The sequence below is a fragment of the Cornus florida genome, unplaced genomic scaffold (genome assembly GCF_030987335.1).
Source record: "Cornus florida cultivar Cherokee Brave unplaced genomic scaffold, ASM3098733v1 CherokeeBrave_3.0.0_Hap2_Chr11, whole genome shotgun sequence".
In the NCBI taxonomy this organism is placed as follows: domain Eukaryota; kingdom Viridiplantae; phylum Streptophyta; class Magnoliopsida; order Cornales; family Cornaceae; genus Cornus; species Cornus florida.
In genome coordinates, this window is record NW_026775581.1 from 107,713,521 (window position 1) to 107,783,982 (window position 70,462).

At 34.0% G+C, this 70,462-nt stretch overlaps 6 protein-coding genes across 7 annotated transcripts in view; 1 reads left to right on the plus strand and 5 right to left on the minus strand.

The window, feature by feature from the left end:
• The first annotated feature begins 5,182 nt into the window (after window positions 1-5,182).
• LOC132284096 (auxin-responsive protein SAUR32-like) lies at window positions 5,183-5,976 on the plus strand. The gene has a single exon (XM_059786164.1). It carries the CDS (start codon window positions 5,186-5,188, stop codon window positions 5,741-5,743), a length of 558 nt encoding a protein of 185 aa, XP_059642147.1. The 5' UTR covers window positions 5,183-5,185; the 3' UTR covers window positions 5,744-5,976.
• A 6,849-nt stretch (window positions 5,977-12,825) lies between these two features.
• On the minus strand, window positions 12,826-14,523 carry LOC132281407 (auxin-responsive protein SAUR71-like). The gene has a single exon (XM_059783115.1). The coding sequence runs from the start codon at window positions 13,547-13,549 to the stop codon at window positions 13,100-13,102; it is 450 nt and encodes a 149-aa protein (XP_059639098.1). The 5' UTR covers window positions 13,550-14,523; the 3' UTR covers window positions 12,826-13,099.
• A 121-nt stretch (window positions 14,524-14,644) lies between these two features.
• LOC132281406 (uncharacterized) lies at window positions 14,645-33,945 on the minus strand. Of its 2 annotated transcripts, none has more exons than XM_059783113.1 (15): window positions 33,569-33,945; window positions 31,839-31,891; window positions 29,936-29,973; window positions 28,866-28,959; window positions 25,407-25,512; window positions 25,230-25,300; window positions 24,012-24,081; window positions 23,839-23,901; window positions 22,854-22,925; window positions 22,649-22,747; window positions 21,880-21,954; window positions 20,447-20,566; window positions 19,040-19,156; window positions 15,699-15,755; window positions 14,645-15,163 (listed from the first exon to the last, which is right to left on the minus strand). In XM_059783113.1, the coding sequence occupies exons 1-15, from the start codon at window positions 33,737-33,739 to the stop codon at window positions 15,104-15,106; spliced, it is 1,266 nt and encodes a 421-aa protein (XP_059639096.1). In that variant the 5' UTR covers window positions 33,740-33,945; the 3' UTR covers window positions 14,645-15,103. The 2 variants fall into 2 exon arrangements, with proteins under 2 accessions (XP_059639096.1, XP_059639097.1); XM_059783114.1 differs by having other exon boundaries at window positions 28,866-28,956; window positions 33,569-33,944.
• A 1,730-nt stretch (window positions 33,946-35,675) lies between these two features.
• On the minus strand, window positions 35,676-36,695 carry LOC132285592 (uncharacterized). Its single transcript, XM_059787781.1, has one exon. The coding sequence runs from the start codon at window positions 36,598-36,600 to the stop codon at window positions 36,121-36,123; it is 480 nt and encodes a 159-aa protein (XP_059643764.1). The 5' UTR covers window positions 36,601-36,695; the 3' UTR covers window positions 35,676-36,120.
• Window positions 36,696-41,204: 4,509 nt separating this feature from the next.
• On the minus strand, window positions 41,205-44,795 carry LOC132281810 (uncharacterized). The gene is made up of 4 exons (XM_059783479.1): window positions 44,670-44,795; window positions 44,388-44,479; window positions 42,095-42,935; window positions 41,205-41,765 (listed from the first exon to the last, which is right to left on the minus strand). The coding sequence occupies exons 1-3, from the start codon at window positions 44,793-44,795 to the stop codon at window positions 42,290-42,292; spliced, it is 864 nt and encodes a 287-aa protein (XP_059639462.1). The 3' UTR covers window positions 41,205-41,765; window positions 42,095-42,289.
• Window positions 44,796-69,561: 24,766 nt separating this feature from the next.
• LOC132281811 (protein ALP1-like) overlaps window positions 69,562-70,462 on the minus strand; it is a 1,511-nt gene continuing 610 nt past the window's right edge. Inside the window, exons 3-4 of the mRNA XM_059783480.1 lie at window positions 70,369-70,462; window positions 69,562-69,675 (exon numbers count right to left, since the gene is read on the minus strand). The exon at window positions 70,369-70,462 is cut by the window's right edge and continues 145 nt beyond it. Of these exons, the coding sequence (XP_059639463.1) occupies window positions 69,562-69,675; window positions 70,369-70,462 (208 nt within the window). The remainder of the gene's footprint in view (window positions 69,676-70,368) is intronic.

The window sequence follows — 70,462 nt, forward strand, 5'->3', positions numbered from 1 at the left end:
CTAAAAAACAAATTATAGAGGAGCTTCACCATGCCTTGTTAAGAACTTTAAAACTTGGGTATCAAAATTATTCAGAATCATATCATATCTCACTCAATTGTATTCTTTTTTTATTTTTCCTCCATCATTTGCAATCATAAGCTTGGCCTACCCACTGACTCTACCACAGGAATGGGTAGCACAGGTACATTCACTGAATATGAATACCATAATATAAAGAGATACAACAAATCTCAAAAACATTAAATACAGAAATATGTCAAAAATAATAATATCGTAATATATTGTTAAATATAAAAAATAAATTTAATTCGCGTTAACGTGAATGAAATCACAAATTTAAAAGTTAAAAACTTAGAACTAAAAGGGATGTGTTTGTTATCTCAAACTTTATTTGATTTTTCTAGTTTACCCAAAATATATATTAGAATTGCATTGAAATCTCATTCTTTTAGGAAAAATAATTACTTAGTACAAATTGACTTGTGTTTTGAAAATTTTCAAATGTGTCCTTTTTGTGTTCCAAACATGTCCAGTCAAGAGAAAAAGATATTCAAATTTGAAAATAGTTATAACTAGGTCGGCATGTGTTTAATAATATTTCACTCAAAATCAACCCAACTAGAGAGAACTAAGAGTAAAAAACTTAAAATCGTCTTAACTAGAGAGGCATAAGAGCTCACTTCACTGCAGTATAGTATTATCCGATTTAGGTCCGAGTCAGTTTTGCTTTTGAATTTTAGCACAAAATGCCTTATATCATTTAGAGATAACACTAGCACATATATACCACTTTCTCTTTTCACACCCAGACAATATGAGACCATGCATCCGTAGTGTGCTAGTGTCTCGCACCCAATCCACAACGTCGCCATAACTACAGGAGGCTAAAGTCATTTTCTTTTCATTTTGTTTTTTTATAATTACAATTTTAATTATAAAGCTTAGAAAATTTATAATTATGATAGTTAAATATTTGTTTATAATTAAGTTTTTTTAAATAAAAAATAATAATTTTAATCAGGGGTGATTTTCAAATTTGTTTTCCAAAATAAGGTATGCTTAGTGAGATGATGATATATGAATAGGGGAGAAGAAGTGAGTTTAGGAATTGATATTCTTTTGCGGGTTTGGAATAGGAATGACCCGCCAACTGACATCTCAAAATGGTCCAAGTGCAATGCATTTATCTACCTACTACTACTACAAATAATAACAGCCACACCCTCGGGTAAGTGGTATATTTTCCAACTATTTAAAAAAAAAAAATACAAAATGTTGGTAAATAATATATATATATAAATTACATTATTTCATGTATTATTTTCCATAATCATGAAACAATGATTGGGGAGTGCATGTATGATTGCAAAGGGCCATAGGGATCTGGTTTTCTTTTGAGAGTTATAAAGGAAGTGAGTAAATGGAGCCCTCCAGAACTTCAATTATTTTGGTTCTATTGAGAAACTCAAACCAGTGTATGATGGTGTAGCCAAACTGACCCAATTCACTTCACTCTGCTTCTTTCTAGGGATCCTCAACCCCCTCTGTGTGTGTGTGCGCGCGCGTTCTCCTTTAATTGGGAGCTACGAGGAACCTGACACCGCCCAATTTCCTGCTACACTTTTAGTTCATGCATGCATGCATACCAACCACTACTCAATACTGATCGTTTCTGTTCTTCTCCAATCTCTCTCCTGTCTTTTTTTTATGCAAAAAAATTTCCAGCCCTAGAGAAAATGTTAAGCATGTCGTGTTAATTTCATAAAAGTAATTTAATTACCCTATTGTCCCTTAAGCAGAACTTAAGCACATTCAGTTACCAACAATATTGCTTCCAGCAAAATTTAAACTCTCAAACTCATTTTTTAGAGAGCGAAGTTCGTATCATTTACGCTAATGCTTACTGCTCCATTGAGAACCAAAAAACAAAAAAAAAAGGAGGAGGTTGCCAATTGTTACTAGAGTAATGTTAAAACAAAATTAATTTGTAACTAACAATACAGTAATACCAAAATCAAATAAAGTAAGATGGACACTAAGTGCATATAGTTCCAAATTTTTATTTATTTATTTATTTCCAAAGACTTCCACTTTAATCACCCATCCCTTTTGAGTTTTGATTTCTCACTAGTTGGGCATGTTACAAATTAAAAAAATATATAAATTGAAAATTATAAGTTTTTTCTTCTCTTCATACAAATCCGAAGCCTCGAGATTGAAAGTGAGTGTACAATCACATTACATCATGTGCAATTGTGTCAGATGGAGAGAGATTTTATATTAGGTATGATGGTAGTGGTCATGTGAACAAATAATTAGAAAAAACCTGTAATGGTCTTGGAATAGTAACTAAAAACTTCTATACGGAACCTCATAATTAGTATGTACTATCAAATACTAATAACTACTTAATTAATAACCCAAATTAAACCCAACCTCAATCTGAAGAACTTTAATTTTTAATCATAGTGTACGAATGTCCCATCCTCTTTGACCATTGACCAAATTAATTAATTATGAGCTTCAATGCATCATATTTACTTGTTTAATCCCAATTGGTAGATTAAGGACCACTTTTTATTTCCTTAACTGCCACTTCTGTATTGGGAGAATTAATTTTATGTAAAATTGAAAAGTAGGTATTCTATATTTTTCTGCAGGCTGCAAAAAATACATCCTTAAAATTAATGATAATTGTGGAGGGAAAATTTTGACAACTACATACAAAATAACGATAAATTATGTAGATACAAATATGTGTGTCAATTTCGACAGCATACGTGAACAGTCAAACTAATCATATACATGACAAATATGTGTGTCAACTTGGACAGTATAGTGGACAACCAAACTAACCAAGAAGGCCAATCAGCAGGTCACATCTACTAAATATTGAAAATAAAATTCATGGAATCAACAAATATTCAAATTAGGAATTGAATTGGCCAGTTAGCTTGGACAATATACGTGAACAATCAAACTAACTAAGAAGGCTTATCAGTACGTCATATCTACTAAATATTAGAAATAAAATTCATGGAATTAGTAAATATTCAAATTAATTAGATATTGAATTGGCCCAGCTTGGATGGTACGTGGACAGCCAAACTAACCAAGAAGGCTTATTAGCAGGTCACATCTACTAAATAAAATTCATGAAATCAGTAAATATTCAAATTAGGGATTGAATTGGCCAGTATACGTTGACAGTCAAACTAATCAAAAAGGCTTATCAGCAGGTCACATTTACTAAATATTATAAATAAAATTCACAAAATCAACAAATATTCAAATTAGGGATTGAATTGGCCCAATTAGCTCCCTAAAAGGAGGGGATTAGCCTCAATCCCTAATATTCAGGGATTGCATAGGCGGCATTCAAGTTTAATTTTCTTGTATAAGAACCGAGAAAAAGAAGAAAAAAAGATATACGCAAATACTGTACCAAAGACGAGAACAAGACAAAAAGACGGTTGTTACTCACACTTCTTGTAATTCATAGAGGCCTAACCTAACAATAACAAGGAGTTCAGTATTCAACTTTCGAGTGTTTTGGTGTGAATTAGCCTTGTTTACTTTTTTCACAAATTCTGCACCTACAATAATATATGTAAACATTATGTAAGTACCATATAATGTTATTTGATTAATGCAACAAATTGATCTCCACCATTTTAGCTTTGTATGAACTAAATTCCTAATTAGAGTAATCCATTCACTTTTCGAGCAATTTGCTTAGAAACATAATCAACACACCTTTATACAAATATTGTCATTAGTGATTAACATGTTACCTACTCATTCATCTTTATATAAGAGATAATATAATAGCACTTGTATTAAATTAAGTTGGTTTTTTTGTTGCTTGTTTTGTTTTTGTTTATGTTATGTAAAATGGAAGAAATTTTTTTTTATTTTTTATTGAACATCAGCATAGTCAAGACTCTCTATACTAATCATTCCATACTTGGTCAAATTAATAAATAAAAAAATTACTAATAATAGTAATAAAAATAATAGTGAAATGGAAAGGTGTTGTGAGTGCTTTCTTCAGTGCAACTTGTGGGTAAATAAATAAATGGGCATTTCACATGGAATTTCATGTGTACCATTCTCTCCATGATCTTCTAAGCAACCCCATATCCAATAAACAAACATAGGAAGTATAGAAAAAAGAGCTTAAAAAAGTGGGAAATCAATTAATGACATTGTTAAATAGACATGAATTAAGATGCAGATACCAAGGCAAAGCTGGAACTTTATTGATATATATTTGAAGCTAGAGGAACCAGCCATCCATCCATCATGAGATGCCCTTTCTGAGCTTTTGGCTGTTGGATGGCAGTTGCATCAGAAACCACCAATTGCAATAAATTATTAAGTCTCAGAGAGCAAATTTAACATACAAACACACATACAGTTAGTAAAAAAGACAGTCACATAACTGCACAACCTAATCTACCATTTTCTTTTGAAATCTCAACCAAGAGAGAGAGAGAGAGGGAGAGAGGGGAGAGTTGGGATCCAGTGTGGTGTGCGGTACGTGTACCACATTCGACGAATTTTAATTTGTACGCGTGAAGTGTTCATACGTGCAATAGTTGGGATTTGTGGAATGCAGTGTCCTCTACGTGTTGTATTATATCTGACGGATTCTAATTCTAATTTGCACACGTGTGAAGTGTTCACACATGCAAGAGCTGGGATCTATCGAATGCAGTATTTAGTACGTTTGTATCACATCTGATTGATACAAGAGCTAGTTTGCACACGTGTGAGGTGTTCGTGCAAGAGCTAGAATCTGTTAAATGCAGTATAGCAAGTACAATACACTGCAGAGGATCCCAACTCTAGAGAGAAAGGAGTAAAAGAAATACGGAAATCAATGGGAGTCAAACTTCAAAAATCTGGACACTAACTAATCATTAGAGGATGATTAAACAAATAGAAACCCTTGATGGGTTATGATTTTAGATGCAGTTGCACCAGTACTAACTTATGTAAATTACTCATTGATACCACATAAAATATTTATATATATGAACATATAATAGAAGTTGAGAGAACCCCAAGCACCCCTCAACTTCTTTAAATATGTGCCCCATCATTCATTTGAGACTCACCCAAATAACCCTTTCAAGAGAGACCCTTCAAAATTTCTCTATCCACTGCAATTGACCACATGGATTCAAAAAAGTCTAACAAGATCAGTGAGATAGTTAGGCTTCAACAGATCCTCAAGAAGTGGAAGAAGCTTGCCAATGCACCAAAGAACACCAACAAGAGCACCACCACCACCACCACCACCACCACTTCCACCACCAACAGTAATACTAATGGCAGCAAAAGCATTAAGTTTCTCAAGAAAACACTCTCATTCTCAGATCACAGCTCCATGTCAGCCATGTCAAACGACGCCGTCCCAAAAGGGTTCCTCGCGGTATGCGTTGGAAAAGAGCTGAAGAGGTTCATAATCCCAACAGACTATTTGGGTCACCAAGCATTTGGGATTCTATTGAGAGAAGCTGAAGAAGAGTTTGGGTTTCAACAAGAAGGAGTTCTCAAGATTCCATGTGAAGTCCCATTTTTCGAGAAGATCTTGAAGATGGTTGAAGAGAAAAAAGATGTCTTCTTCTTGCATGATCAGTTTGGATTCAATGGAGAGAAGGACCTGATTGGATGTTACTCACCTGATAATTGTGAGCTAACACCATCTCACCATCCTCAAATGTGTAGATGAATATTCTTTCTTGATTAATCATATATTTCGCTTCTTTTTATTTTTTTTCAATGATTTTCTTTTTTCTTTTTCTTTTTCTTCTTTTTGTTTTTTTGTGAAGAAAATGTATGGAGGTGATGAGAGAGAAGAGTACTGAGATTAGCTATGTAGCTACAGGAATTATAGTTGAATAAGTTTGATTTCAGTTTTATTGAAATCAGTAATTAAAAATCCAAGTGTGTCCTTTGCTCTTAATTTTCTTCCAACGTCACATGACATGACTTACAGTTAATTTTCTCACAAATATATATATGTGTGTGTGGTTCTTCTTAATTGTCTGTGTGACTGTGTGTTTATTACAAGAGTAATAGTAGCATTCTTTAGATTTTTTATTTAAGCAAGCATTACAATGAAGTGCTTCAATAATTTTTACTGTTAATTTTTTTTAATAGAAATGCATCAAGGACGATCTAGATGTACGAACCATTTGGCTGACAAATAGCCCTTTTTAGCGTTTGATGCACATTCTGCGTTACTTAATTATAAATAATATATGCTCACATGCAAACATATATATATATATATATATATAATAGAGTTGATGATTTTGTTCTTAAATAATTTTCTCCAACCATGTGGCATGTGCTTAGCTAGCTAGAGGGTAAATACTACATATATCTAATATCTATTATTGATAATAGGGGGAATTGCAAAAAATCATGCCACCATATTATTATATATATTCCATGCAAGAACATTTTGAAATTAAGAAAAAATCAAAGGCCTCATTTCAAAATTAGAGGCTTTTTATGTAGTTAAAAAAAAAAAAAAAAATGTGTGTGAGTGGTGGGTACTTTAGTAATAATAATGTATTGTTTTGATTCTAAGAATAATTTTGTCCTAAAATTTTTCTCAAACAATTACTTTAACAGAGGTTAGTTAAAATGACCCCCTCATGATAGTTAATGGGAGTTAATTGATAAACATATTCATAAGAGGTGTTTTTTACAAACAGGTGAAAGTCGAGGGGAGTTTTTTGCAATTCGCCCTTGATAATATTATCATATTTTAGGGGTAGCTACCAACACAAGTTATTGAGCTAGCTAGCTATGGAATGAATTGATCGATACATATCATAATTTATGTTATAGTTCATAGTTCTAATAGACTCAAGAAAGTGACAGTGGTACTACTGCACTTAAAAGAAAAATAAAAGTTGGTATAACATAACCTATATATATATATATATATGTACCTGACTACCTCTATATACCTAATCCATTATTGAAATCCTTCAAACAATGATCACCAAAAATATATTGTCGTTGCAATTCAGTTATGGAGAAAATCAACCCTCATCATACTTTCTCTTCTAAGATATTCATGAAATCAAGAGTTGGTATATATTGCTGAAAAAGATTATAAATTAAGTATGAAACTATGTACCTACATATTTATATGGATAATAATATTGCTAACGTTATATATATATATATATATATATATATACTGCATGTTTAATTTTTTTCCTCTCCTCTTGCATTGAGAGAGAAAAAAGACATCACTGGATTACTGTCGTTGCGTGATTTAATTAATGAATCATTTTTAAACTTGTAATTTATAACTTAAAAAATAAATTCATAAATAAATAAAATTGTTATTTATTGTATTTGAAGCTATATAATCATCCACTGCCGAGAAATAAAATTTGATGAAAGACCTTTCCTTTTGCTTCTATACATGGCTTCCAAACCATTTTTAACCTTTACCCATAAAGTAACATGGCTGGAGGTGGAAAAACCATAATAGTGAATACCTTTAAAATAAATAAAATGTAAAAAATAAAATAAAGGAAAAATAAAATGTGACACAATTAAAAGGTGGAGCCTTTTATGCATTCCGGTGGCACGGAAATGCATTTGTAGTCTCTCTTGTCATTTCTTTTAAATAAAAAACAATAAAGTTAAGGTTTGAAGAAGTAAATCATAAATTCAGATGTTTTGAGTTTGATTCTTACAAAATGTAAAAAAAAACATTTGAATTTAAATGATACCAATAATTTGTGTGTGAGATTGCGTATATTTAAGGTTTACTATATATGTAGTCGTGAACTCAAAAAGTTGGTGGTTAAAAGTGTGATCGAATTGTTATACATTCTGATAATTGGAATGATGAAATTAATTAATTGTATTGATTTAAGAGTTTAAGATTGTTTATATGTATCGTAAGATCTGACCAGCAAGAGATGTATATCTTTGTTGAGTTGCAAGTCGATCATGATAGTCATCAATCATCATGAGGTGGCATATGCATAACCTAATTGAACTTTGAGTTTATGTGTCCACTTCTATATTGGAATTCAACCATCCATCATGAATCTTAACATTTATTTTAAATCTCTTCCTCCATATATTTACAAAATCTTACAAAAAGACACACAAAAAAAAATAATAATAAAAATAAAAAAATTAAATTTGATAAATCGTTAGATCTCTCCACCATGATTCTTCCAGGACAACGACCACTATGACCACTATGACAACGATAACAACAAAAATAAAATTAATAATAATAATAATACAAATCCATCCCCTAGTCCTTTTCAATCCAGCCTAATGTGCAGTGCTAGTTAGATGGTAGAAGCTACGGATTCCTTTTGTTGGTTTCTCCTTGAAAACGCTATTCATACTCATGGTGTGTCAATGTTGGCTTGAATCTTTAACCTCTCATATGAAAGGAGCAGGAGATATATACTTTATGAAGCACAAACAAGAATATAAATACAACACGGGTACGATTATAATATAATATAAAAATATAAATCTCAAATAAACATACATGAATAGATACAATACGATAATAAAAAATAAAAAATATTTATATTTTTATATATAAAAAAAATTAACTTTGGATCATTTTTTTAATACAAATATTTTAGAATCTAAATGCAATTATTAATATAACATAGGAATTCGTTTCACAAAAATATAAAACAAGTATCTAGTCATATATTTGGAGTTTTTCTTAACAATTAGAATATAATATTATTATTGGAAAAGTTACCGTTAAGTTCAAAACTTGTTTAAAGCGTGTTTTTGAAATATCTGAAAAATATGAGATATGTGATCAAAGCATCGGAGAAGTATCGGATAGGTGGTCAAAATATGTGAGAAGTATCTAATACATGTTAAAAATGGGTAAATTGCACTGACACCCTCCCAAATTTGGGTTAAAGACAACCATCTACAACTTTGGCACTTTTTGAACAATGACATCCCAAGTTTGGTAAACTGAACAAAGATACCACAATTATGATAAAAGTACATACTTAATTGCCATTTGACTTATGAGACTCATGTAAATCATTAAATGATCTTTATAACCTCTTATTAATTAACCAAAATGATCAACTCCACTTGACAGCCCCATCATTATTTGACCAATCTATACAACGGTCTCCTAATATTTAATAATGGACAATACTTGGGTCCTCCCTTAGGAGGATGAAGTTCATTCTTCAGCCATATATGACCCAATACAATTTAGACACGTATCCAAGTTTTTAAATTTTCTAATAATGGTCGGTATCCAATTTCTTATGAGTTAAACCGAAATCTTTTTTTTTTTTTTTTTTTTTTTTTTTTTTTTTCAATTTAAAATTTATTAGAATCCCTCTTTTAGGCTTCGTTTGGATCGAGGAATTTAGAAAGATTTGGAGAGAAAAGAAGGGAAGGATAGTGATTAGGGTGTTTGGCTAAGAAGAATAAGAGAGAAAAGAAAGGATTAGGAGGGATTTGGAGAGATAGTTATCCTTTTAAATTCCTCATTTGAAATCCCTCCAAAATTGACAAGAATTGGAGGGATTTGGAGAGAAATGGAGCAAATTACAGAAGGGGCAAGAGAGTTGAGAGACAACCAGCTGAAGCTTTGCGAACAGCGACCGAACTGGAACAGCGGGTGATGGAAACTGATAGATATGGGTTTTGAATTTTTTTAACAATCTGAAATGATATGCAGATATGAGTTTTGATTTTTACAGTTGCAGAGAGAAAGGGAGGCTGAGAACGAGATGGAGGCTATTGGGGAGGCTGAAATATATATATATAGTTTGCAGTTGCACAGAGAGAGAGATAGTTGCAAAACAAGAATTACAGACCTTGATTAGTTGATTTTAGAAAAAAAAATTAAAATAAAACCCATACATACAATTTAGCAGTTGCAGAGAGAGGGGGGCAAGCTTGAAAAATATGGGTTTTGATTTTTGGAACAATCTAAAATGATATGCCGATATGGGTTTTGATCTTTTGATTCCAGTAGATTTTGTAGTTTGTAGTTGGAGAGAGAGAAGATCTGTGAGAATGAGAATAGAGAGAAGAAGGCGATTAGGGAGGCTGAAATGATTTTGCCCTACTAACCTTACCAAAAAGGGTAAGATGGTAATTTCATTATTATCCTTTCCCTTCTTTTCTCTCTTTTGTGTTATCCAAACAACAATATTGTCAATTCCTTTCTTTTAATTCTCTCCTATCTATCCAAACATGAATATAAATTAAATTATAGCTACACTTTCTTTTCTTTTCTTTTCTCTCATAATCCTTTCTTTTCTTTTCTTTCTTGTGTATCCAAACGAAGCCTTAGGGTCTCTCTTCTCTCTCTCCATGCAAATTTCCATATCCAACCTCCATCTGCATACAAAGTTACAAACCAACCAAGACTCATAAGTGACATAAAACTGTACCAATCATAATTTGCGATATTCACAAAATTCTAATCGTTCTTTTCATATTTTCCACCCATGAGAGAAAGAGTAAGGGGCGGCTTGATGTAACTAGGGCCTTAGGCAAAAAAATAAAAAGTGGTCTTTTCATATCATAATATATAATATATTCAGTATTAAATAATAATAATTAAAAATCATCCTTCTTGCTTTTTGAGATACAAAATTACTAATTAAATTCTTATATTCAAGTGTAGTTAAAATATATTTTTCAATAGACAATATAACCAATTCATTTAAGCTTTCTTGAGACACAGTTGATCATAGATATGATTTTATCAACTTTTTGCTAGGTTTTGATTATTCATTGTAAAAAATTTATAATTAGCTCCCTTTTAAGTCACAAACAAATATATGAAAAATATAGATATATGCAAATTTAAAATAACAAAAGTTAATAAAACTAAAATTTAATTAAAGAAAAAGAACAATATAACCTGATTTAGAAAGCCCCAATTCAATGCTACTGTAAATTCTTCAATACAAGAAAAATGCATTCAAATTGAGACTAGTGAATATTGATTCGAGAAGAAAGAAAATTGTAAAGTTGTAATGAGAGAGAACTGAGGAGGGAGATGACTCGTAACTTTTGAGTTTGTTGAGAGAGAAGAGAATGAACGGGAGGAATAAGAAAAAAAATAAAAAATAAAAACTAGAAAAAGAGAATATGGAAAGTTTATTCACTTTCCCATCCAATGGTTAACATCTTTAATATTTACTGTGGTGCAACTTACCAAAATATATATATATATATATATATATATATATATATATATATATAGAGAGAGAGAGAGAGAGAGTGTGTGCTCGTGTAAAAAAATGTTTGTAGAGGAGAGAGAAAAAATGAGTTATTTTAAGAGATAAACTTGGTTAAAGTTTAATTAAAAAGCTCTTTAGAATTAGTGTTTAACAATGTTAAGAAACAATTACAATATAACTTAATTATATAAGAGAACTATAATATTTTGAGGGGTTGAGGCTTTAGGCGGTCGCGTAAGGCTCGAGCCACCCCTGGGAGAGAGGGAAAAAAGATTAATTACCAAAGATGGAAAACATAGATCTAACATTGACAAAACATAGACTTACTAGAAAAACTCTATTCATACAAGTTAACATCAAATTTTCATATAATATTTTAATATCATATTCGTTCCAGTAATATAATAATTTATATGAATATGAGATTTTCTCACATATATGAATAGGTGTATTTTATTAGGTACATGAATTTAGTAATTTTTCAATTTCATATGGAGGTTGGGTATGGTAACAATAGTGATTGTTTTGGAAAGACAAAAAAAAATTGTATATATATATATATAGGGTTTAATTGAATAAGTATGGGTAATGGCTATTTTTAAAAAAATTAAAATTTTAAACATATGTTCAAATTGTATTAAACCACATGAGCTGGGAGGATGAACTGGACCCAAGTACTATCCATAATAAAAAGATTAAAACTAATGAAAGCTCGGCGTCACTTTCTTGTTCTTTTATTATTTTATTATTTTTTAGTTTTAATTTTTTAATACTAGTTTTTATGAGACAATACGTATAATGTTGATCTATTAACATTTAATTTTATGATATTTACAAAAAATAAATATACAAAGAAAAAAAAGAGAGAAACTTTTGTCACGAACTGGCTCATTATATCACCAGTTGGTAACAAACTTGATTAATCTTTTGAAATGCCAGCAGTCTTATGGGACTATTGGTAACCACCCATCGCCCTGCTCTTCCCCAATTATCTTTCTATATATATATATATATATGTTTATGAATATATGTATATAATATACAAATTGATTATATATATTAAAATTTTTAATTTTAGTTTTGTCACTTGGTGGTGGCGGTGGCGGGTGGAGAGAGATACGGAGGTAATGGAGGAGATTAAAAGGCATATTGAATTGAGGGTATTTTGGTTATTTACTTGAGTTGATATTTTGGTCCAAAATATAATATTTTATTAAGGGACAACTTCAACCTTTCGTATTGTTTTAAAGATGATTGGGTGTAATTGTTCAATTTGAAAATTTTGGAGGTTTTCTTGTCCACCAAAAATTTTGGGGAGTGTTTTGTCAAAGTTGTAAATGGTTGTTTTTAATCCAAATATGAGGTGTTATTGCAATTTATTCATTAAAAAATATATTTTTAAATCAGTAATACATTTGAGAAATATTAGACACGTATTCGTAAATATCCAAGAAATGTCGGTATTCTATTCGATACTGATGCAATATGAGTATGTTGACCTTGTAAAAGTATTATCCATAGTATTATATAACATTTAATATTAAATCCAAAATTACAAAATAAGAAAGGATAAATCACTTCCCATGCATCCACAAAATTTCTTATTTCCTTCATACAATCTCGACTGAATCCAAAGTTCAAAAAAAAAATTTACTTGCCTCCTCTACTGCAAGCCTCTTATGTTTAGTTTGTGATCAGATCATCAAACCAACTAGCATTTACAATTAAAAAAGAAAAGAAAAAAGAAAAATAATAATAATACTACTACTTTGAGAATGATTTTCTCATTCAACAAGATAATGTATACCTTGAGAATGAATATGATGATCCATAAAGCTCAATCAATCTTCCAATCCCTTCTTTCTGGACTTGGACATCAATTGGTACCTTCTTGACTTGGATATCATTTGGTCCCTTATCAAACACCTTTGCAATATTTCCTCAAAGTCTTCTTCTTCACAAGGAATCCTCAGCCCACCTTCTTGCTCATATCCAAATTCCTCAGCTACTTTCTCCATCAATTCCTGGAAATCCGGCATGGACAGGTAGGTTGCCGGGATCACGAATCTCCTCAGCTCCGGCCCTACGTAAACCGCCAGTGACCCTTTCGGAACTTGCCTCCATTTCTCTTGATGACCATCGGACAGTTCTCCAACCATCAACAGCTTCTCATTGGGGTCCCGAGAACCGGCCTTTCCGGTCAATGCTTTAGGTATGTAGTGCAAGGTTTCCCTGCATGGCCGGAAAATGCCCTTGTGCCACTCTACCCTCATCCTGCTGCTTAAACTCATGCTGATCAATGAGAGCTCTTTTATGTAAATTGTTTTATAAAATATACAGAAATAAATTTTATAAATATATAGTTATCATGTATTTAGGCGCCATTGATAAAATGGGAATTAATATACAATATATACAAGTGGTCATTTGAAAATTTATTCTTTCGTCGAAATTTTTGAAAATTTGAACTAAATATGTTGAATAAGAATGGGAAATAATAACTCATATAAATAACAGAGAAGAAAGGGTTGTTCTGTATTTTCTTGTTAGCTGCAGAGAAAAGGCCTTTTGGATAATAATAAAAAAAAAAAAGACTCTTTTTCTCTGCCACAGAGGGAGAGAGAATAAAAAGAAGAATAAAATCTGAAAAATATAGGGTTTGTGATGATGTATTTGAAGGCCCAGAGAATTTGAATGAGAATCGTTTCCTACGTTGGAGACAGCAATGAACAATCCGTTGACACCCCCCATTCTATGTTGGGCGTTTCACCACCGGCTAGCTGTCTCACAACTTTCCTCTAATTTTGGCGGGTGGTGTTCTATATTTGGCGGCACTACTAACGGTCACAAGATGCTATATATCTCTATATATACATATATCTATTTATCTATCCATCTACATATCATGGCACGCGTATCACTTTTTGGGAGATTCTATGTATCTTCACACTCGTTACTTGCTAAACTATAACTCCCTTGATATCTTCACTATATTTACGTCTGGGTTTATATCATCTCAATATATATATATATATATTTGAAATTACACGAAAACTCTTTTACAAGATGAATTGCATTTTTGATAAAGAAGACGTTTAGACAAATAACTATACTTAGAGAGACATATTCGAATTCATGCAATATAAATGTCTCAGTGAGACAAATATTCCAGTTCATGCATATAATATAAGTATGTTATAGATACCATATGCAATATAGATAATGTTGAGACACATGTGAGTTTGACGGTCTTTCTGTTGGCGCCAAATCCGATCGGCAGTTATTTGATAGCATCGTCCCCTTTAAATTTATCCATGTTTTGTCCCCATGTACCATTGTGGAGATCAGTAAGCTCACCAAGTAAGACTCATTTGAGCTGTAAGTAGTTGACCTTTTTATCCTTTTTTTTTTTTCCTTCACAAATAACTAAGATTCAATTGTCCCTGTAGCGACTCGTTACTCTAAAACAGATCACTAAGTTCTGTCCCAAATTACTCATCTTATTAGTATTATTTCACTTTGGAAGAAATCAAAGCACACAAGGAAAACCAACAATTGGTTGACAAAATATATTCTCATGTACTTTCATCTCTTTATTAGGAAATAATAATATTATAATTTTATTTACTTGAATATCTTTTACAAATATAAAGATTAAATTATAATTCATTTTCAATTCCAAATCTAACCAAAAAAAAATCAACCAAAATTACAATTATATATTCTAATTCCAACTCTGTAAACAGGGGAGCCATGAACAATAATCTACTCTATAAAGTGAAGGGCAATTTCTTAACAAAAGATCAGGGTTTCAGTGTCAAACTTGTCAGCAGTACAAACAGTTGTTATTGTCTTGAATAACGGTCCACAAGTGCCTTGGCTTTTTCAGGTGCAAAGAACCGTGCCTGCGCACAACCATTATGTCATATAACTACGTCATAGTTTCATGCATATTTATTTGAACAGAAATATCTCAAATATTTTACGGAAACCCAACAGCTGCAAAGTTTTGAAAATGAGCAGATCAATCAAAGTAATAGCATCTTAGGAATGACAGCAGGTTGATCTCAACCGAACCAAACTTGCATTTTGGAATCCATACCAAAGCAACGACTTGCAACCCATCCTAGTAGGGGTTAAAGGTTTAGGTGACCCAGCCAACCATATCAATGTGCAAATAAAAAAAGTAATGTTTATAATTCATAGTGGAGATATTCTATGTGAAGTAAAGAAGCAAAATTATGCTTTATGTTCATGCCACCTTATATCAGCATTACTGATCGGAAAAAACCTTGTCTCCTATGCCCCCACCACTGACAAGTAATTGTGTGGATGTCTGCCTGTACTTGAGCGTGTGCATACCCATGTGTACGACTCTGTATGGGTGTGTGTGTGTCCGACTTTCTACATGCGTGCAAACGTGAAAATATTCGTACTTACTTGAATAAACATCCTCTCTGCGTCTCCAACTTTACCATTTTCTTTCAAAATAATTCCCTGCACAAGCGTTAAAAATTGGCCTGCAACTTAATTCAATTTTTTCCCAGAGGTAATGGTAAGCAGGACAATGAAAGGAAGTCATTTTACAAATGAATGGAGAAAAGTGGAAAAACACATTTGAGAGGTACAAGTATCAAAAAAATAACAGACAATTATATAAATATCTTCTCTGCATACCAGCTTAACCAGCCACCTTCAGTGTTAGGTACTGTTAAATTGCTTTTGCATGGTATACAATAACAAAATTTTATTTCTTTTGGTACTTCTATTTTCAGATTTTTTTTTTTTTGGTACTTCTAAATGGTAGCTGATCTTCAACAAAATATTCAGAATAAAAAATAGCCAAAAGAATTATTGATGCACAAGCACTGAAGTTTAGCAACCTTGTAGTTGAAGAAAAAATCTTCGATGCTTACTGCCGTTACCATGCTGAAAAGCTCATGTCTTGTTAAGAGTCGTAGGAAGGTAATAACAATCTCTCTCTCCACAACAATCACATTTTATATTAGACTTCATTATACATATAAAGTAGTCCAAGTCAGAAATTGATACAAAAGCATCTGTTGTGAGGTGAAGATATGTCCAGTTCCGGGTGTTCCTTGCAAGCTGGATACTGAAAAGGCGTACGACCATGTGAGCTGGTGTTTCCTTCTCTAGCTGTTGGAGAGGATGGGTTTTGGTGGGCGGTGGAGGAGATGGATTCTTTTTTGCATTTCTAGCGCTTGGTTCTCTGTCCTTGTGAATGGAGCTCCGACGGGTTTTTTCTCTAGCTCGAGGGGCTTGAGACGAGGGGATCCGCTTTCCCCTTTCTTGTTCCTTTTTGTGATGGAGGCTCTTAGCAGATTGCTGAAGAGGGCTGTGGAGCTGGGTTTTTTGAGAGGTTTTCGAGTGGGCAGGGATGTTGCTAGTCAATTGGAGGTTTCCCATTTGATGTTTGTGGATGACACTATTGTGTTTTGTGATGCGGACGCGTCCCAGTTGAGGTATTTGAGATGCGTTTTGATTTGGTTTCAAGTTGTTTCTGGCCTTAAGGTTAACGTTGGCAAGAGTCTTCTTGTGCCTGTTGGGGATGTTCCTGAGATTGAGTTGTTTGCTCAGATCCTTGGATGTTGTACTGGCTCTTTTCTCATTTCTTACTTAGGATTGCCTTTGGGAGCCCCTTCGAGATGTGTGGGGAGCTGGGATCTGGTTGTGGATAGATTCGAGAGGAGGTTGGCGGGTTGGAAAAAGCAGTACCTGTCCAAGGGGGGTCGGGTTACCCTGATTAAGAGCACCCTTTCTAGCCTTCCTACTTACTTCATCTCTCTGTTTCAGATTCCTTCTTCAGTGGCTGAGAGAATTGAAAGATTGCAATGCAACTTTCTTTGGGGGGGGAAGAGTTCAAGTTTCACTTGGTTCGGTGGGATCAAGTGTGCCGTCCAATTCGGTTTGGAGGCTTAGAGTTAAGGAGGTTGTTGCCTTTTAATAAGGCTCTCCTTGGTAAATGGCTCTGGCGGTTTGGGATTGAGAGGCATTGGCTATGGAGGAGAGTTATTGCGAGCAAATTTAGAGAAAGTAGCGGTGGGTGGTGCTCTCTTGCGATGCGTGGCCCAAGGGGGGTGGGAGTTTGGAATTTCATTCAGAGGGGTTGGGATGATTTCTGCAAGCATGTTCGTTTCCGAATTAAAGATGGAAGGAGGATCAGTTTTTGGAAGGATCTCTGGTGTGGGGAACTCCCTCTTGCTCTCGCTTTCCTATGGCTCTATAGGATTGCTTCTCACAGACAGGCCATGGTTGTTGACTGTTATCATCTTAATAACGGGAGACTAACTTGGGATGTTCAGTTCAGGAGGCATTTTCAGGATTGGGAGATCAAGGATGTTTCTCGCTTTCTGGAGCTTCTGTATAGCCAGGTGATCTCTTTTGGGGAGTCGGATCGTTGGTTCTGGGTTCCTAACTCGCAAGGCAGTTTTGAGGTTAGGTCCTTTTTCAGATGCCTTTCGTTTAGTCACGGAGACCCCTTCCCCTGGAAGTCTATTTGGCGTTCCAAGACTCCCCGCAAGGTCGCCTTTTTTGCTTGGACCTCTGTCCTGGGTAAGATTTTAACCCAGGATAATTTGAGGAAGAGGAATTAGGTGGTGGTCAATCATTGTTATATGTGCTTGTGCAATGAGGAGTCAGTTGATCACCTCCTTTTACATTGCATCATGGCCAGAGATTGTTGGGATTTGATGCTTGGTTTATTTGGGGTCCATTGGGCTATGCCTTGTTCCTCTTGAGGGTTGATTGAGGCTTGGAGAGACGTCTCTGTGGGGGCTTCCATTCGTGATGCTTGGAGGACTACGCTGCTTTGTATTTGGTGGTGTATTTGGCTCGAGAGAAATATGAGATATTTTGATGGAAAAAAGAAGCCTGTTTCTATGCTTAAGTTTTCTGTTATTTCTACTCTTTTTTGTTGGGTTTCAGGGAGAGATTATAGATCTACGGAGGAGATTATTGTTTTTTTGGCCTCTCTGAAGGTCTAAGGCGCCCTTTGGCCCTTTTGTTTCTTTAGGTTCCGCTCCCCTTTTGAGCGTTTTTAATAAATTCTTACTTATCAAAAAAAATATATATATTCATTTTGTCGATCGAAAGTAATGTTTGTTGATTTATACCGCGCTTTTCTTCATTACAACTGTTCATCTTCCATTATATTCCTTTTTCACAACTTTGTTTGACAATGCTAAATGCATGCAAACACAATGGGACACAAATACTGAAGGATTATCATGGAAAATTATTTGCCAACTTCCTTTTCTTCAGTAATTCATTCTTTGTCAACTTCCCTTGAAATTATTGCTGAAATTCAGTTTTCATGATTGCAGTAAAGGTCAAAAGGGTCATTAGCCATGCAATCCTGGTCAATCGGGGGTGTTGTGATGGGTAGACTGGATACTGTGCAAAACACTGGTAATATTTGTACAACGTGACTGCTTTTAGGACCATGCTTGACAGCCTGAGCTTTTACCACTACACTGAAAATAGCCCCCCTCATTGTGGTAAAAGTGGATCATCTAAATAGTCTAATAAAAATATTCAAGCTTAGAGATTGAAATAAGGATTATTTTGCATTGTCTGCAGATGAAAACTTCTTCATCAATAAAAAACACGACATAGCTTAGACTTCAAGTAAGTTCTTAGTCAAGGTAAGGCTCTTCGTTTTCTAATAGTCAGGTATCCATCCAACAAGATCCAGAAACTTCTAGAAAGTTGAAGAAAAAAACTAATGTAAACCATTCAGGATTCTGGGGCAAAAAAGGCACCTTGGCTAAGTAACCCCGAAAGTCATTGGGATGGCTAGAAATGAGTCGATCATAAACAGAAACAGCATCACTGACATGGCCCCAATCTGAGTAGGCTTTTCCAAGAAGCAATTCAACCTGAAATAATTATTTTAACTGTAAATCATATGGCCCAAGAAAGAAGGAAAAATAAAATCTAAAAACACACACACACACACACAATTACACATCATAGTGACCTACCAAAAATCGAAATTGAATACGCCATGTCAAATTTTAGAGCTGCTCAAACTAATTTCTTAAAATAAATAGAATTAGCATTAATTGCAACTTAAAATCATGATTGAAGTTCCTGAAAGTATAGTTTTATTGACATTGAACATGAGAAATGTAATTTTAATAAATACAACGGAAATAGGGAAGCTTTTAGGTTTCTTTCAAGGCATCTCTAGGGTTTTATAGTTGATAATGGCTCAAGAGTCAACATTGTCCCCAGATGTGCAAAATTGAATCTTTTCAAACCAGATGGTACTTTCTTTGGCTTCCCTGAAAAGCCTATCTTCACTATGGTTCTTGTAGTTTCTTTTCTTGCAGGAATATAAATGAAAAAAAACAAAAAACATAAAGAAAAAGACAAAAGAAGAAACGCCATACTAAGTACCCCCAAGGTTGATCCCTCCCTTTATGACCAGAACCCAGAAGCGGGGATATCAAAGGCTTGGGAATAATATAATTTTCACTCATGGATGATAGGGGACTTCCAGGATGCAATTTTCTCTTTCCATCATTTGTCCTTCTTTAGCATTTACTTGAGAAAAATGATATTTGAAACATATTTGTAGTAAATATGTAGAAACATAGAATAGTAACCCCATTAACATTGACAAATAAAAAAACAAGAAAAAGAAAAAGACTGAAGCACATAAGAATCTGTGATTAAACATTCTTTATCATTTCTACACCAAAATTACATAATGTTGTCCTAAGTTTACTGAAAACAAGGACATGGGGAGAAGAATGAACTTAAGCCACCTTGACATATATTATCAACTAAAATAAAAACCAGTATGGGAGTGCATATACAGGTCGATTATACATGTCATATTATCAAAATATAAAGGCCACGTATGAGGTGAATGAAGAATGTATGTTTGCTTAATTTCCATAATATTAAACCAAAATAAGGGGGGAAAGGTCATTCCAGTTCAATAGATATTATTAATCTCAACAAAGTATCCCTTGTATTGTGCAGCAAAGATGATAAGTTTTGAAGGTTTGGGGAAATCATTCAATTAACTTCTTGATGGAAGTGCAGCACAATCTTACAAGCTATATATAAATAATTGGCAAACAAAATTAACTCCTGACAACAGTGCAATTCCAGTGATGCTTAGATTTGCAACCCATTGCTGGGAGATCACAACTCACTTGAATGGGGTCCACCTTCTGAAGTGCCGCTTCCACTGTACTGCTGTCAGCCTTGCTATTAAGATCATCTGATTTTTCTATATTCAGACGTTCACGAGAGGCCAGAAGGAACTGAACCGCCTGCTTATTGCATAAGCATTAAAAGGAAAAAAATGTAATTTGCTCCTTGTCTGCTAATGTTTCAGGCTACATATATTTACAACATGAGTATCAAATGCAAAATTTGACATGATATTGGCAAAAACAATACGTGTCAATCATCAATTAGACGGAAAGGGTAGCTAAACAATTTACCACTGTTAACAACCATCTACTCCAAAAGCTTAAAATGTTAGAAAGGGTGTAACTTTAATATTTTAATTCTCTAACTCTCCCCCTCACACGTGATCTTCTTTTGGTCCAAGACGTGTTTCAATTTTAATTATCAGGGTGACAATGAGGTTTGAACTCATGACCTTACCTGCTCTGATACCATGTTAAACAATGAGGTTTGAACTCTTGACCTAATCTGCTCTAATACCATGTTAACAACCATCTACTCCAAAAGCTTAAGCTATTAGAGAGGGTGTAACTCAAATATTTTAATCCTCTAACAATTACCCATAAAAATAATTTAAAATTTAATCTTCTTGGAGTATTAGTGCAAATGTATGGAAAATGAATATTGATTCAATTATTTACAGTTACAGAACTAAACATCACGATTGCAAAAATAACCTTGACCATATGTGTCTACTTCCACCACTCTTGACAAAGAAATAGATTGAATAGAAATCATTAAATTAAACCATAAAATCAAAGAAACATCCCCTTATTGTAGCAATTTGAATTGTAACTGGAATCCAAAATTTAATCAAGGCCTAGGTCTAGAACACCACCAGCTGTTACCTTGAAAGGTATTTCCAGCCACCCAGAAAGGGAGCTGCAGGGTTCAAGTCCTGATCAGGATACTGGTGTCAACGAAAAAAGAAAAACAAGCTCAAAGAACAAATTCACATTCTCTACAGTTCAAACCCAAATAGAAACCCATAAATCACAGCCAGAGATGAGAGAAAAGCGAGATTCTTAGGGTGCACCTTTTGACTTTAAAGTTACACTCGTCTCTTCATCATTTAGTTAATTCAATGGTGAAAAAGGAGCAATCTCTCAGCAAATATTGCCACTTTATATATGTGTGTGTGTGTGTCTATATATATATATATATTAAAAGCCACTAGGTCACTACCCAGTGTTTGTCCAGCATCTGTATGTTCATGCAACTCCAATTTTCAACTATAACCATCTTACTTGGAAATTCAAACATACATACAGATATAAGTTATAACAGTTCAATTTAAAGGTACATAGCTTCAACAGGTAGTAAGATGTATTATACAATATTTACAATAACAGAGCAGTATAGAGTAACTATATCCCATTGGATAATGACCCACCTCATCTGGTTTCTTAGCAGCAAGCAATGCATTTGTAAGACCACGCAGAACTTCAAAATCAATATTTTTAGACACCTGCCAGGTAATAAAAAGAAGAGTCACAGAGAGCCAAGTGTACTTATTGTAAGGGTTAAAGAAACTAGACTACCAAATAAATAATCAAAATGCACATAATATGCGAAAATATTACTGTAATGCCAAATTTTTACTCTGAAAATTTCTTTAAAATGAGTATTGCAGATCTCTATAATGGTTATTACTCTCAATAAAGTTAGGACAAAGCTTTGTTGAATAGAGCTGAGTTTCACATATTCTTTGAGCATACTACAATTAAAATAAAACAAAATCATAACAAAAAAAAAAAAAATTGGTTAGGTAACCATAACAAAATTTACATGAAACTGTTATTATAGTTTACAAGGATCTGAAGATGCATTAAAACCATGCAACAGTTATCCAAGTCACATGGAATTTATCTAAAACAAGAGCTATTTTAGAGTTGTATTTGGACAAATTTTTACAGTAAGAAATTATGCGTATGTGGTTGAAGTATGGAGTGAAAATTCATACTTATGTTCCTCAGCACAATATATATATATATATATATATATATATTTCCGGAAGGTAACCTCAGCACATTCATAAGCAAGAAAAGATGGACCTGATTCTAAGTGCCCAACCTGGTGTCTACATGTGTAATGTTTTGGCAACCTTTTAACACAGAAATCAGGAAAAAGCTCAAAGTATCCCACATATAGGGCAGACCAACCATTGCAGAATTCCTATATGCAGCAGCACTCCCTTCATAATCTTTAAGTTGATACTTAACTTCTCCAAGCAAACGCAAAGCATCAAGGTCGGGTCTCTTCTATAGAAGACAATAAAATTTTCACAATTAGAGTAATCAGCACAAAAAATTCCAAATGGCTTGACCTTCTTAACTAAATTTAATGCCAAATCAAACAAGAACAAACCTTGGTCAAATCCTCAAGAAGAGAGGCAGCCTTAGAATACTCTCCTAATTCAGTTAAGGTTACTGCCGCTCCCTGCAAAACCACTTGAATAAATTTGAAATGGTTGACACGAGCATACACACCCAAATTTATAAGAAACAGTTGGCATATCATATCTAAAGGGACAAAACATATAATTTAACATAAGAAATGGGTCATTGTTAAAATCCAATGCAGGTAGCATTCCACTAATAGTAGAAACAATGATCACTTTATACTACTATCGATTTTTCTCAACACATTGAAAACAAATTGGGAACAACAAGTTTAAATTTAATTTTGTTTTACTTCGACAATTTTTTTTTGGGTAAGGTTTATTCTCAAGATTAGGTTTGCAGAGTTAGTAAAGAAAGCTATACTAGCATGTGCTTTAATTTAATGCTTAACGGAAGGGCAAAACATAATCTATGGAACTCACTCCAAATGGTTGGAAAAAGAGTTTATTGATTTGAATAATTTCAATCGCAAAGCCAGACTCTTGTAGCAGAACCCACAAAATTGGGGTCTTAGTGACCTGTACCATCCTTCTATATAGATAGTCACCAATACTCTAGTAAGTGGTCTTAAAGCTGATTGATTAGTGTAACATTTGAACCATAAAATTATAGAGTGTATTGAGAATATGCAGAGCATTCCAAAGAAAATATACCCACTCCGCCCTAGAGAGAGAGAGTCTTTTCATTGGAGCAAGTCAGAAACATAAGCTGCGTGCAAAGCAGTTATAAAATAAAAAGGGTTCAAAGTGAACCCCCTTTCCTCCATAAAATCAGAAGGGTTCAAAGTAAACCCTCTCTCCCCGTTACATCAGACAAGTGGAAGAATTTGCTGGGGTCAGCACAAGGATAAATTAAGTACATGAATTGTAAAAATTACGTCAAAAGATTATAGCCTAAGAAGCAGAAAGCAGTAACAATAGAAGAGTCATTCCGTAACAATTATGACTCACTTCAAGAGCAGTTGGATCTTCGGGGGAGATTTTAAGCATTGCTTCATACTGTTGCAGTCTGGTCTGCCAAATTCAAACAATACGATGGAAGAAAAATTATATTTTGTGGAATTATAGTAAACTTCCAAAACTTAAATTTGAAAAACATTTTTTGCCTATTTTAACAACTTTACCTGAAGTTTTGCTTTCTCTTCTCCTGAAGGTTTATTATTGACCACCGGGGCATCCTCAGTGGGACTAACACTGCAAAACAGAACTTCATATCATGACCAAATTATGTTTTAGAAAATGCAAATAATGAACTGTTTGAACCGGTAAAAGATCAAAAACAAAAGGGATAGACGACAAGGATCCAACATTTTCAGGCCCATAGCATTACGAGTTTTCTTTAAAGCAAAAATTTTGTATTATTAATGGAGTTCCAGACATTCAGTTTATTGTGGAATTCATGAAAATATAGATTTAAGCAAGTTAGCAAAGAGATATCTGAAATTAAGAAAAGCAAGAGACTAATACACAGTTTTCAGAACTACTAAAGTGAACTTGCAGAGTCATGCTAATTCAACTCAACCTCACAGTGCCTCAATGAAAGCAGCATTCTAAATTAATCAGATGGATGTCAAACTTTACCATGCCTCTTGAAATACGCTCCTTGTAACTCATATATCATTACTTACAATGATGGGATATTCTTGTGGAATACGGAAATATCAGCTATTAGATACTAACTACTTTTTAAAGGCCTTAAACAGAGTTAGAATAACATATGTACTTATAAAATCTCATCAAGCCATGATCATTGACAAAATTTACTGCTAGAGACTAGAACCCATGTGAATATACTGCTATGAAATATACTGAGCAATAAATTATAGGAAAAGTTTATGAAGAAATGACGTTTTTAAAATAGTGAGGCAAGGAACATATCAGCAGAAAAAAATCTCATTAATTAATCAATCACTTATTGCAAGAGTGGATAGGATATATAATAGATTACCTTCCCGTGCTGCAAACTATCTGGAAATCTGATAGGTACACTGGGTATTTAAAGGGATGCAATCTATATACTCACAAGTTTGACAGACTAGTCATTGAAAGGAAGGTTGAATTAAAGTGTACTCCTTCAACTAGAGCTCCAATTAATTAAGAGAAGGTTAATTTAAGGAAAAAGTTCCCTTCCATATTCCATTGGGAAGACAAGAAAGATGTCGACTTGAGAACCTATTTAGGTAGGAGTAAGCCATCACAACACCTTTCATGCACCAAGGAGCGTGGCAAAACAAAACTAGTGCTTTTGGTCTAAGGAAAGACATTTAAACCCTTATTTGCTTTGAAGATAATTTTTGTATGGAGATCTATCTGGTGAAAACTTTCACTTTATTGTATCATACCTTCCAGAGGGAAGAAAGTCTCCAAGAGCAAAAACCAACCCGAAAACCACGACAGCAACTCCTACTCCAATCTAGTCCAGGTCAAAGTCCCAATTAGTGATCCCTGCACATATGAAGAATGCTCCATACTTGCAGCCAAGACATAGATTTGCATCAAATTCACCACAGAACCATTACCTTAGTACCAAGTCCGATTGTGCTACCCTTGGACTCCATCGGCGCATCATAGTCAATTGCTCCATATTCTTTAACTTCGTCTGCTTTCTTCTGCTCAAGCGCCGACCTGAATGATGTTTAGAAGTGCTAATTATCATTAAACTGATTTCGAGCTTAGTGCGTAATTGCAAAAAATTCATCCAATAATACAGCATTATGAGCTATTGGGTTAAAAAAAATACAAATAATGATTGACAAGATGGAGTAACAAATTTCTGAATGTAACTAATTAAAATTAATATGGAGATCAGTACAATTTGACTTTTTTTCCAAGTAACGTGTCCAAAACCTGAATGATAGCAGTAAATTAGAAGTCATAGCACTTCTAAGAGTTTCAGAATCGCATCAATGCAAGTGTTCTTGACTTACTATTCCTATCTAAACCAAAACATATCTACCAAATTCTGCTGTTCAAAAGGATTTATGGTGAGAAATAGGAAAGGAACAGTCGGTGATCCAACATAATTTCAATAACTTTGAGCATCCCAGACATTCATATCCGCAATAATCAAATCAGATTCCTTAGTTTTAACATTTTTCCATTTACTCTTTTCTGTTTAAATAATTTTTGCAATTTGATACTGCTACTGCACATCATCAAAAAAATCACTCACAATATTAGGGATGACAACAAATAAGAGAGAAATATAGGGGCATCTGAGTTATTTGATTCTTTCATGTATATATATACTAAGATAAAAAGCACATGCAATTGCACGTAATTACAACTTTTGGTCTAGCACTTAAAAAAAAATGGATATGTATACTGAAAAATACGAATTTCTTCTAGATTATGTGAGGTGATAAACTTTATGCATGACACTTACAACAGCAGCAACAACAGGAAGTATAATAATTTAAGTCTTACTTATCATCCCTCTCTATCACTTTGGGTCATTAGCATCCTCACATCTTTCCAATAATTTTGTGCATTACTAAAAACAGGGTGGAGAATGAACCTATGTCACATAACATTGGCAGAATTAGTATACTATATCATCATAATTGAAAAATATCTTTAATTTAAAATTTAATGATATCTCATATTATTTTAATTCCATGTAACGAATTTATCAGGAGTCAATCTCAGTGTTTTTGGCTTATTCTGCCAAAAAAAATGAATCAGTTAGTAGTAAAATCAACATACAGTTATTTTATATATATATAAAAAATCTAAATTGAAACTTTTAAGCAAATAATTAACAATTAGAATATGATTTACGAAAAAAATGAAAAGAAATACAACCATTCGAGTTTCCTAACTATGACTTTTTTCTAATTGAAGTGGACATAGTGTCAGTTAAAACTTGTATATAAAAAAATAAAGCATCACACGTTTATAAAAAATTTCTCTCATCACAGTTAAAAAGACTTTGTCGGAATTAGGATAGAGTGGAATGACTTTGAGCCTCCAAAAGAAACCATTTGTTGGTCTAGAATCGGAAATAAAAGTACAAAATTAATTAAATATTAGTTTTAGTATTATAACGTGAATTTAGGATATAAGTATAGTAAAATGTAAAGTCTATAATTTTCAAAAAGTAAAAAGAAAAAGAAAAGTCTATCACATATACACACCATAAATTCGTCTTAACGGGGTTGTAGATTTATGAGAAGCTTTTAAAAATGAAAATAAATAGTAAAAAAAAAAAAATTAAATATATAATTAGTAATAATTGGTAAAATTAATGTTTATAAAGTTTCCTACTAACTGGATTTACATCACCAAGATAAAAGGATCAATAAGGTGTTTGGTATTTTGATAATTTGAGTTGCCTCCTCTTCCAATGCCTTCCACCAAAAGGTGCTTAGGTACTATATACATAAGATCATCCAATAGTCTTATTTTCAGATCAAAGAGAGATAAAAATTAAATTCTAACATTTGGTAGCCTCCTTGTACAACCAACAGAGATCCTATTTGAAATACTGAAGAGGTCAAAACAAGCCAAATCAAACACAAATAAAGGAAATTGAAAAAAAAAAAAGTGCAATTTAGAAAATCAATATGAACAATTACATTCTTACATTTGGTCGGCACTTGTCAGAGGTTACCAGTTGTACAACAAACATTGTGAAATTATGAACTCTTCGTCCTGCTTTTTGTGTAGGAAAATGAACGGAGCTACTTGACGGAATTGAAACTCTATTTCACTTGACAGAATACTCCTCTGAAATTGATCTCCATTGACAATGAATTGTGTTCGATCTTGTCTGGTCATTCGTTACCGAAGCATTGAAAAAGAAATATTTAATATAGATGGGAAGGGGCAAAAGGAACATAGAAGTCTAAGACGCTCTTTGTGATGCCGTGCGTGGGTAAGCCCTAGGTACTGAAATATTTTCTGTTGGGAGAGTAAGTAGAAGGAGAGAAGCAACGTTTGTTGGAAGAGTAAAGTAGAAGGAGAGAAGCAACGTTAAAAACCAAGGAGCTTTAGGAACGTCTGTTGAATGACCCCGGTATTTATAGATGCATGAAATGAAAAGGTGTCTTAGTAAAAAAAAGGTGTCTTAGTTAAAAGATGTGAATTTATAAGGTGGAATTATATAATTTTAATCGGTTTCAACTTGCAAACATCTCTCTGACACAACTCTTCATAAATTTTTTTTTTTTTTTTTTATAAAAATAATGTTTAATTGAATGGGTGTTTCATAATGGACGCAATTCTTGAAAAAAGAGAAGAAAAGTTTCATTTAGATGCCACTACTAAAAAGGAGAAGAAAAGTCACGTAATGAACTAATGATAGTATATAATAATAATGTCTCAAAAGATTCAACAACTAAAAAAATTGATTAAGTCAGGAGAGACCTTAAAAAATTCTTACAATTTAATTGAATATCAACAAAACAAAAATTAGACACTTAAAAAAATCTAGTAGGTCATTAACAAAAATAGTAGTAACTACTGGACTCTTTTTTTTTTTCTTTCCAAAGAGGTGTTAGACGTGAAATAGGTACCTTTTCAAGAATTTAAAGAGGTGTTAGTAGTTAAATAGGTACATTTTCAAGAATTTAAAGAGGCGTAAGTATTTAAGTAGACAACTGGTTTAATTTAAACGAAAAGTCACTTGTTTTGTATTATAAATAACTTTTTAAAATGTACATAAATATTATAAATAGAATTCACTTTTATAAGGGATATATAGATATATATATATTTTTTCCTAGTTATTCTTTCATGTATATTTATACATACATGCATGCATTTGTTGGCATTGTGTGTGCGCACACATGTGAGAGAGAGAGCATTAATATACACACTCTTCTAGTGAAATGCAACAATCTTTTAGAAAAAATAAGACAACTCGGATGTTATAATGCTCCTCTGAACAGTACCAAATATTAGAAAATCCAATTTATGGACAAAAATTAAATGCCTCTGATAAACATGTGGTCTATGGGAAAATATGAGCATCATACCTTTTAACTGCTTCCAGCCGTTTCTCAAACTCAACATCGAAGGCAATATTCCTTGATTTTTCTTCAGTACGAGGATTCAGCCCGGGTGCCTCTTCAAGGAAAAAGCCAATTTAGCAAAAATGCAAGAGAATATAGTAGAGGAACATAAAAAGCAAGTCCAGTCAATATAGATGAAGAACAATGAGAAATGGGTAAAATAGCACAGGGTGCCGTAAATGGCCATGGGACTATAGGTTGTGGGGCCTATCAGGATAGATGCAACAAAGGATAAATGTTAAATATTCCAAATATCAAATTGAAGCATAGAAGTGTCAGCAAAGAGGCAGTACGAGAAGTAGTATGTGATCTCCATCAATAGTTGGAGCAAAAAATAGCCCAATTCTTTGACCAAGTATGTTATCAACCGGCATCAAGCTAATGCCCAGTGATCAATAATTGGAGCAAATATATGCCAACCTTGTATTAATTTGAAGGTGAAACTGTGAGGCACCTAAAACTATTACCTAAACAAACAGCTCAAAATCCCAGACTTCAAAAAAACTCGATAACCACAAAGTCTGGGATGTACAGAAACTTTCCACCCCCAACCCAACACAACATAGAAGACAACCAATTTCAAAAATAGAGGATACAGCAATTGAAAAGACATTTTTATGCTGTTTCCATGACATTCTGATCTTGGGTTCACTATGATAACACAAGCTTTGATCGATAGTTGAAATGGAATCATGAAATTCTGATCTTGGGTTCACTATGATAACACAAGCTTTGATCGATAGTTGAAATGGAATCATGAAATTCTTACTTTCTTACTTTGTTACACTTTCCACCATAGAAAGCTCCTTCCGCCCACAATTGTATCACAATCAAGAATATCAATACACAAACTAAACCATTTGGCTGAAAATGTTTAAGACAAAAAGTACGCCATGTTTGGCCAATGTTTGGGAGCCTTTTTCAACAGAATGAGGGATGTAATCTATTATAGATATATAGAGAATTTATAAGTATACTCAAGCGGAGAAAGGAAAACCTATGTTCCATGAAAACGATAAAGTCGATCCACTTACTACGAGGTATACTGCCAGATTGTTCAGTTGTTGATTTCCTGCAACAAGTGAGAGCTGTGATCAAATAAACTATAAAGACTATGGAAGCCTAGTGCAGTGCAATGCAGATATTTTTCACACTGAAAATATCAAATTAAGAAAAAATAAGAAAAAGAAGACAAATGAACTTAATTAAAAACAACACACAATATAAAAAAGCCTAATTAGCCATCACAAACAAAAGCTTAGGGTTGCAACAGGTAATTCTTTTTCCTTTTCCTTTTTTCTTTCGTTCTCCGTGGAAAAGAGAGAATAACATATATTTATTAGATTGAACCTTTTGTAAAGACTCTCAAGAGGCCACAAATTCCTATAAATCCTTGAAGTCACTTTTTTTTGTTTTTTTATCATTTCCATTTTCTACTTTCTAGTTCCACATTAACTATAATGTAGTGAAAGACCAAAGTAACATGGGTTGAAATAGCGAAGAAATCTATACAATAGCATGCGATGATTGAGTTTATAGCATTAGATAGAGGAGAATGGCGAAACAAGATTCATGCAACTAGCCTAATTAGTTGAGAAAACAGCTTTGTTGAGTTAAATTACACATTAATACACATCAAATCCCTTCTTCTATTTTATGAAAAAAAATAAATAAATAAATAAACAAAATTTTTTAATAACACCTAATGATTGATTGTGTATTGCCATTCTTATCTCACAAAAACAAATTCGCAAAATTTTGTATCAAAAAGGAAAGGAATCCCTCCTACCTTCTATTAAGATTGAATTTTTTTTTTTTTTTCCATATATCCTAGTAATGAACAACTTTATGTGAATTTCAAATGCATTCCTATCACATGAGAACCTGATTCCAAATTGGTGCACATCAGAGACACTGCTTGTTGCATACATAAAAGTGCAGGCTGCCAAGAATAAATAAAATAAAATAAAATAAAAAATAAAAAAAGGCAAGTTCAAAGATGCGGGCAGTCACTTCATGCAATTAATATAACGTATTTTCCATCAACACTTTTCATAACTCATTGAGAACTCTGAAACTTCTTAAACCATATAAAAATCAACGCTAAATGGTGCACATCGGAGACACTGCTTGGTGCATTCATAAAAGTTCAGGCTGCCAAGTGTAAGAAAAACAAGTTTAAAGATGAGGGCAGTCACTTCATGCAATTAATATAAGGTAGTTTCCAACAACACTTATTGAAACTTCTCATAACTATTTGAGAACTCTGAAACTTCTTGAACCATAAAAAAATCAACACTAAATTTATTTCTAACATATTGAAGTCAGTAATTCCATAGCAAATTAACACAACAATCAACTTATGGACGATCGCTAACTTTTTTGATCATATATACTTTTTAATTTCTTGGAGCTTTGGAGAACTTTCAAAACAATTATATATATATATATATATATATATATATATATATATATATATATATTAAAACAGTGTCCGTCTTCTTAATTTGATAAATATTATCAAAGTGTCATAATTTATACTCCTTTTTTAGTGCCATCCATTATTTTTACATCATGGTAGTATAGCTTGTTTTTAATTGAAAAAAAAAATGTTGCTTTAAGCATGTCAAACCATCAATAAAATCTTTTGGCAAGGAAATATGTACAAACTAAAATATTAAACTAAAGCAAGATTAGAACTCTTGGCAAGAAGGTAAAGTTCACAGGCTAATTGAAATCTGAATTAAAGGAACAAATAGTGAGGACATAGAAAGAAAGAATGAGCAAAAATTTGTATGTCACAATTTAACTTAGAGTAATCTAGAAGAGAACCAAAAAGCAAACGTAAATATAACACGTTAGTAAGGTTCTCATGCCAACAATCTAACATACTAGAAGCTAATCTTAAAGAAATTCATTAAGTTCTGTGTTGGATACCTTTGTTGTAACACCACGTCCTTCTCCCCACTTGACTTTGTGTCTCTGGTTGCCTGAGTATTCAAATGTCAAGCTATGAATGCCCCGAATATTTTATATAGAGACATGCCATAATCAATTTAAATACTATTTAAATTGTAATAGGAATACAAAGCTTTGTACATTTAGTACTTGCATTATTCAATGAATTTCAAACTTTGAAGAATCATTTGACATAAAGACATATCAGAGAAGTCCAAAAATACATTTCATTGTCCAAGTTGTGGCAGAAAAAATTAGGAGGACAGAAAGAAAGCTGCGCATAGAGAGAAAGAAAGAGAGAGAGGAGGTCACACTTAAACAAAATGCTAACATTGTTAAACAGGGATGCTTTGTCCATTTCATCTCAACAATATCAGAATGAAAGCCAGTCACTACCATATTTTAGTGGGTCAGAAGACCCCAGTTAGTTTATAAACGACAGTCGGGAATCCCTTAATCCGCACTTCTCACAAACAATAGTACAGACTTTATAATAAAAGGCAAAATATCTTTCTTTCAAAAGCCACATTTTATAACCGACATTTCAAGGTTCCAAAATGCCTTAGCATCCAAAATAGTCAACATACTATAAATCCTAAAGAATAGAATAGCTTTAAGCAAAACAATACATAGGGTAAAATTGGTCTTTTCATTGATAATCACTAAGCTTTTATTGCAATGTTCTCCTAGCTCACAAATTATTGCAAGGTGAAACAGAAACTCCATCGACTCAAGCCCGAATGGAGTCTCAAAGTCAAGGCAAAAGTCAGAAAGCAGTTTGAGGCCGGATTTCTAATGGTCTCCAGTTATCCAAACTCGTTAGCCAACATCGTTCCAGTTCCCTAGAAAGACAGGAAAGTCCAAAGGATGATTTTTCACTCCCACACATTGACATCTTAGTAGACAACACTGCCAAGCAGTGTGTTCTCCTTTATGGATGGATTTTCTGGTTACAATCAAATCAAGCTAGCGGAAGAGGATCGTGAAAAGACGGCCTGAATCATCCCATGGGGGACATTTTGCTACAAGGTTTTGCCATTCGGATTAAAGAACCTAAGGGCTACTTATCAAAGGGAAATGACCACTCTCTTTTGTCATATGACGCACAGAGAAATAGAGGTCTATGTAGACTATGTGATCGCTAAAATCAGTCTACGAAGAAGATCCCCTCATCAATCTCATAAAGCTATTCAACCGACTCCGGAAATCTTAGAAGAAGCTCAACCCAGCAAAGTCTATCTTTGGCATAACCTCAGGCAAGCTTTTGGGTTTCATTGTCAGTGGACTAGATATAAATAAGGGAGAATGATGAAGAAGATAGAGGTTTGCTCCAAAAAAAAAAAAAAGGTACGTCTTCTTTGACAGTGATGAGAGGAGAAAAATAAAAGACTACAAATGTGCAACACGAAAAATGGCCTATATATTCATCATCGTAAACTGTTAAAACAATAAATGATAATAATGACCTATATATTTATCACAGTAAATGGTTATTGCACTCAGTTAATTAAAAAGATATATGCATAATTGAGCACACAAAGTAACTGAATAGCAGTTCAAATGCTATAATAATTGAAACCCAAAATTGGGCAGAGAAAAAGCACATAATAAGAAGTAGAATGTGGGGTGATTCATTAGGTTACAAGTATACTAAGATCAACACTCAAATATAGGAATGTTTAGGTAAGGAAAGGAAAAAAAGAGCAAACCTTCTTGTTGTTCTTATCTCGCCCAAAGCCACGTCCAGGCTGTGAATCAGAGCAGTGTATTCGAAACATATGGAGCCGACGAGGAGGAGGAGGAAGATTGCGATTGACCCCGATACGAGCAGTGTATACTAAACACACCGTTGTAGTAGTTGATGTTGCTGTAATTGACATTGTTGATGAATTCGGTCTTCCTCTCTCTAGACTGAAGAGAGAGATAAGGTTTTCTCCTCCGTTGTTCGTGTGCGTGGTGTTGAGATGGCGGCATCCACCTCCTTACCCGCCAGAACTCAACAGTGTGTGACTGTTACCTTATCATGTTTTATCAGTTTGTTATTTTTACTCCTTGGAAATGTGTTTGGATCCTCATGCAATCATGCTCAAACCGGAATAGAAACCATTTCCTTTCCCCCATTTCCTTCCCTTTCCTTTTCTTTATTTTTGTTTTCCTTTTTCTAGAGACAAAATTATTTTTGGCAAAAGTTTGAAAAACTCCCCTAAATTATAAAAATATTGTAAAATACTCCCCTAAAGTAATTTTTGGAACAAGTTTTAAAAAACAAGCAAATGGCCCCCTGAAGCCCACTCTCCGGTCGTTAAACAAGCACGTAACATGCAAACTTGAATTAATGACGAAAATACCCTTGGATAAAACTGTTGTGCCCCCCCCCCCCTTACTATAAAACACATTTGCGGGTAATTTTTTATAGGGTTTATAGTAATTTTCCAACTTAAAATCGCATGTGCGACATTTCTTAATATTTTAAGGTGTTATTTGCAAAAACAGATGTGGAGGAGAGTAAGCTACTAAATCCCTGAAAGTTGAGAGCAAATTTTTTTTTTTCAACTTATCCAACAGGTACTTCCCGGCAAATCTAGTTAACTTCCATTGTGTTCACCTTAAAAAGGGTATGTTTGGATGGGATGATTTGAAAGGATAGGAAGAGAAAAGAAAAGATAGGGTCAATTGTCTTTGGGAAAGTTAAATGGAGAAAAAGAGAGAATAGGGAGGAAGCCTCATTTGCTATCTCTCCAAAATTGAGAAGATAGGGAGATAAAAACATAATGGTTTAGTAGTATTTTCATAATAATAAAAGTAAAAAAATAATAGGTCTTCTCGACGTTAATTGTCTACTCTTCCTCCGAATACAACGTGGTTGGATTTCATTGGAACTCTTAAATTTTTTTTCGTAAATATCTCTTTCTCTTCGACTCATTTCCAATCACGTTATATTCGGATGAATAGTCGGCAATTGAAGTCGGAAGATTTATCACTTCTCATAAAAGTAACCTCCATAAATAAATATATTTATATAAAAGGATAAGATAATAATTTAATTATTATTTGTACACGTCTAAAATAATTTTTTGATCTAATACATATATTTCAAATAAATTATATTTTGTTATTACTTCTTTTCTTTTTCTTTTTTATTTTTAAATTAAAATGCTTAATTCTTTTATCTAAAAAAAATTAAACCAATCTCTTTTCTTTAAAAATAAAAAATATGGTACAAGTATAACTTTATGCATCTTAAATTATATATCAACTATTATGCATTTCCTAACATAAAAGAAAATATTACCTCTCTTCTTATCTCAAATGCATTCTCATGATTAAAATCATAATTTTTTCTTCATGCTTATGATTTTGATGCTTTGATCCACCTCCAAAAAGTTACAAAGAATTAACTTTTACATATCAATTTTTTTTCTATGCCCAATAAAAAAGGGAAAAAAAAAAAAAAAAAACAAAGAATTAAGCATATTTTTAAAAAGTTACAAAGAATTAACTTTCACATACCATATTTTTTATTTTTAAAGAAAAAAAATTGATTTAATTTTTTTTAGATGAAAGAATTAAGCATCTTAATTTAAAAATAAAAAAGAAAAAGAAAAGAAGCAATAACAATGTCTACATTTTTAAGAAGGTAGGGTATTTATAAAGTAAATAACATTGTTCGTGAGGGTAGATTAGTTCAATTTATTAAATTGTAAAGTTAAAAAAGTCTCCTAAACGGTCAAAGGGTAACAATAAATTTCCTTTTTCTTTTATTTTATTGTCTTTCCTATCTATCCAAACATAAATAGAAATTATTACTCTACTCTCTTTTTCTTTCTTTTTTTTTTTTTTTTTTTTCTTTTCTTTTCTTTTCATTTCTCTCCTGTGCATCCAAACAAATCTGTTATGAAAAATGGAAGACTGAATTAATAGCAGTGGGATTGTTGCGTCAAACCAAATTACACCCTTCCTTAGAAGCTGAATAGTGAAAGTGTGAGGCTTTGTTAAATCAAGAAGATGGGAAAAAACATATGTGGTGTGTGAGAGAGAGAGAGAGAGCACAAAAAGTAGGTAAAATTATGATAAAAAGTTTAAGTAAGAAAGGAGCAACAGGTATTCAACTAAAAAAACAGGAATAAAGTAGTACAGTAGAACTACATACGCTAAAAAAATTGAATTTGCAACAAAAACCAAGAAAGAAGAAGAAGAAAAAAAGAAAAGAAAAGAAAGAAAAAGATAAGACACAGATTCTTTCATTCATGTACTACTACTACTAATTATTTGTAGTAGTAGAATTAGTAATGTTGCGGACGGAGTTCCAGATGTGTGACACAGCACCAACAACATGAGGAAACACAGCCCCAATCCCGCGCAAAACGGCGCCGGAAGCAACCCCAATCGCCAAAGCCTCACCGTAACCAGGCTTGGCGTCCATTTTCATGTCAAGCCTCACCAGCCGCGAGTTTATAACATCCAGCTTCTTCGATGTTTCGGCCATGGAGGTGGACTTCTCTTTAGCTTCACGAGGAGGCGTGGACATAGTCACAACTCGGAACAGTGCCTTCTGGAGATCGTCGATGACCTTCACCGAAGCTTCTTCGTTCTTCATGCCTTGAGACTCGTAGTGTGCTATCAGCTCTTTTGGGGTTGGTAGCTTCCTCTTCTTTTGCACTCCTCCTCCTCCTCCCCCTCCGTTGTCACTGTCCTTTCCATTTGATGCTGATGATTTTAGGGTTGGTCGTTCCATCACCATAATTTTGAAGAATCCAGTGATTTTTGACCTCTCTAATTTTGATGGTTTTGCTTCCGGATGATAAAAGGGGCTTTTTGAGGAAAGCAAAGCCCTAGATTGGGTTTTTTCAAGATGGAGAGGATAGATAAGACGGGCCAACCCACCCACGGATTCTACCCGGGCCCAACAATTTTAGAAACCCATCATTAATCTCTGTTCTCCAACCAAACTGTCAAAACAATTTTTACTCTTATTACTAATAGTTGTCCATTTTGGTATTAAAAGTTTTTAACAAAATATGTAATTAATGCATTATGTTTTATTAAAATTACTAATAATTTTAGGTGAAAGGTTTTTGAAAACTAGTAAATATAGGAATAGCAAATAAAAAATAAAAAAAGGGACTACTACTACCCTGGCATAGGGGAAGGATTAAAATCGTCTCCAACGCAACAGGGAATATGTCCCAGCAGGTGAGAGATGTGCGTCCAGGATTTTGCCACGTCAGTTAGTAATAAAAGACAAGAAAAGAGTAAATCATTTTTTACTAAATACGTATTACAGGTGTATATAGACAAAGTGTTCGTGTCTTCCACTATTTGTATTTCTTCTCATCTTCCACTACAGGGATATTGATTTCGATTTTGAAGCGACCGAAGATGAATGAACTGAAGAAGAAAATTCCGATTTTGAAGCGACTGAAGGTGGATGAATTGAAGAAGCCTTCGATCCTGAGGAATTTGTATATTCACATTAATGAATTTACAACAAAGTCATTTTTTATAATGTATATTCACATTAATGAATTTACAACCCAACTATGAGAAAACCTGGTGCAGATTTTCCTTCTTTAAAAGCAGAAAAAACTGTTATACATATGAAAGAGCTACAATTTCATACTACGAATTAAACATAAGATTTCTAACAATAAGTGTTGGGATTTTATTTTTAAACTCTGGAAAGAATTTTTGGGTTCCAACTTCCAATACCTCTTTCAACCTCGGGGGAAAATTTTGCTTTTTTTTTTTTTTTTTTTTTTAAAACAGAACCTTCCAACCGCGAGCCCTTTGAACTTATGGCTGCAAGGTAAACCACGAATATGTGCAATCACATTGGTTCTACTTTTCAAATGAAAGTAACCATTTGTTAAGTCATTCTAACAAAATTTGCTAAGTTCTTGAATTCTGTACAATAAATAAGAGTAACAAATCAACAAAGTTGAAACAATCATCTACCCATTTCCTTTGGAAATGCTTTGATACTCTCCAGTTAACAAATTCAGTCCAACACATTCCCTCCATTCTAATTCTAAGGGGAGTGAGTGCGTTGTGCAAATGAGGAGGAGTTGTATTGCATATAAATAACTCTCAAAGAAAGACGGGAGCCATTACAAGAGTTATCGTTGCCAGCATTTTGATGAGGACGTGAAGGGAAGGTCCTGCTGTGTCTTTGAATGGGTCTCCCACACTGCAAATCAATATCATATATAATTCAAAGCAAGCAAGAAACTTCAGACTAATTACGAGTAATAAGGGAAATGGAAAAGGAATAAATGAAACAGAACACAAGACAATTCCCCTAAATAATGATGCCCGTTGAAGCACATAGAGGTTCAGACCTCCAACATTGTGCGACTGCTGACAAGAATTTGAAAGAGTGATCAATTAGTTTAAAAAGTTTGCTTAAAATCTTTGTTTTCAGGATACCCATCTTTACCTCTTAAACTAGAACAAGTTAAAGAAAATTGATGTGTTAAATGCAACATACACGGAGCATAAAAGAGGGGTGGTTTCCCAATTGAGAGTATAAATGTAGAGACTGACAAATTTAGGAGAAAAGATTAAAATTGTATTGAGTATAAATGTAGAGACTGACAAATTTAGGAGAAAAGATTAAAATTGTATTGTAATTGAGAAAGCCAATACACGGCTTATATACACAAATTACAGCCTGTACAAAGCTAATCACAGGAAGATAAAATAGGAAACTAACCTTCCTAAAAAATGAATTAGAATGAATTTCTATATTAGTGGGATTCTCTAACTTATTATCCCATGATTCTAGGAAAGTCAATGATACACATAAAATACTTTCCTTACGAATCCACCTATGGAGGGAATAAATCTTCTACTTTCCAACACTCCCCCTCAAGCTGGGGAATATGCATCTTTCATTCCCAGCTTGGAAATAGATTCTTGAAACGCTGCACTTCCTAGTCCTTTTGTAAGCACATCAGCAAGTTGACCATTGGTTGAGACGTATGGAGTACAAATTAAGCCACTATCCAACTTCTCCTTTATGAAATGTCTATCTACTTCCACGTGCTTTGTTCTTTCATGTTGAACAGGATTGTGAGCAATGCTAATGGCAGACTTGTTGTCGCAAAATAACCTCATTGGTCCTTCCCACTTGATTCTTAAATCTTCCAGAATTATCTTGAGCCATAATAACTTGCATACTCCTTGAGCCATTGCTCTAAACTCTGCCTCCGTACTCGATCTAGCTACCACATTCTGCTTCTTACTTCTCCATGTTACAAGGTTGCCTCCAAGGAAAGTACAATAACCCGTGGTGGAACGTCTATCAATGAGTGAGCCTGCATAATCTGCATCAGTGTATGCCTTTAAGACTAATCCAGTGTTCCTTTTAAATAAAATTCCCTTGCCATGACTAGTTTTTAGATAATGTAGTACTCTGTAGACTGCCTGTAGGTGAACTTCTCTTGGGTTGTGCATAAATTGGCTAACCGCGCTCACGGTATATGCAATGTCTGGCCTTGTGTGAGCAAGGTATATAAGCTTCCCTACTAATCTCTGGTACCTTTCCTTGTTAACGGCTAGATCTTCACTTGCTTCCCCGAGTTTGTGATTTGGATCGATCGATGTGGAGCTTGGTTTACATGCTAGCTTCCCTGTCTCCCTTAGAAGATCAGTTACATATTTCTGTTGTGAAATGAAAATGCCTTCTCTGGAATGGGCTACTTCAATTCCTAGGAAGTACTTCAATCTTCCTAGTTCTTTTATCTCAAATTCTCTTATTAGGCATTTTCTCAAGGCTTCCTTCTCCTTCTCATCATTTCCTGTCACAATTATGTCATCGACATATACCAAAAGAGCCGTGACTCCCCCTGCATCTGAGTGTTTAATAAAGAGAGTATGATCCCCTTGACTCTGTTTATATCCAGTGGCAAGCATTACTTTGGCAAATCTTCCAAACCAGGCCCTTGGTGATTGCTTCAGGCCATACAACGCTTTCTTCAGTTTTCAAACCCTGTTGCTACTCAGATTTCCCTTGAAGCTTGAAGGGATATCCATGTATATTTCCTCCTCTAAATTACCGTGAAGAAAAGCATTTTTTACATCAAATTGTTCTAAGTACCAATTGAAGTTGGCTGTTAGTGATAACAAGACTCTTACCGTACTTATTTTAGCCATTGGAGCAAATGTCTCTTGATAGTCAACACCATAGGTTTGCGTGTATCCCTTTGCCACGAGCCTGGCTTTGTATCTCTCCAAAGATCTATCTGACCTGTACTTCACTGTAAACACCCACTTGCATCCTACAGTCTTCTTTCCTGGTGGTAGGTTGACAATTTCCCACGTTTGATTCTTCTCTAGTGCCTGCATCTCTTCTCTCATAGCATCTTTCCATTTCTCATCAGATAATGCCTCAGATAATGTATCAGGAATATGAATAGTGTTTAGGCTGACTAGGAAGCTCCTATGTGCTTGTGAGAATTTTTTAAATGACACAAACTTCGCTAAAGGGTACAATGGGTGTTTAGTGCATTCTCTTGTGCCTTTCCTAATGGCAATGGGAATATCATGATCATGTGGCGTTTCTGGAGCTGTATTTACCTCATTCTCAGGATTAGGCGTTGAATCTTGGACTTGCACAGGATTAGGACCCCGGTCTCTTTGTCTTGAATACACCTGCGAAAACCTCATAGAGTCACGAAGTTCATTATTCTCTGTCATTAGACTTTGAATAGGAGTAGTATTTGACACAGAAACGGGCTGTGATGATGGTTCAAGAGGTACCTGTGATGATGGTTCAAGAGGTATAGGTTGAATTGGCACAAAAACTGGGTTGGAGTCCAATGGAACAGGTGGAAAGTCTCTGTCCTTATCTTCAATGAATGCCAAAGACTCTCCCTGAAGATAAGGCTGAGTGAAATATGGTATTTTTTCTTCAAAAGTGACATCAATAGAGACTAAGAACTTCCTAGTAGGTGGATGGTAACACTTGTAACCCTTTTGAGTAGACGAATAACCCACAAAAATACACTTGGTGGCTCTTGGATCTAGCTTCCCTCTATTATGGCTATGGACATGAACAAAAGTAGTGCATCCAAAGATTCTTGGAATGAGGTTGTTTGTTGTTCTTAGATCTGGATAAAAACGGGCAAGTGTCTCCATTGGTGTTTGAAACCCCAGCACCCTCGAAGGTAATATGTTGATTATGTATGCAGCTGTAAGCACAGCTTTCCCCCAGAAAGTTTTTGGGACATTTTGATGGAAAAGAAAGGCTCGGGTTGTAGCTAATAAATGACCATTCTTCCTCTTTGCCACTCCGTTTTGTTGTGGAGTGTTAACACAAGAGGATTCATAGATAATTCCCTCTTTTTGGAAGTATGGAGATAAGGTTTGATTGAAATAATCCCTTGCGTTATCCGATCTAAATCTCTTTATTTTAACCCCAAAGTGGTTTTGAATCATGTTATGGAAATTTGGAATCACACTACTTACATCCGATTTAGATTTAAGAAGAAAGATCCAGGAGACTCTAGTGCAATCATTGATAAAGGAAACAAACCATCGTGAGCCAGACACATTTTTAACTGTGGAAGGCCTCCATACATCACTGTGAATTAAATAAAATGGAATTGAACTTCTTTTATCACTAACCGGAAAGGGTACACGCTTGTGTTTTCCAAATTCGCACACATCGCAATGAAAATCTTCAACTTTCAGCCCTTTAAACAAGAAAGGAAACATAGTTTTCAAAATTCCAAAAGATGGATGTCCTAGTCTAAAATGATGAAGCCAAATAGTGTCTTTATTGGATGATGAAAGAAATGACAGAGATAATTTATTCCTGACAATATAAGATTTTCCTGTTTCTTCAAGATAGTAAAGCCCATTCTTCTCCTTAGCAAGTCCAATCTTCCTCCCCGAATCCTGGTCCTGAAATGTACAATAAGAAGGATAAAACAAAACATTACAGTTCATGTCATGAGTGAGTTTTTGCATGGATATGAGGTTGGTGGATAATTTAGGGACATGAAGGACATTTTTTAGTGTGAGAGATGGACTAATATGGATATCCCCTAGACCTGGTACGGTAGTGAGAGAACCATCTGCAACAGCTATTTTTCGATTGCTTGGACAGGGGTTATAAGTGCTAAAATTTAGTGAAGAGTGAGTCATGTGATCTGTAGCTCCTGAGTCAATAACCCATAGATTCCTAATAGGTTCATCTGAGACATTTAATCCGTGAGAAACAGAAAACTTACTTGAGAGTGCGAGAGAACATGCACCACTTGGTTTCTCCAATGATCCCAGAAGCCCCCTTATCTTCTCGATCTCCTCATCATTGAACCCGCTCTGTTCTTGAGACTTTTCGTGGCTCGGCTGATTTGTGATGAAGTTGGCTTGGCTTCTCTGCTGTCCTCCTCGGTATTCCCACTCTCTGCTTGGTGGTTTACCATTCAACTTCCAACATTCTCTCTAGTGTGTCTTGGTTTCTTGCAATAGGTACACCAAAGAGTATCCTTGCTGCCCTTTCCTTGAAACTGTGACAAATCTGCCTTACCACTTTCTTGAATTGATGGCCGTTCTGTCTTCGTCACCATAGCTGATCCTTCTAGGGCTTGGGGTTCAAGCATAACGCCCCTGCAATTCTTCTCTGCCTGGATCAGAGAGATGGTCTCATTTAAAGATGGTACCTCCTCCTTGCCAAGAATCTGAACCCTGACTTGATCAAACTCAGCATTGAGTCCTGCGAGAAAATCGTAGACTCGATCTTTTTCGATAAAGCCTTTCAAGATTGCAGCATCTTCTGGACATTTAGACTTAATGCACCGGTAATGATCAAGTTCCTGCCACAGATTCTGCAGTGAATTCGCATACTCCGTGACTGACTTTCCACCTTCTTTCATCGCACCAGTCTTGATTTTAATCTCGTACACTTGCGCTGCATCACGAGCCTTCGAATAAGTCTGTCGAACAGCATCCCAAACCTCTTTGGCAGTGGACAAGAACATGCAGGTGTCGCTGATTTCTGGATTCATTGAATTCCACAACCATGACATGATCATGGAATCTGCTTCATCCCACGCATCGAACTTTGGATCTCTAATCAGTAGAATGTAGAAAAACGAAAAATGTTTGACTAGCCTACTGACTCATGACTTCAGTTTCATTGCATATCAATGCATGAGTTTAGTATTGGCATAATTACCGTAAAACCAGATGGAGACTTAAGCAAATTTTTCACATTATTTTCTTTAAAAAAACATTAATTAAAACACCTTTGCTACAGGTCTTTTCTAGTTGTAACATGTCACCACAAAATGAGAGAGGGAAAGAGGAAAAATAATATTAAATTTAATTAAAAATTTCAATAGGCTACAATCAAGCTTTTGAACAAAGCATTTGGAACTAAAATTAGGCAGAAGGTTGATATCTTACAACAAAACTTCTCTATCATTTCTCAATTTTTCTTTTTCAAAAAATTATTAGTAGTATATAACACTCATTCCCCCGAGGTTTCTGACAATTTCAGAGACCTATGCTGTGGTTTCTCAAGTCACACTGCATCCCCTTACACTTTGCTTGTCGGCAGCAAATCACCCCATCTGTTACCATGTCATTACAGACATGGATAGAGACTACTGACATCATGTTCTAAATTATATTTTTGCCCATTCTAAATGGCAGTGTATCTTGTTGTCATTACAATAAACTCATATATCATCATCCTTACCTTAATCCCATATGAATGGGGTCAGCCACATCTCTTCAATCTCTTCTATTGCAAGCAAACTCAAATACCCTAAACCCAATTCCGTACTGACATCAAGTTTTTAATTATATTATTACCCATTCTAAATAGCAGTGGATCTTCTTGTCATTACTGGAAACACATATGCCCTTAACCTAATTCTTTTTCTTCAACTTTCAAAATTTCCACAAAGACTCCCTACCAGATAAAAATAATAATGATAATAAAAAGAAAGAAATAATTTCTTCACATAATCAAGCCAACAATTTCCTTAGATAAGTCCTGCTCAATACTAATTTGTGTGATATTGTGGCCCGAATTTGGTGTTGGGTCGCAACGCGACCCGCTTATAACCCAATAACCCATTGGATGAGCTTTGTGTGGGCCCAAGGAAAAATTTTGACCTGTTTTTTGTTCATGGGACGTGGACCCTAATTAGTCTCTTGTAGCCCAATATATAAGGGCGCTTAGGGTTTGGAATGCGGGAAGAGAAAGACTCTGAAATTCATACAGAAACAGAGTGAGGGGCTCAAAACTTATAATTTCCAATTTTACACATAGTGAAAACTTTTGGCGGATACCAACCGTGGACGTAGGCTGTTGCCGAACCATGTATAAAGCTTTTTTTTTTTTTTTTCCCTAGTTGGTACTCACACACACGTCTCTTTTGAGACTTGAACCCCTAACCTCACTTTGGGAAGTAAGAGGCTGATACCGCTAGGCCACTGGCTCGTTGGTAATCTTTGTGTTCTTTGTGTGGCGTGTTTACTTTTCTATCGTGATTCTTGGTTCGACTTGGGTACGTTGCGTTTGTCATAACAATTTGATATGTCTCCTTCAATGTCAATGCCTTTGAATAATTGGACTGAAACTCGCACCAATTTTGAGTTTCCCACTGATTAAAAAAAACCATAATTCCACTGTCTGGAAATACCTGATTCAGTCTTCTTTTAAGTCTGAAGAACTTCAATGCACAAAATTTTTAAGCTTTTCTCCTTGCCAAACTAGAACAAAATCAACTCCATTCAACTTCAAAATATTTACAACAAATATGGAAAAATCTAATCAAAATTGAAACCCTTCACTTTTTGGGCATCTTCACCAATAAGAAGAGACCCAAATGGTTCACAGTTCTCACCTACCCATCTATCAAAGGGGATGGTCATATTAACAGCAGCAATCATAGAATAGGTGTACAAACAAAGGACCATGTTATGACAATGAGGTGTTTATTATGGTGGTATAAAGGTGATGTGGCAGTGGTGAGGACTGAGATGACAATGATGATTGTGTTGGTTGCCCAAAGCAGGAATGTTTGAAGGTAAGGATGGATTGATTACAAAGTTGTGGTGAGAAGGTAGACACAAATAGATGTGTGGCTGCTAGAAGCTAGAACCAAAGAAATTCAGTGATTGTGGTCTTATAAGGTTGTCAGGGAAGATAAAGCAGTGCATGATTTTATTTATGAGACAATATGGAAGGGAATGGAATTAGGCTGTGATGATGATGCAGTACCGGCAATGTTGTGGTTGATGGAGCTTAAATTCATCGGTGATGAGGGTCACATGAGTAGCAGCAATGACTGAAATAGGGTGATTAGTTCTGACCATCCCTTTCTCTCATCCCAGACTATGAAATGCTCTTACATCTGAAGTGATGGGAAATATTATTTGATTATACAGAACATTACTGAAATAATATGAAGGCCAAAAAAAAACAAACAAAACTTCCATAGATTCCTACCAAAAAGGAAGACTAAAAAGAGAATATAAAAAAACGAATTCTTAATTAGCCAAAAAATAAAAACTAAATCTGAAAGCCCTACTCCCAAGTCCAACTACTCGATTGAAGTTACATGTATCTTTTCAACATCCAATTCTATTTGGAGCTATGTACTGCCTTGTAAAAGAGAAATAGTTCTTCTCTTCCTAATAGGCTATGACAGATACACTTCACAGGTAGCCAGGATGCAGATTGAACTGTGTAACGTGAGATCTGAACCAAAACCGACCAACTTGGTTGCTTTTGGTCCCATTCTCAGTTCAAATGACTTAGCTTCTCAACCACCAGAATACAGACAGGGCAAGAACAATGAATATGAAACGGGGGTGAACTGTCTCATTCACATCATCAAAATACAAATGTCATTTATGAATTTGTTATACAATAAGATCGAGTCAAGTAACACCTCATCGACGAAAAAGGATAACCATTTCAATTATAAAACCCTCAAAAGCAACATTTATCCAAATTTTCTGGATCAAGTCAACACACCCACATGACTTATCAGATCATTTCAATGGGAAGAAGAGAACTCAAAATAGGAGGAATTGGAAAAAAGAAAAAAGAAAAAAAAAAAAAAGGTACCTGAGCCATCTCAAGAGGCCCCTCATCCTTTGAAAGTACACACTTAGTGAGATGTATTGATAAGATGAAGCTGATGATGCAAACTGAGGAGACAAAGACAATGATCGGAGAGGTTCTTGCTCCAACATAAAAGATCGTACCTAAGCCCAAGAGCAGAAGTATAAAAAGAACGCGGCCGTTTATTCTCATGAGAATGCGAAAAAACTGCACAAAGAAACCAACCCATCAACACTAAGCAAACAAGAAGAGCGAGAGAGAGAGAGAGTAAAATGAAGACAAGAAAACAATAAAATTGAGCACAAAAAAATAGGAAAATGACAAACCATATGAGGAAAGCTCCAACAAATAACTGAATAAAAGAAAGAAAAAAACAACATTGAGTCACTCTAAAGAAAACAAAAACTCCAATTTGGAAACAAGAAACTAATCTGCATATCACCACTTTTCACTTTGATACTAGAGCTTGAACTATCAGATGCATTTTCTTAGAGGAAAATTAATAATAATAAACAGGGAGAGAGGGAGAGAGGGGGAGAGAGGGAAAATCAATTCTCCAGTATCTGTTTGGGACCTCAAGAATAGTGTGCTAGTTTCAGAAAACCAACAGAGTTGTCCTTGGGAAGAAAAAAAATAAAATAAAAAGGAACAAGAAAAGAAAATAAAAATGCAAAAGAAAGACTTTCTTCCGCCTTAGGTGTCACTTTTAACTGTGAACAGAATGTCATTAATGTTCTGGATGCAACATGTACGGTTAAAAATGCATGTCATTGTTGCCTATTTCTCTCTTATTCGCTATAAATAGACTAAATTTATACTACCATGACTCTGTAGGTGCAAACAAATCATCGTAACCTGTCCTAAATTTCATACAATATTTATAAGTCCTCGATATTTATTTTATAATTTTCATTGGCAATAATGCATGGGTTAATCCAAATTTTCTACTCTCCTTTTAAATGTACTATATATATATATATATAGTCCTCGATATTTATTTTATATATATGTATGTATAATATAATTTGAGTTTACACAGCTAAACATGTTTGTAAGCTGTTTTTATTACTTTGATTTATATACACATTTTATCATTTGTTTCTCCAAAAAGTTCAAGATACACCATCAATTACATTTTATCATTTATATACATGTATGCTTGTATGTATAATATTTACATATACACCATCTTCCGGAAAGAGATGTTTAAAATTAAAACCATCAATTGGACAAAGTTCACATTAAGCTAGTGCAACATGGTTCCACTACCATACTTAAATCAGACACTGTTAATAACGACAGCAGTATATAAAGTACTGCCGCAACAGAAGGGAAAAAGATTGTAGAATTACTTAGCAAGAGTCAAAAAGCATGCATCAAAGATCAAAATAAGACATGTATCAAAATACAGAGGAAAATATATGCTATGAAAGGTAAAATGAGAAGATAGTTCTTAGTTCTTACCAAAGGGGTATAAGATTTACTACGCATGTCGGGGAAAGTCCTCCGCCTATTTTGGTAAGGCAATAAATTACCACTCTCCATGTTGTCATCCATTGAAAGTTGAAACAGAACAGCAGGAATTGACCTTATGAGCTATTGGGAAATGGTTGAACCCACCACCTTACACTAAGTCACCACCTGAATTTGGTTGCTGAATTATGAATGTCCTTACTTGGATGACGAAGATCAATTAATCTAAAACATTAAACGGATAAGGAAGCCATCAATCTTTGTTCATGGACCTGCTCTCCTCTGTGTTCTGCAACTTCTAGAGCCTAATCCTCCGCGCTAACTTTCAACTATTAGGGAGTTCAAAAAAATCTCCTCTGCTGCATTCAACACGAATCAAAAAATTTTAAAATACACATTCAAAAGTATCACACATTAAAAAAATATAAAAAATTAAAAATATATATACATTCACGGAAGAAAGTAACATTTATCTCCAAAATTCACTGCCCTGAAACCAGACGAAACCCTAGATTCAATGCCGCACACAAACTGATTAAGTTGAGAAAATGAAATTGCCCACAAAATGATGATCTAGAATATATTGTTTAGGGTCCGTGTATAAAAATAAACGGAATGTTTAGATTATTCGTTTGATGGAGTGACGAACAAACTAGTAAATAGAAAATTGCGTACATTCGTGCGCTTTGATCTTCGCAACGAGAAAAAAGCATATAGTTGTAGAGACAGAGAGAGGGGAGAGGGGAGAGGTCCGAGAGGAGATGTATAAAGAAAGCAAAACGGTAGAACCCAAACAACATTTCAGGTACGGAAATCAATTTTTATACGTGTGCGTACCCAACATTGATAAACAGGCTTTTGTAACCGCCATTAATGAAAGCTTGTTGGTAGTGACTTCTTCCCGGACACAGAAGAAAAAAAAAAAAAAATTTATATACATATATACATATATATATATATTGAGTATTTATTACGTCGACCTCGTGATAAAGGCGCACGTACTGAAGCCCTAACTTTGTTTTTGGATAGACCAATTAATTATATACTACATCCCTCTCAAAAACAGAAAGTATCGTGGAGGACCGTAACACTTTATTAAAGTGACACTTTTTATGAGGTTAAAGGAGTAGTATTTTTTATCTTTTTTATTACAAAATATAATAATATATATTATTATATTATAACGGCAGTGTTGATTTTTTGTACAAATTATATTAATAATAAACATTGAACGATTTATATTTGTGTGTAATTTATCTCAACCTTAGGAAAATTAATATAATTTAATTATATATATCAAATCTATATACATATCAGTAGAGTTTCACATAATTTTTTATTTTTAAAATTAGATTTGTTTAAAAAAAGTTATATACTTTTAAATTTAATTCAGATGTATATAAAAATACTACCATTAAATACATGCATACTTTAAGATTTTTTATTTTTAAAATTAAATCATTTTGTTTTATAAAAAAACTAAAAATGTTTCAAGTTGTCATCGTCATCTTGCTCTTTATTCGGTAGAAATCAAGATTCTCTTCTTTTCTTTTCTTTTTTTCTTTGTTCATCTTTCATATCATAAGTCATACCTCCTGCTAATGTAAGTATCTATTTCACCTAATTCTATTCCCTCTCCTCTCTTCTTGCTAATATGTACCACACTTAATTTTTTCTTTATCTTTCCTAAAGTCTACCCTCTCTTTTTTTCTCCCTAACTAGTGTCACACCTAATCCCTAATATGGGTTTTTCGTTTTTTTTTTTTTAATGTCCAACATTTCGACTCATATAAAATATATAGTTTGTGAAATGAAGATTATATATACTTTTCCTTTTAACTTATTTGTATTTTGCATTTTTGCCACATGCATATATGCGTTCATGTATCTTTACATTTCACCCAATTATATAAAAGCGCAAGTGGATTCCAAATGTTTTTCCTTTCAACTTATTTTGTTTAATCCCCGCTACTTTCCTCTAATTTATCCACCATTCCAAGTATATCATCATCAATCTCTTGATAGTTATACATTTTTATTTTTATTATTATTTTAACCAATTCCCTTGCATATATATATGTACATGTACGTTTGTTTTGTTTGGATGTAAAATTTTTTTTTATTTTTTTTATTTTCTGGTCTTTTATTGTCGTATAATATTTATGAAGAAAAACAATATTAAAATTTTAAAAAAATAATTTATCCATTAATTTTTGGTAAGTTTTTTTATACGTTCCGCTCGAAGGATTCGATCTAAACATTTGCCAAACACCGAAATGTACAAATAAAAAATATATTTTACCTAAAAAGTAGAAATATTTTACCTAAAAAATAAAAATATTTTTTGAAAAAAATATTTTACATTTGTTTCAATGGAGCCACAATGAATAACATTTACATTAAAAACTACTTTCTTACACAATCGCTTTCTCACTCCCACCCTGAAACGGGTGAGTTTTTTGCCAATAATTTAAAATAAATAAATAAAATAAAATTTCTCAATAAATCTATTCTTTTCCCCTTCGGCCATATGGGCTAAAAAATACGTTTTTGTGGCTACAGTTTGTAGTCCCAAACAAGGAGGATTGGGTATCTATTGTGGGCCTTAAAATTTGGGCCGGAAGTGCACATTTGTCTGTATCAGTTTAAATGTTAGTGTTGCATTAAGCCACCAGTCATTTTTTAAGCTTCTTGATTTTCTAAAACGGAGGAAGGGTTTAGAGAAATTCGTCCTATTAGGGTTTGGTTAGGTGAGCCCAAGTCCAACCAAAAATCGGGTTCTACCCACTAACTAACTAGAACTTGAATATTTCGGATATGGTGAATTTGAAACAAATGCAGACACGGGAGCAAATCCTCTGCGGTCCCTTTTCCTGCGGTCCCCTACAATGCAGTTTCTGTTTTTTTTTTTTTTGAAGGGTAAATACAGTGCAGTTTCTTGAGGGCACAAATTGGCCACGTTAGTTGTGGTTATATATATAAAGTGGGGTCCATGATAACAAGAAAAATGGCTTTTCCGTTAAGGATAATGGGGCGAACTTTTTATTAAAAAAAAAAGAAAAAGAAATAAAAATTGATACATAAACAGAATCCCTAAACAAAACAAATAACCGAACTCATCAAACAAAACAAAGCCCTCTTCTGCCGTCCTATTCTAAAGAATCCTAAACTGAATGGGCGAGAGAACCTTGAAATTGGAAGCTTTAAGGAAGAAGGAGGTCTAATTTCGCAACAAGTATTTGCCACTAAACAGTAATCTGGTAAGCCTTCCTTTGTAAGCTAGTATTCACTTGCGTCCCCGTCCCTTGCCACCCTCCCTTCACAACCGATGTCATTTTTTTTTAGTCGAGGTCTATTTGAGAATTTGGATGCTTTGAAAGCCCCTTATGCATCTGGTTAGTTCAGTTTCTTCACCAACCCACAAACCCTAAATTCAAGCAAGGGTTTCGAACAGAAAGCAACAAAACCCTAAAGCAAGATTTTAGAGAAAAATGTCCAAATTTGCAACAAGATTACCGGTGAGTCCCTTCTAGCATTGTCTATGTTTAATTTCATTTAATCAAATTTAAGTTAAATCAGATTTTTGATGGATATCAAAAGCATACAAAGGGTTCGTATGTATATATACTCCTTATATATGTGTGTGCTATGCTATATGCTTTTATCTATTTTTGTTGCGGAAAAATGGTCAGAATACTAGGTGTTAGTAAGAAACGAAAATATATGTAACGTATCAATTTAAGTGTGCTTTAGTAATATAGAATCCATGAGCTCTCTTAACTGCCATACATGAGATATGTCCCTATTCTTTCGTTCAATTTTTTCATCCAGAATATTGTTCACAATGGTGAAAAGTGCTACAGTCAAAACATTCTGCAAATAAGAGCAGTGTCAACCAGAATGATGTATAAAACCAAAATTATATGAAGATATCCTAATACCCAAATAGATCAAATAACTACCTCTACATTGTTTAGTTTCATCAAATCTGATATCCTAAAAGCAGGAAGATTAGCACAATATCCTTGCTTTAATTGGAACATTTCATGAAACTTGTTTCCAATATTATGAATTGAGGCAGCCAAAGAATCTAGAAGAGAGAACAAAATTTAATTTTAAAAGATAAAATATTAAATGCTAAAGTGATAAAACAACAAGTAAAATGAGGTGAACAACATCATTTATCACAGCGTCAAACTCATTCCCTCCCCTTTCTTACTCTCAATTCATCAAAGACAACCATTCTGAAAAGTTAACAGGTATTTAAATTTTCAGGTAATCCAAGAACTCAAAGAGGCTGCCAATGCGATACCTAGTTTCATAAATTGTTGCAACACATTCTGTATAAGTGATTAATATGCAAACAATTTGTAGAAATAAAAAAGAAATAATGGAACAAAACGAAAAGGAAATGAGAGAAATAAGAAAACCAAAAGGGAAGAAGTAGGGGCGCCAAAATCTATGTTTTTCAACTTTCCTTTTTTGATTTTTCTTTCTTTTTTATTTTTTGTTTTTTCTTTTTGGCTTACAGTTGGCACTTTAGCGTTAAGTTTACTGTGCCATAAGTTGACTTTTTTTATTGTGCCAAGCCAAACACGGTATTAAGCAATGCACTGCAGGGGACCACAGGGTTAGGGACAGCAGAGGATTTGCACCCGACACGGGCACAAATCCTCTGCTGTCCCTTTTCCTGAAACCCCCTGTAGCGCAATTTCTTAAAGGCGCAAATTGGCCACGTCTGTTGTGGTTATAATATATAAGGTGGGGTCCATGATAACAAGAAAAATGGCTTTTTTCGTTAAGGATAACGGAGCGAACTTTTTATTAAAAAAAAAAAAGAAAAAAAGAAAAAAGAATTAAAAATTGATACATAAACAGAATCCCTAAACAAAACAAATAACCAAACTCGTCAAACAAAACAAAGCCCTCTTCTGCCGTCCTCTTCCAAAGAACCCTAAACTGAAGCGGCGAAAGGACTTTAAAATTGGAAGCTTTACGAAAGAAGGAGGTCTAATTTTGCAACAAGTATTCGCCACTAAACAGTAATTTGGTAAGCCTTCCTTTGTAAGCTATTCTCCACTTGCATCCCTGTCTCTTGCCACCCTCCCTTCACAACCGATGTCATTCTTTTTAGCCGAGGTCTATTTGAGAATTTGGTTGCTTTGAAAGCCCCTTATGCATCTGGTTAGTTCAGTTTCTTCACCAACCCACAAACCCCAATCTAAAGCAAGATTTTAGGGAAAAAGGTCCAAATTTGCAACAAGATTACAGGGTGAGTCCCTTCTAGTATTGTCTATGTTTAATTTCATTTAATCAAATTTAAGCTAAATCAGATTTTTGATAGATATCAAAAGCATACAAAGATGTGTTCATATGTATATATACTCCTTATATATGTGTGTGCTACGCTATATGCATCTATCTATTTTTGTTGCGGAAAAATGGTCAGAATACTACGTATCAGTAAGAAACAAAAATACATGTAGCGTATCAATTTAAGTGTGTTTTAGTAGTATAGAATCCATGAAATCTCCTAACTGTCATACATGAGATATGTCCCTATTCTTTTGTTCAATTTTTTCATATAGAATCTTGTTCATAATGGTGAAAAGTGCTGAAGTCGAAGCATTCTGCAAATAAGAGCAGTGTCAAACTATATGATGTATAAAACCAAAATTTTATGAAGATATCCTAATACGCAAATAGATCAAGCAATTACCTCAACATTATTTAGTTTCATCAAATTTGATATCTTAAGAGCAGGAAGATTAACACAATATATTTGCTTTAATTCTATAGATTGAGGCAGCCAAAGATTTTAGAAGGGGGAACAAAAATTAATTTTAAAAGACAAAATATTAAATGCTAAAGTGATAAAACAATAAGTAAAATAGGGTGAACAACATCATTTATCACAGCGTCAAACCCATTCCCTCCCCTTTCTTTCTCTCAGTTCATCAAGGCTAACCATTCTGAAAATTTAACAGGTATTTAAATTTTCATGTAATCCAAGAACTCAGGGAGGTTGCCAATGCGATACCTAGTTCCATAAATTGTTGCAACACATTCTGTATAAGTGATTAATATGCAAACAATTTGAAGAAATTAAAAAGAAATAATGGAACAAAACGAAAAGGAAAGGAGAAAAATAAGAAAACCAAAAGGGAAGAAAGGGAAAGTGAAGAAGCAGGGGCGCCAAAATCTATGTTTTTCAACTTTCCTTTTTCATTTTTTTTTTTTTTTTTTTGGTTTATAATTGGCACTTTAGTGTTAAGTTTACTGTGCCGTTAGTTGACTTTTTTTGTTATGCCAAGCCAAACACAACATTAAGCAGTGCACTGTAGGGGACCGCAGGGTTAGGGACAATAGAGGATTTGCGCCCCCGTCCCTTTTCCTGCGGTCCCCTGCAGTGCAGTTTCTTGAGGGTGCAAATTGGCCACGTCTGTTGTGGTTGTAATATATAAGGTGGGGTCTATGATAACAAGAAAAATGGCTTTTTCCGTTAAGGATAACGAAGTGAACTTTTTATTAAAAAAAAAGAAAAAGAAATAAAGAAATAAAAATTGATGCATAAACAGAATCCCTAAACAAAACAAATAGCCAAACTCATCAAACAAAAGAGAGCCCTCTTCTGCCGTCCTCTTCCAAAGAACCCTAAACTGAAGGGGCGAGAGAACCTTGAAATTGGAAGCTTTAGGGAAGAAGGAGGTCTAATTTCGCAACAAGTATTCGCCACCAAACAGTGATATGGTAAGCCTTCGTTTGTTAGCTATTCTTCACTTGCGTCTTTGTCCCTTGCCACCCTCCCTTCACAACCGATGTCATTTTTTTTTAGCCGAGGTCTATTTGAGAATTTGAATGCTTTGAAAGCCCCTTATGCATTTGGATAGTTAAGTTTCTTCACCAACTCACAAACCCTAAATTCAAGCAAGGGTTTCGAACGGAGAGCAACAAAACCCTAAAGCAAGATTTTAGAGAAAAAGGTCCAAATTTGCAACAAGATTACAGGGTGAGTCCCTTCTGGCATTGTCTATGTTTAATTTCATTTAATCAAATTTAGCTAAATCAGATTTTTGATGGATATCAAAAGCATACAAAGGTGTGTTCGTATGTATATACACTCCTTATATATGTGTGTACTACGCTATATGCATCTTTCTATTTTTGTTGCGGAAAAATGATAAGAATACTAAGTATCAATAAGAAACGAAAATATAAGTAACGTAACAATTTAAGTGTGCTTTAGTTGTATAGAATCGATGAGCTCTCTTAACTGCCATACATGAGATATCTCCCTATTCTTTCGTTCAATTTTTTGATCTAGAATCTTGTTCACAATGGTGAAAAGTGCTGCAGTCGAAACATTATGCTAATAAGAGCAGTGTCAAACTGCATGATGTATAAAACCAAAATTTTATGAAGATATCCTAATACGCAAATAGATCAAACAATTACCTCAACATTCTTTAGTTTCATCAAATCTGATATCTTAAGAGTAAGAAGATTAGCACAATATCCTTACTTTAATTGGAATATTTCATGGAACTTGTTTCCAACATTATGAATTGAGGCAGCCAAAGATTCTAGAAGGGGGAACAAAAATTAATTTTAAAAGATAAAATATTAAATGCTAAAGTGATAAAACAACAAGTAAAATAAGGTGAACAACATCATTTATCATAACGTCAAATCTATTCCCTCCCCTTTCTTTCTTTCAGTTCATCAAGGACAACCATTCTAAAAAGTTAACAGGTAATTAAATTTTCATGTAATCCAAGAACTCAGAGAGGTTGCTAATGCGATACCTAGTTCCATAAATTGTCGCTACACGTTATGTATAAGTGATTAATATGCAAACAATTTGAAAATATTAAAAAGAAATAATGGAACAAAACAAAAAGGAAATAAGAGAAATAAGAAAACCAAAAGGGAAGAAAAGGAAAGTGAAGCAGCGATGGCGCCAAAATCTATGTTTTTCAACTTTCCTTTTTCGATTTTTCTTTCTTTTTTGTTTACAATTGGCACTTTAGCGTTAAGTTTACTATGTCGTAAGTTGACTTTTTTTGTTGTGCCAAGCCAAACACGGTATTAAGCAGTGCACTGTAGGGGACCGTAGGGTTAGAGACAACAGAGGATTTGCGCCCCTATCCCTTTTCCTACGGTCCCCTGTAGTGCTGTTTCTTGAGGGCGCAAATTGGCCACGTTTGTTGTGGTTATAATATATAAGGTGGGGTCCATAATAACAAGAAAAATGGCTTTTTCTGTTAAGGATAACAGAGTGAACTTTTTATTAAAAAAAAAGAAAAGAGAAAAGAAATAAAAATTGATACATAAACAGAATCCCTAAACAAAACAAATAACTAAACTCATCAAACAAAACAAAGTCCTCTTCTGCCGTCCTCTTCCAAAGAACCCTAAACTGAAAGGGCGAGAGAACCTTGAAATTGGAAGTTTTAGGGAAGAAGGAGGTTTAATTTTGCAACAAGTATTTGCCACCAAACAGTGATTTGATAAGCCTTCGTTTGTAAGCTATTCCTCACTTGCGTCCCTGTCCCTTACCACCCTCCCTTCACAACCAATGTCATTTTTTTTAGCCGAGGTTTATTTAAGAATTTGGATGCTTTGAAAGCCCCTTGTGCATCTGGTTAGTTCAGTTTCTTCACTAACCCACAAACCCTAAATTCAAGCAAGGGTTTCGAACAGAGAGCAACAAAACCCTAAAGTAAGATTTTAGGGAAAAAGGTCCAAATTTGCAACAAGATTACATGGTGAGTCCCTTCTAGCATTGTCTATGTTTAATTTTAGTTAATTAAATTTAAGCTAAATCAGATTTTTGATGGATATCAAAAGCATACAAAGGTGTGTTCGTGTGTATATATACTCCTTATATATGTGTGTGCTACGCTATATGCATCTATCTATTTTTGTTCCGGAAAAATGGTAAGAATACTAGGTATCAGTAAGAAACGAAAATATATGTAGCGTATCAATTTAAGTGTGGTTTAGTAATATAGAATCCAAGAGCTCTCTTAACTGCCATACATAAGATATGTCCCTATTCTTTTGTTTAATTTTTTCATCCAAAATCTTGTTCACAATGGTGAAAAGTGCTGCAGTCGAAACATTCTGCAAATAAGAGCAGTGTCAAACTGCATGATGGATAGAATCAAAATTTTATGAAATCATCCTAATACACAAATAGATCAAACAATTACCTCAACATTGTTTAGTTTCATCAAATCTGATATCTTACGAGCAAGAAGAGTAGCACAATATCCTTGCTTTAATTGGAACATTTCATGGAACTTGTTTCCAACATTATGATTGAGGCAGCCAACGATTTTAGAAGGGGGAACAAAAATTAATTTTAAAAGACAAAATATTAAATGCTAAAGTGATAAAACAACAAGTAAAATAGGGTGAACAACATCATTTATCACAGCGTCAAATCCATTCCTTCCCCTTTCTTTCTCTCAGTTCATCAAGGTCAACCATTCTGAAAAGTTAATAGGTATTTAAATTTTCATGTAATCCAAGAACTCAAGGAGGTTGTCAATGCAATACCTAGTTCCATAAATTGTTGCAACACATTCTGTATAAGTGATTAATATGCAAACAATTTGAAGAAATTAAAAAGAAATAATAGAGCAAAACGAAAAGGAAAGGAGATAAATAAGAAAACGAAAAGGGAAGAAAAGGAAAGTGAAGAAGCGGGAGTGCCAAAATCTATGTTTTTCAACTTTCATTTTTCGATTTTTCTTTCTTTTTTTTTTTTTTTTTTTTTTTTTCGCATACAATTGACACTTTAGCGTTAAGTTTATTGTGCCGTTAGTTAACTTTTTTTATTGTGCCAAGCCAAACACGGCATTAAGCAGTGCACTGTAGGGGACCGCAGGGTTAGGGCAGCAGAGGATTTGCGCCCCTGTCCTTTTTCCTGCGGTCCCCTGCAGTGTAGTTTATTGAGCGCGCAAATTGGCCACGTCTATTATGGTTATAATATATAAGGTAGGGTCCATGAGAACAAGAAAAATGGCTTTTTCCGTTAAGGATAAAGGAGCGAACTTTTTATTAAAAAAAAGAAAAAGAAAAAAGAAATAAAAATTGATTCATAAACAGAATTCCTAAACAAAACAAATAACCAAACTCATCAAACAAAACAAAGCCCTCTTCTGCTGTCCTCTTCCAAAGAACCTAAACTGAAGGGGCGAGAGAACTTTGAAATTGGAAGCTTTAGGCAAGAAGAAGGTCTAATTTCGCAACAAGTATTCGCCACCAAACGGTGATCTGGTAAGCCTTCATTTGTTAGCTATTCTTCACTTGCGTTCTTGTCCCTTGCCACCCTCCTTTCACAACCGATGTCATTTTTTTTTAGCCGAGGTCTATTTGAGAATTTGGATGCTTTGAAAGCCCCTTATGCATCTGGTTAGTTCAGTTTCTTCACCAACCCACAAACCCTAAATTCAAGCAAGGGTTTCGAACAGAGAACAACAAAACCCTAAAGCAAGCTTTTAGGGCAAAAGGTCCAAATTTGCAATAAGATTACAGGGTGAGTCCCTTCTAGTATTATTTATGTTTAATTTCATTTAATCAAATTTAAGCTAAATTAAATTTTTGATGGATATCAAAAGCATACGAAGGTGTGTTCTTATTTATATATACTCCTTATATATGTGTGTGCTACGCTATATGCATCTATTTATTTTTGTTGAGGAAAAATGGTAAGAATACTATATATCTGTAAGAAACGAAAATATATGTAGCGTATCAATTTAAGTGTACTTTAGTAATATAGAATCCATGAGCTCTCTTAACTGCCATACATGAGATATGTCCCTATTCTTTCGTTCAATTTTTTCATCCAGAATCTTGTTCACAGTGGTGAAAAATGCTACAGTCGAAGCATTCTGCAAATAAGAGCAGTGTCAAACTGCATGATGTATAGAACTAAAATTTTATAAAGATATCCTAATACGCAAATAGATCAAGCAATTACTTCAACATTGTTTAGCTTCATCAAATCTAATATCTTAAGAGCAGGAAGATTAGCATAATATCCTTGCTTTAATTGAAACATTTCGTGGAACTTGTTTCCAACGTTATGAATTGAGGCAGCCAAAGATTCTAGAAAGGGGAACAAAATTTAATTTTAAAATACAAAATATTAAATGCTAAAGTGATAAAACAACAAGTAAAATAGGGTGAACAACATCATTTATCACAGCGTCAAACCCATTCCCTCCCCTTTCTTTCTCTTAGTTCATCAAGGACAACCATTCTGAAATGTTAACAGGTATTTAAATTTTCATGTAATCCAAGAACTCAGAGAGGCTGCCAATGCGATACCTAGTTCCATAAATTGTTGCAACAGATTATGTATAAGTGATTAATATGCAAACAATTTGAAGAAATTAAAAAGAAATAATGGAACAAAACGAAAAGGAGAGAAATTAGAAACCAAAAGGGAAGAAAGGGAAAGTGAAAAAGCGGGGGCCAAAATCTATGTTTTTCAACTTTCCTTTTTCGATTTTTCTTTCTTTCATTTTTTTTTTTGTTTTTTCTTTTTGGTTTACAGTTGGCACTTTAGCGTTAAGTTTACTGTGCCGTTAGTTGATTTTTTTTGTTATGCCATGCCAAACACGATATCAAACAATGCACTGTAGGGAACGCAGGGTTAGGAACAGCAGAGGATTTGCGCCCATGCAGGGCTGACACTACTATTCTAGTCCTTACAGCTATCTTCAAGTTGGATTTTCGGACCACTGAAATTGTTGAATCAACTTTTTAATTTCCCACTTACCGCAAGTCAAAACGATCACGCGTGATTACAAATAATTTTCTCCAGAAAAGAAGAAGAAGAAGAAGAAGAACAAGAAACCATTCAATTGGATCCCTAATCCAAACCAACCGATAAATCGAAAATAAAGACAAGTCACTTCACAAGGCGCAAAAAGCAAAATCTAAAAATAAGTTAAAGTTGAAGTATATATAACCTTCATTACACAAACTATATATTTTATAAAAGCAAAGTCTCTCTTTCATCCAAGAAGATGATGATGAAAGCCTGTAGAACACTACCTTTTTCTTATTCGATGTCCAAAAATGGCAGTGTCCCAGATGAAGTAAAGTAAAATAGGTGTAATTGTGTAAAAATAACAAACAAAACCAACCTTTTCAAATATAAAAGCCGAGGTAAAATTGTTTAGGTGGCAGAGCATGGCAAGTGCTTGCTTTATTGTGTGTTTATATAACTCCTGCTGGTATATGGGCGCCAAAATAATCTCTTTTTCGCAAATCACCATCTGAACCCTTTTTCCTCTTTTTGCGTCGTTTCTCCTAAAACTGCAAACGGTGGACATTGCTAGCCTGCTGGTGCAGAAGAAAGTGATTTTTAAATTCCAAATCTGTGAACAATCAATCTAGCTTACATTAATACCATTTAAACCCCTGACACCTCTCTGTCAGCCAAGTGTGATGCTCTCATATTAAAAATCTGACACTGGAACTAAATTCAGATTAAGATCCGATCTCTATCAAGGATTTAAAACAAAATACAAGTTTGTTCATGAGGTCTTGTACAAGTACAATAAAGAAAAAACTTTCAAGCATTATTAAGATAGATTTAAAGACTAGTACCTTTATCATTTTCAACTGCCAACTGTTGACCACCCAATGGTAAGAGCTTCAAAACCATCAACAATCCTACAAATTAATGCAAATAAAAAATATATAAGATCTTATCATTATACACGTATTAAGGGGATAAAGTATTAATTAAAGGTCAGAAATGGATTACCTTGTTCAACAAAATCAGGAGCCTCCAACGTCTCTTTAATCTCAACTGGATTAGGTGGAGTCCTAAGCCAATCTTGAGCACAAATCAAACTTTCTACAATCTTTGGAGTTAAATAACTCCAAAATGGGTTAAGTATTCTAAATCCTGTACTAAAGGCAGATTCAGAAGCAACTGTTGACAAGGGAAGGGAATAGTCAAAATGTCTCAAGCCATAAGAGACAGTACATGGTATGTAGAAGATTTTCCTTTCTACCAACTTAAAATGTCAAACTATCGTAGGTACTTCTTCTTCCACACCATCTTTTAAGTATCTATCCAACTCTGATTTAACGACCTCATTTTCTTCTTGTTTTAATAATTTGTGCCTTCTCTTTTGTCTTCTTCTTCCACACCATCTTATTTCACATTGGGCACATAAACATCTTCAAGTTTTGAGCTAAATGAACATCCAAGCTTGTAGGAGAGTTATTTCCAATGATTTGTAGTGTTTGAAAAGCCTCTCGATCACAATTCACCTTTCCAATGATCTCATCTACTTCCAATGAATAAAATTTCACTTGACATACTTCATCTTTAATCATGGATCTAAAACCACTGCAACAATCAAGATGAAATCCATGTACCTTTCGAATATCGCAATACTTTTCAAATTTGGCATTCATCTTAATAGTCAATTCTTTAGAATGTAAATTCTTACTTTTTCTCCATTTTGAGTGGACATTTTGCCCTCCATACACTTTACGAATATTTTTATTGCAAGTACTTTAACTGGACCCTAATATGCGCTTTATGACAAGGTAGAAGTACTCTAAAAATTTAGAAAGATCCCACATTGTTTAAACCAATCCCATCACTCACCGGCTCCTCATAAACTCCCAAACTAGGATCTTGCTCTGCTAAACGTTCAAATGCCTTTTGAAAATATCAACATAAAGACTTTGAACTCAAAATTCTTTCCTCAATGCATTGAACGCTTGCAATCGTGAAGGAGAACTCCTCACATGTTTCACAACTTCACAGATATACGAATGATGGACTTTCCTCATATGTTTGATGGACTTTTTTTTTTTACCTCATTGATTCCATCATTCACAAAGTTCAAAATATGTGCAAACAGAATATCAGTCCGGCTACCGGAGATTATGTACATAGTTTCCACCAGTCATGAAAACTACAAACAGCAAAACCTAGAATCCAAATATCTTCTCCACATCGGAGTCCAGCTATCAAAACAGCAAACAACAAAACTTAAAGAACTGCCAACATTGCTAAAGATAGAGTGGGCAAATGATGTAGCAGCAATGACAATATAAGGAAATTCTTACAATCAACATAAATAAATAAATGAAAACTGTAATGATAAGCATATAGGAAAATAAGACACTTACTTCACTTGAAAGGCAAGAATATTTAATGAATTAGTCATCATGATAGGAGAAAAGTCATGGTTCACTAATTTAAGTGGCAGGTTAATTTAGGAGAAACAACTCAGTCAAAGAGAAAGTGAAGTGATATATAACAACTTCATCATTCAGGATAATTACAGGAAGCAATGAAGGTATTTGGTTAATTTAACCAGCAACAACATAAAAAGACCAAGGAACATGAACATAACATTGTCTAAGAATTAATGAAGCTTTTAACTCAGATAGTAGGTTCACTATGTAAAATACTACAACAAACACATTATTATGAACTCCAAACAAATAACACTCCAAGGATTCTAAGACTCAAATTTTTCAAAAAATTCACTAAAATATATCTTTAAATTTTTTCCGCAGAACTAAGATATAGTAGGCCGAAAAAGGAAGAAAAAAAAAAAAAAAAAAAAAACAAACAAATATGTGTATTAACAGCAGCAGATACAAGGACCCTTTGGCTTCTAACTAGATATAGACAAACCTAATGGGACTTTTAAGCAGGTTTGTAGAGATGGATTCTCAACATATCAAGCAGCCATCCAAAGTTGTCCTGGAACCCTTACAATACAAACATACAAGCAAAGGTGCTCTAAGAGCATTAGCCATATGTCCTTCGCATCATGCTTAAGTATAAATAATTAAAAAGCAAAAGATTGATAATTGCCTGCTATCTAATCAGTTAGAGGTCCTTTAGCAATTCCAAAAGCCCGTTTACTCGAAATCCACTACAATCAATCATAGTATCTAAGCACCTATAAACACCAAAAAAAAAAAAAAAAAAAATTCAAGCAAAAGATTCACGAGAAGGTAGAACAAACAACAAAAACAGATGATAAGATTCTCTCTTCTGTTTTCAATTAATCACAGGATACAGTCCAACAGTGACGGAGCCAGGATTTCAAGTGAGGGGGGCACACTGCCAAACAAAAAAAAAAAAAAAAAACAATACGGAGTACACACACACATATATATATAACAACTATAAAATTCAAAAAGACAAAGAAGAACAAAATTATTAAAATATAAAAGGAAAGAAAAATGAAAGAACTTTAATAGGAAATAGTTAAAAAGTTTCAATTAAGGAAGAAAAATTTGACTTTTTCTACTAAGGAAATTTAAGGAATGTGAAGAGTAAAAGAAAAAATAAGAATATAATTTTAGGAACTACATATTTGAGAGGGCACTATATAAATTTTTTCATACATATGGAATTTTTTTAAAAAATTATAGGTTGCTGACCAACTTAGGGGGGGCACGCGCCTCCCCGAGGCCTTCATTGGCTCCGTCCCTGCAGTCCAATGTATGAAGTCAGGCAAGACAAAAGGCTCTTTAACTTTCAGCAAGTCCATCTCAAGTCATGCAACAGAAACAAGAGACTTGGTCGATCCTCATTCTGCATTCCAAATGTTGCCAACAATACAAGAAACACCAGCCCCATACTAGGACTTGGGGTCATTCAATAGGGGGGCCCATACTGCTATCCTCAGTCCAAGTCAAAGTTTCTTCATTGTGCCTAGGGTTGTTGTGGGGGGGGGGGGGGGTTGGTGTTGGGGTAAAAAAAATCATACATTATCAAATAAGAAACAGAAAAAGGATAAGAAGCTTCTTACAAGATTTCAACCTATCAAAGGAACAAAAGCATCATTCTTCGCCTCACTAACAGCTCTCCAACATGCAAAATCATGTTCCTGTATATTGAGCTGCCAAGCTACTACACCTAGCAGAACATCCCCTTTGAAACCGCTTGTGTAAAGATAATGCACCAAGCCCAAAAACGCGCAGAATTACCTCATGAAATGGAACTGCAAGTGAAGAACTACAAAAACAAAAACAAAAAATCACAGACAGAGCATAGCCTTTGCAAGAAATCCTTCAAAACACAACCATTCATGAGTTATGTACCACAGCAAAGCCTTTTCATGGAACTCTACAAAGCAGAAAATTCATAAATTTTGTACCACAGATATCTTATTGACTATAGATAAGAACTTAATTACTTCCAAGAAATCAAAAGGAGAAGAATATAAAAGAAAGTATTCATGGTTCATGGCTGGGCATCAGGCACACTCTAAAGAGTTCACACTTTGTAATTCGTTAAACCACCAAAACTATCTCCAAGGTCGCGCCTACAAGGAAACTAGACATGGAAAGAGTGAAGATTTGGAATGATTTTTTTCAGCAACTCTTCCAGGACATTCTAAAATCATCAATGATGTCTGAGAGAGCTTTCAAAATAGGACATCAATTGTATTTTTTATTTTATTTTTTTGTTCAGGTGTATATAATTTAACAGAATAAGAGCATTACAACCTCCTCCTTCAAAGAAGGTTAAACTGTCCAACCTAAAAACAAGAAAGTAAATCTAGGAAAGTACACAGTCCACGTGAGAGGAATGTGTATAATAAAATAAAAATAAATGACCCCACTGTTCCTTTCACACTATTAAATTTTTTTAGGTCATTAATGGCAACAGGCAAAACCTACAAGAAATAAGACTGCAGAAGCACCTATCAAGGACCATTCAACACTAGCCAAAAAAAACTGCAACCAAAAAAACCTAGAATGCCAATACCTTCTTTAGCAAACAACAAAACTTAGAAAACTGCCAACACCTACTCCAGATAAAGTGGGCAAATGATGCAGCAATAACTATACTTAAAACCAAACAGTAATACTGTCCTCCAGCTCATCAATGTTCACCAGAAATAAATTTAAAAAAAAAAACACTCAAGGTGCTGACCTTGCAAGCTACCACTCCTCTGCGCTGGCAGGGAAAAAAACAAAAATAATGAATAAAAATAAAATGAAGCGGAGACGGGATTTGAACCCGTGATCTCAAGGTGAATGACCTTGCAAGATACCAAACTGCTCACTGAAGAGAAGAATTGAGAACTAATAGACAAAACAAGGATTGAATGTTAGGTGAACTGCAAACCCAAAACTAATAAAAACACAAACCTAATATGAATACACATAAAAAGCATGCATGTTAGGTTGTTAGTTAAAGAAATAATTATCAAATATAAATACATATACACATGATTATGCAATATTCCGAGTGCTTTAAAGGAATTGTTTTTATAACCATGAACAATGCAACCTGTACTAGTCAGGAAAAATATCCAAGGCCCTTAAGTAGTTTCTAAAGCAATCAGCAATCAAAAATATATACTTCTGTCATTCTCATTGTGTAAGATTTTGCGTCATTATATATAATTCGGTCCACATGCTGGATGGAAATTAAAATTATTCCTCTGCTACGAATAAGTATCAAATAAACACAACTCGAAGACGGGGCAAACGCCCAAAATGGTGAGGCTCAGCTCCTTTCCAGATTTCCTTGCTTTCTACCACAAACAGAACTATGTTGCATCAACACCCCTTTAGGTAAAACCTGTATATTAGAACACTGAGAAAGAAAAGTAAGAAGCAACATTTACTTATTTTAAACTTGAATGAAACTCCGAATACTTGATATTACAAGCATGTTATAGTTCTTGCAGAGCAAGTAAATAAGCCAAATTTGGAGCAAATAAAAATCTATTAAATGTTTTTTTTTCCTAATTGAGACGCACACACCCAGCTGGACTCTACATAGAAACCTCCTGCTGGACAGTGATGAAGTACTGCTAGGTTACAGCCCTTGGTGGTAAAAGCACTTAAAGTAGCATAGAGGCAAACAAAAACAAGGCAGTTGTGAAAAAAAATTTATAAGCGAGATATTATCAAGAAAATTGTATGCAATTCAATTTGAAGTATACAGGTTGGCACAAAACAAGAGTCTGTGTGTGCTTGCAGAAACATAGCGTTACACTGCATCAAGGTCCTAAGGAAAATGAAAATATGTATCATTGTTAAAACCAATAATGAATTGTTGATATAAAGATAAAGGAACATAACAAGAAAGAACAATCCATTTGGTCTCATCTCCCCTTCTCTTCACTTTGACCTGTACATAAAGTCAAATGAGATGAATAATAATTGAGCTTAGCACCTTAACATGTAGATCATGTCATAAAGTGGTCAGCACATAAGCACATAACAGGAAGGAAGTATCTTGCAGTCACTTGAACAAACTAAAAAAGGAGAAGAAAAGAAAACCCCCCAATAAATAGTACCGTGATTAACAATGTCTTCATATATTATATACACCAGCATAGAGCAAAGTCAGAAATTCATCTTAGTTATTTTCAGTCGTTGGAGAATAGCAAAAATAAAGGTGAATTGGTGTGCAACACACTCACACACAGCTGAAATTTTTAAAAAGATAACACAAACCACGAGCCTAAAAAAGCAGAGCAGGTAGAAAGATGAAAATCCAATAGAATATGGGCATACCTCCTCCTTTCATTCTAGGCTAAGAAAAATAGAAAATATTAAAAAAGAAAAAAAGAAAAAAAAAAGGAGGTTGGATTATATATTAGATATCAGTTAGTAAACCAGGAGATATTAATTTTCGTTTTTCCCTTTTATAAAAAACCTTGCTATCACGTCGTGTACTAAAAGAAACTTTTTCATAGAAAAAAGTAACATAACAAGTAATAATAGTCAAACAAAGGGAACCCAATTTTTTTGTAGGGTAAAGGTTATATCTCACACAGAAAAGTATAACAGGCTAGCTTATTCACACGTGTGTATGCATGCACTAATTTACGAGTAATAATATCTAACAGCGTAATACGCCAAATTAGCAACTACAACTCTAAATTTCCAACACCAAGCCTAGGTACCCTTGTAAGCAAAGTTATGCCCCTACCATTCATAACAAGTAATAATAGTCAAACAAAGGGAACCCAATTTTTTTGTAGGGTACAGGTTATATCTCACACAGAAAAGTATAACAGGCCAGCTTATTCACACGTGTGTATGCATGCACTAATTTACGAGTAATAATATCTAACAGCGTAATACGCCTAATTAGCAACTACAACTCTAAATTTCCAACACCAAGCCTAGGTACCCTTGTAAGCAAAGTTATGCCCCTACCATTTTAAATAAGATTACAATTGGGTAATAAACAAGATATACTTGGAAGACAATTGGGTACATAAAATTGCCAATTTATGTATATGATGCTCTAAAAACAAAGTACGATTTTTAATCAATAAAAGCTAATTTACAAGACAGATATTGACCCAAATTAGCTTTGACCGATCGATCCTCACAATCCAATCAATGAATGATTGATTCTGAACAACATATAGGACAATTTGTATAAGTTCATTCTGGTTAGATGTAAGGGCAATAAAGGGCATATCCGGGACAATTTGTATAAGTGCATTCTGGTTAGATGTAAGGACAATAAAGGGCATATCTGGGCTAATTTTTTTTGAGCGGGCTAACACTAATACTAATATATATATATATTTTGTCGACTGGGTTAAAGTTAATTATAGCAAAAAATAACTTTTTTTTTTTTTTGTCTTTGGATGGGCTCGAAGCCCACCCCTTGGATACGCCCTTCATAAGTCATCTGGAAATTCTTTATGGTTACATAATCTCTTTCTAGTTAGCTCTGAAACAATTAAGGGTGTGTTTGAATAAATAGGGGAGAAAAGAAAAGAAAGGATAATATTAGTTAGGAGAAAAGAGAAAAGAGAAAAGAAAAGAAAGGATAGTAATAATTTCTATACATGTTTGGATAAATATGAGAGAAAAGAAAAGAAAGAATAGTTATTCTTGTTTGGATAAGATAGAGGAGAGAAAAGAAAATAAAGGATAGTGACTAAATTACTATCTTACCCTTACAGGTCATTAAAATTAAATGTTACATATTATGCAATTAAACGTGTTTCTTTGATGGATTATATTCAAATAAATAAATCCACCAAATAAATCCAAACCCATCTCAAGCTTCAATCCAACCTCAAATCAATCTAATTCAATTCATACTCTCCATAATAATAATATTATTTTTTCATTCTTTTTTGTTATTATTGATTGATTGATTTATTTTTTTCGTTACTAATTAGTAGTATGTATTATTGAAAGAGGTTTGTTTGAATTACTTTATTTTTGTTTTATGTTTTCTGTTTTTACCTACTGTTGTTAAATTACGGAATAAAAGCAGGGAGTTGATGATGACGACCCACTGTTGTTAAATTATGTCGGTGGCACTTTCTTTCTCTCTCTAGCATTTTAAGATATATAAATATATATATATATATATATATTAAAGATATGTGCATTTTATATAATTATGCAGTTGACAGAGCCATAATATACCTGATTACATGTAATCATGTTGGATATCATGCATGTTACTGTAATCTTGTTAAAGTATATTTAGGTAAACCATATAAAGCAGCTCTGCTTGGTCCAAATTCAGACCAAGCCAAGATTAATTAACTAAGTTGAACAAAAAAGTTTTGTGAATTATTACATTTATGGTCATCATGGTATATACTTTCTCAGTTTCCTGAGGGTAAATGTAGGCTAGATGCTGAGATTTTGGTTCCGGGTCATCCTTATAGTGAAACCACATAGATACATTTGGATGCCAAAGTCTGTTCAAACTGAAGCACAGCCATAACTAGCTTGATGCTCAACTAAAATATAATATTTCTTAATAGCACCCTTCTTTCACTCAGCCTGCTACTAGGTGCACTTAGACCACCAATGTTTATTGCTCTGACTATTTTGTGCACTTAGACCACCAATGTTTATTGCAAACCTTGCTGTTCTCGTCTCCACTGGGAATGTCTCAGTCGGTATCAACCAACATAGAGGTCCTGAGATCATGTGTGCACTAATGCATGGTTTGTCTTTCCTGTATGTCCCATATACTTTAAAAGTAATCTGTCACTAATGTATACAAAATAGTGTTGACCCTGCTAAATTCAAAGCATGAAATTTCTCAGATAAATGATAATAACAACTAAAACATCCCCTTAGCAGAGGATGGAAGACAAAGTCTCCTGCTCCTAAATACTATCCATCAAACAAATAAAGTAACCCATATCAAGCATCATTTTTCCCATCAAACAACACAGCAATAGAAGGAACACAGCCACATAGCCACCAGAATGGATCTCACAAAATGCTTCCACCACATAACAGAGACACCAATAGTGAAAAAAAAATAAAGTAACCCATATCAAGCATTCCATAATAGATAACAAGCACACAAAAAAATAAAATTACCTATATCAAGCATTCCAAAATAGATAACGCGTTATAATGTCTCATAAAAGTAAAACAAACATATGGTTTCAAAGTTAATATCCCAAAAGTTTCATAGCGATAACTAAACATAATATAACTAAACGTAGAAATAGTAAAAAGTTCCACCAAAAGACATCCCCAAAAGACAATATAACTAAAACCATAGTCAATGTCTAGAAGCACGTGACATCAATTTCTCCAAGAGTTGCTTGCGATGATTAAATGGACAACCAAGAAATTGTGTCACTCTATCAGGATGGTCATGCGTAGTCAAAAAAATGAAAGCGTCAACAATTGCATGCTCTTCTATTCCAATTGTTGCCAACTCCTTAAAGATATCCTCTTCATATTTTCCCTTTTTGTTGCACTTCTCATAAAGATTGTTAAATGTTTTCTGAAGTTCATTTTCCTCTTTAAGAAGTTCATTTCCCTCTTTAAGAGATTCAGCAACACCGCTCACTACTCCAATCATTAGGTTATCTTGATCAGCAGTCGAGGATTTCCTTTTGAAGAAGAAGTGGAATGGGAAGGTACACTTGAAGGTGTTTCAGGAGACATCATATTCATATATTCAAACTCAGTATCCAAAAAACCCGTATTATCCAAACTTGCTTCATTCCATGACACCAAGTGATCAATACCATAAATGCTATCTATAGGATCATCATTATGAGTTGGCACCCATTCATTACTCCTCTCACTAGCACTTGCTGTTGATTCATTATTCTTCTCCCTATCATTTGCTGCCCATTTAGCCATCCTCTACTTAGCAGTTAGGGCATTAAACCCCCTTGCCCTATCCTTGCCAAATAAATCCAACAACTTATCATAATTAGAAATCGTAGCAGTCTTCCATTTCTCAGCAGCTGGTTTTGCCTGTTGGCAAAACATAAAAGAGAAAAAATAGTTATATTATCATTATTTCAAAATGAAAAAATAAATAAATAAATAAATTATGTATCTCTTAATAGTAAAATAATAATAATAATAATAATCACAATTAGAGAACCAACCGTAATCAAATCAACCCAAACTTTAGGTTCAGCGCTCCACATTTTTGTTTCTTGACTCCAAGCAAACCCACTCAAACCATTTTTGAACAAGTCAAAACACTCGTTAAAACGAGTCTTGGTTGTTTTCAATCGATTCTTCACTTTAGCTTTGTTGATATCAATTCCGAGTTCAACTCTTCAACAATTTCATGATAAGCTCTTGTTGTGAATGTCCCATCATGCATATTTCCCTTAAGATATTGATTATGTAATGCATCCACAAATATATCATTCATTTGTGCATTCCAATCCAATCTGTCCCTCTTCGACACACCACTTATGTTTGATTCTTTACTCATTCTTATGTCTACATAATAACAAGTATAACACAAAGAAAGAGACAAAAAAAAAAATAAAATGAAAATTAAAGACACATAAATAAATGCATGCAAAGTAGGAGTTTATAACAAATTATTAGCATTCTACATCTTCAAATCAAAACAAGCACTCTAACATAAAAAGACGTTAAGTTTTTTCAAGCAAATAAACATTTGAAATATCACATTTGATTAGCTACACAGCCATGCCACATATGGGAAGTTATTGAATCTCTCAAGTATTCCCCCAAACTATGATCTTCACTTCTCTCAGCTGCACCAGCCTCTTCATTT

Bases quoted from the DNA above. Each gene is read 5' to 3' on its own strand.
- LOC132284096 (XM_059786164.1), top strand. From the start codon at position 5,186: ATGGATTCAAAAAAGTCTAACAAGATCAGTGAGATAGTTAGGCTTCAA.
- LOC132281407 (XM_059783115.1), bottom strand. From the start codon at position 13,549: ATGAGTTTAAGCAGCAGGATGAGGGTAGAGTGGCACAAGGGCATTTTC.
- LOC132281406 (XM_059783113.1), bottom strand. From the start codon at position 33,739: ATGTCAATTACAGCAACATCAACTACTACAACGGTGTGTTTAGTATAC. The intron at 25,513-28,865 runs GTATGATGCTCA...AACATCATTCAG, and splicing joins CGGCTGGAAGCAGTTAAAAG to GTCGGCGCTTGAGCAGAAGA. The intron at 24,082-25,229 runs GTATGATACAAT...TCTGTTTTGCAG, and splicing joins GACTTTCTTCCCTCTGGAAG to TGTTAGTCCCACTGAGGATG.
- LOC132285592 (XM_059787781.1), bottom strand. From the start codon at position 36,600: ATGGTGATGGAACGACCAACCCTAAAATCATCAGCATCAAATGGAAAG.
- LOC132281810 (XM_059783479.1), bottom strand. From the start codon at position 44,795: ATGGTCCTTTGTTTGTACACCTATTCTATGATTGCTGCTGTTAATATG. The intron at 44,480-44,669 runs GTGAAGGGTTTC...TTTTTTAATCAG, and splicing joins TTGGTGAAGATGCCCAAAAA to TGGGAAACTCAAAATTGGTG. The intron at 42,936-44,387 runs GTACCCAAGTCG...TCTACTGATTAG, and splicing joins ATTGTTATGACAAACGCAAC to AGATCCAAAGTTCGATGCGT.